The sequence below is a fragment of the Glycine max genome, chromosome 4 (genome assembly GCF_000004515.6).
Source record: "Glycine max cultivar Williams 82 chromosome 4, Glycine_max_v4.0, whole genome shotgun sequence".
Classification (NCBI taxonomy): Eukaryota; Viridiplantae; Streptophyta; class Magnoliopsida; order Fabales; family Fabaceae; genus Glycine; species Glycine max.
The window spans coordinates 647,824-701,771 of NC_016091.4; the positions used below are offsets into that span (position 1 = coordinate 647,824).

Below are 53,948 nucleotides of genomic sequence, written 5' to 3' on the forward strand. Positions count from 1 at the left end.
TGGGAAATAACATGCTCATGTTCTGGAAGAATAAGAACAAGAAGTCAACAATCATGAAATGAAAAGATATCATACAATAAGGAAGCAATAAGAAAAATGAAATAAAGAAATAGAAATAACCACAACAGCAGTAATTAAGAAAAATTAATTTTCTTAATAAGCAGTTATAAATACTAAGAAGTTAAATAAAATAAATCTCTTCAAAAAGTTAAAATTAAATCATATGAAAGAAATTTATTTTATTTTACACTTTTAATTACTTTTCTTATAAGTATTTATTGACAAATTTATCTATATATACATAAACAAAAATAAATGGTAATTACTAAGTAACAAAAACATTATGATTTTATAGGTTGTATGTATAAGAGAGTGTTTGTTTCATGGTATAATTTTGCATTTTTGGAAACTACATTCCTGAAAATATTATGCCTAGGAAAGTTATTACCATAAATTTATTTGATTGCTGTTTAGTAATTATAGAAAAAATTAAAATTTATTTCATTAAAAATTAAAATAAGTAAAAAGAAAAAGAAGAAAATAGTAGAATGTAACGGAAATAGATAGTTATTGTAGAAAATAACTTTTATTCTCTTGAGAATATATATTATATACCTACTTCTCTTAATGCGAATAGAATTTATTTAAAATATGAAGATATAACATTTTTGAGAATACAATATACCCAAGAATAAATTCTCACCACCGTATTTCCGTGAATAAAATAATATGACGTGAAACAAACGTCCCTTGGCTTTGATCCTAGTCATAACTTCATGATTATATCACTTGTTCACCCCATTACAAGTGCAAAGAAGTTCACTGCCAGCACAGGTGGAGGAGTTTGCTTGTGCTATCATTGTAGAGGTAGAGCTCACTTGTCATCATATATTTTACAGACAGATTATTATAAATATATTTTTTTGTTTTATCTCACTTTCATTAGTTCATAGATAAAATTGGAATATTTTTAGAAATTAATATTAAATGAGATTTTTCTAAAATATATTAATAGTATAATAGAGTCATTTTAATGTTATGTAGGTTGTCAAACTAACTAGTTTAACTAGCTAGTTTGATGTAATAGTTTATGTTTTATTAAAAAAATGGACTAATTTATGTGTGTTATATCACTTGAAACTTGCTAGTTGGAGTAGTGAGTCTCATGTGGCATGTCATGTGCAATCTCACTTCTAATAAGGGACGCTAGAAAAATATAAAGAGTGCATCTCATGTTTCTTATACATATTAAGATTTTGGGTAGTCATGTAAGAGTCAGGTCCAAAATGTAGGAAGTAATGAGTCAGCTTTGTCTTTAAGAAAGATATCTTATTCTTCTATTGTAAGGAAAAATGACGTAAGAAACTTGATTATCAAAAGTTCAAGGTTTAGCTAGAGAACAAGCAAAATTTATGAGGTAATAACTTAGCTTTTGTATATCTTGAGTCTAATCTATTTAATGTCCCTATAAATTCTTGGTGGCTAGGTAACCCATATTATCATGTCTTTAAAAGGATTTAGAAATCTGAGTAAGTCCAGTTCGAGGGAAAGTAAGCTAAGGATAAAAAGTGATCTTGAAGTCTTTGTAAAGTCAATGGAAGATGTCAATCTAATTTTAGGTTTTGAATTTGAAATGGTTTAGAAGAAAATGATCTTGAAATGGTTTTGAATCTTGAAATGATCTTTTAGAAGTTTGATTTCCATTTTAGAAATGATCTTGAAATGGTTTTAGTTTTACCTTTTTTTGATAGGAAAGTAAATTTGATGTTGAACTCCCAAGTTATTGGTTATGAATCTTTAAGGAATGACTTATATAAATTATCTTCGGCTTCTGATAATCTTCTTTTATCTTTAATTGTTGAGAGTTATGTTGCTAAAAGGTTTAAGATTGAGAAAAATCTTCTATGTTATGGCATGAGTGCTCAGGTCATATTTCCAAGAAAAAATAGTAGAGGAATTGAAAAAAAGCAAATAACCTACCTTCCTTAAATTTTGATGATTTGGATATTTGAATGGACTGCATTAGAAAAGTTTACTAAGACAAAAGAAAGGTGTCACTTGAAATCCAAAACTCTTCAAGATTATCCATACCTACGTTAGTGACCCCTAACTCTTACAATTCGTGGTAACAAGTTTTTCATTACTTATATAGATACCTTTATTTGATTGGAACAAAATCTTAAGCACTTAAAAAATTCAAACACACTTCATCATAACTATAAAATTCTTAAGTACATTTTTTTACTATAAATAATACTAATCAATTCCTTTAAACTATCATCAATCCTACAGTTTCATACCTGTGTATCCCTTTCACACAGCCTCATTTCGGTATGTAATAAAAAATCATTCCTTTCCAACCTATTTTATTCCATGAAATCATCATTCTACTGCTAAACGTCACCCAAGACTATGAATAAATGCTTTCCAGCACTAAGATGACTCTGCAAAATAATAACCTCAATTTTTTCCGTTATTATTATTAATCTAAAAGCCACTTCAACTTCTTCAACTACTTAACCCTTGCATAAGTCAACTGCAAGTAAAACAAAGCCCCAAAAGACAATTAAGATAAATAAACGAGATACTACAATGCACAAGTTCTACATACATGACACATCCTTATACAACGTTTAGCCATGAAATTGGAAAATACTGTACAGTAAGAGATGTTTCTCTGCCACTAAGTAATTAGCCCTACAACTAAGTGTGTAGAAAGTCACAAGAAGTCCCCTTCCTGCAACGTCCACTCTCATAATACTTGCAGACTACTCTTTGTCCCCCAAAAGGAGGCCTGGAAGAACCTCCTCTGCCAAATGATGACTGCCTATTCCAAGATTTACCACCGTAACCAGAATCTCTACCCTGTGCACCACGATCCCCATGGTTGGGGAACCTGTCTCCATTATGACTTTGCTCACTTCCCCACATGCCTGGATTCCCAACCGGTGCAGTCCAACCAGGATTGGCATTTCCAGGTGCTAGCCCCTGACCAGGCCCAACCCAACCTGCATTTGCATTTACATGGGAACGTCCTTGACCAGGTCCAACCCAGCCACCTGCATTCACTGGAGGTAGCCCCTGACTAGGAGCAGCCCATCCTGGATTTGAATTTCCAGGTGCTGGCACCTGCGTAGGCATCCAGTTTACATTCATGTTGGCAGGTACAACCCCACCCCAGTTCATATTCTGATTTCCAGACATGCCCATGCCCCAAGGCATATTGGGTGGAGCTGGAGCTGCGATGTTTGACTGACTACTTGAAGCCGGTGGTCTCCAAGGCTCAGGTGCAGTCATGCCCAGAAATCCAGGTGTGGGTAAACTCGCAGTTGGATTTCCAGTGTTAAACGAGACAGTGGTTGGCACAGATGAAGCATCACCCCAGGGGCCATGGGAAGCTGGCTGGGAAGGCATGGTAGCAGGATTATTTGGTTCTATCCTTTGAGAAGATGCACCTCCCCAGGCCAGTGGTTCTGGCTTTGGAACCCCAGCAGAACCCCACCCTTGAGCTTCAGCATGAGAGTTCTGGCTACTCACAACCTGGTTTTGCATATTTGCACCTGCCATTTTGATGTCAACCCCTGAAGCCACAACAGGTACCACCGCTGTTGCTTGAGGATGCAACTTGGTATTATCTGTAGAAGCTGAACTAATGCCAGGTTGTGAACTTGAGCCTTTTTCAGCATTTTGTACAGCATGCTCTGGGTGCACTGCCACAGAGGCCTGCAAACCTCCGTGACTGCCTGGGAATGAATTTCCTAAGAGAGACCCAGGCAACTGGACAGGTGTTGGTGACCATTTATTTTCAAAAGCCAGCCCCATAGTACCACCAGGAGTAGTCTGGGGAGTAGGTGAAGGAAGATTTGTTGCATCATTCCTAACACCAGCATCAGAACCCCAGCCATTTGCAGGGTTCTTGGGGACCTCAACTGCCAATGGAGAAGTTCTATTAGCTAAAGAGTTCATATTATCTTTAGATCTCCAACTTCCTCCTGTGGTTTGTCCCGGAGAACCCAGAGTACTATGTGAATTCCAAGATCCACCATTTTGATCTAATGACAGTCTTTCTCCAACTTGACCTTCTATACCTTGTTGTGGAGACTTCCTAGAGTATGATGATGGGTAATGTAAATCATGCACCGATTGAGCTTTATCCACCATTGATGGTTCCTTAGAAAAATTCCCTGTCAAGGCATCTGTTAAGAGTATAGAATCATCTTGCTTCTCAGTGGTTCTCCAAATCCTCAAATCAGCAGGAAAGTATCCTGTGTTACTCCATTTGCGTAGTTGCACGATGGAAAATGGTCCCTGAACTTTTCCAGATGGATCCTGGTAATGCCACATCTTTTCAGTTTCATTAATTTTCACAGCTGGAGGAGTTATTCCGGCTGAAGATGGTGCTGCAGAAGCTTCTGATACAGCAGCAGAGAAAGACTCAGATGCTACCAATGGTTGGGTATTTTTAGCACCACTTTCCAAGGTTGAAGATTGCTTTTGCCTCTCCCAGCTATTAGATAGTTGTGATTCCCGATCTCTTCCCCGGTGCAATTGAGCATCATTTAGTGCCTCATTAGCATTGGAAGCATTATCACCTTTGATTGAAAATCCCTTATTAGACAAATTTCTGCTTAGTTCCTGATTCACATTAGAATAATTCCTTGTTCCACTCCAAGAATCATTTGAAATAGAACCACTTCTAGGAGAAACAATATCTCTCCCCCTCCTTCCAAATGCAGTAGACCCTCTAGGTCTCATGTAGTTTTCTGCAGGCACAGAAATGAAATTATCACCAAATGTTAGAAAACGAAGAAACAATGAGTTTACTAGTTCAAACTGTTTTAACACTACCTTGTCTTTTATCATCCACTTCATTTTCGTCTTCTTCAGACTCATAACTTGGATCCATGTTTGGATCTACGTGTATTTCTGGGATTTCCTCCAACCTGCGTTGACGTTCTTCAGGTGTTTTCAAAAGCTGCAATTTCTCTACACATTCTCTGAGCGTGAGAGAAGAGTGAAGGATCAACACAAAACATAAACAAGTAGTAGGGAGCAGCAAAACATTATCCTAAAGAATAAAAATGATTGTTATCCATTTCAATCCAAAGACTGGTGTTAGATAACATGAAAAGACAATGAAAATTGTTTAAAATGTAAAAAAACAGTTAAATATCACTACACAAGACTTGGACATTGACGGAGGAGAATAATTTTCAAAGCATTTTGTCCAAACATCTATTTAACAAAATATGATATGATCCCAGAGCATATTTAAAACTTCATATACAATAGATTAATCATCTTTCTGTATTTATTTATTTTGGTCACAGTTAACCAAAAAATTAAAGTCCCCAAATTGGTAGAAGGCAGTTAATAATTTACAATTCACAGATGAACTTACCATGATTAGAAACCTCGTATATACAAAATTAAATATCAAGGCTTTTTAAGGGCTGAATTATTAAAACTGACCCACTACAGACACCACACAAAAACAGCTATTTGTTCAGTAATAGAGCAACTTATTAGTAAACATAAGATATTTGAGTATATGATGTGACAAATTCAACAGCCTCAAACATACCACTTTTAATTTTTTCATATATCTCATTCTCAAAATATGATATAGGTTTTCCCAAGTAGTTAGGAAATCACAACGTACACTTACAAACACCTTTAAAAGATTTTCTTCATTCAGACAAGATTACATTTTAAGAATTATCAATTCCAAAATTTAAGGAGCTGCGACAACAACAAATTGATGAAAGGAATCAACAAAAAACAATCCACAGATTTCTATCTCCATGTCCTGATAATGTCATAGATGAATGTTATAAACAAGACTGAAAAGCAAACATTAAATTGGAGGAAAAGAAATCAAGCAATGACACAAGAAGTCAAATTACATCAAGGAAATTAAAAAAAAACAAGCAACAAAATACAGCCAGATATATCATATTTGAATTTTTATTTAGAGAAAAGGATATTCTTTTCTGCGTCCTTTTTCACTAGCTCTATCACGAAGATGACTCAGCCGCACTGTCTCTGTTTCTAGCCACTGTAACAGAAGGTTGTTTAGAAGACATTATCATTAGGAAATGAAATGAGGGTTTAAAGAAAATACACTAAGAATTCAATTTGACAATTCAAAATAATTGGGACAATCAGTAAACTTCCAAAGTGAATATATCAATCTTATTTGAAAGAGTTTTTATGATGAATAAAAGTTTCCTGAGCACCGTTACTAGGCCTCAACAGATTTAAGATTGAGATGATCAATCAGAAATTTAATTACAGAAAGAATATCATGACCCCCTCTCCTACCAGTAATCAATGCAAATGAAGGGATTTTTTTTTTGGCGAATAGAATGCAAATGAAGGATTTTTTTTTTTTGGTGAGTGGAATGCAAATGAAGGATGTAATCAAACAGAAGATATGATAACACTCAAAATTCTTGTTAAATAGGAATTGAATTTTCATCAATCAGCATATGTACTGAAATTTATACATCAATAAAACTTCATCTGTCAATTGAAGGTAATTTTCTTCAATACATCAATAAAATCACAGAAACAAGGAGAGACTGGGAAATTAGGAAATTTAGAAAGATGGGTGAGCACACACCACCAAAGGGCTAACATGAAAGGTATAGAAAACAACTCACATCTTTTACTCTAGCTTCCTGAAGCACCAATGCTTTGTCCTGAATGTCACCCTACAAGCACAAATTAGTGTCCTCAGTACAAATACAAAGTATAACATCTGATACCTGAAATGAATTTATTGAACATAAACTTACCACAGTTAGCCGATTTATGAGGCCACACTTTATGCTTTGGCGGAGACGCTTGCATTCATCCTAACAGAAAACCAATCAATATATTAGGGAAGGAAATATACATTGATCCAAGCATAAGTTTAAATTTGTAAAAATTATCAATTCTGAGAAAATCTAATACAGAAATAATTTCTGCACACCATCATATGGTTAAGAGTCAAGTACTCCCTCCGTCCCTAATTATAAGACATTTTTTCAGAAATTTGTTTGTCCCCTTTTATACGACCCTTTCCTAATTTCTAGATTCATTATTTATTTTTTTCCTACATACCCTTACTTAATTATTCTCTCTCCAAACATTAATGAGACGCAATTAAGTGGATAGAGAGATAAGAAAAGGGTAATTTTGGGATGATAGTACAAATAATTGACAGATTTAATGGATTAACTAAATTAACTATTTTTCTTAAAGGGCATAAATTAATTGAAAGGGTCTTATAATTAGGGATGGAGGAAGTATCAAATTAGTCATTCAAAAGAGTTATAAGGTTGGCCTTGTGGTTTAAGGGAGAAGGGGGAGGGAGAGGTCGTGGGTTCAAAGCCCTCCCACCAACAAAAACTAACAAACTAAACAACTAACATCTACCGATAAAAAGAAAAAGTCATTCAAAGATTAGTGTAACACTATAACCTCATTAGTCATCTAAAGTTTTTGCCACCAAAATAGTCCCTAAAAATCTAAAACATCAGCACATTTATCCTTGTGAAGGACTAAAATGGTGACACAAGGATGAATTCAGTGTCTTCAAGGGCCTAATTTGATGGGTTGTTTTAATTAAAAAAAACTACAATTATGGAAAAATATTAGGAGTACGAATTTAAGCAGGTCTATTTTTGCCCAATTGAAGCAACCAGCAAGAAGTATACTTTATTATCAAATGGAATATCACCCTTCATGCAATTAGGATGTGCAAAGAGTTTGCGGGTTTACAATGAACATTATCATGCCAAGCTTAAAAGTGGGCAAGATATTACTGTAAAAGTTAACCATAACTGAATATCATAAACAAAAAGAAGAGGTAAAAATGCTGTCATTGAATCACCTCTGTGAACTCCTGATTTGAGATAATATCAATTGAAACAATCTCTGTCTTGTTTAAATTTAAGATTTCTAGCAAGATATCTGTCATCCTTTTACCAACTTTATATGGCTCTGCTGCTTTGCATGTACCTGACCACGTATATTATTAAAAAGAAAACAAAAAATCAAAGTCCATTTTAGATTGCAAATAACTAAAGCAAGAAAGTTTTTGTCTAGATAAGTTATTTACCTACAACCTGAACCAACCTATACAAATCCTGTTTCTGACCACTACCAGAAATTCTTATTCTCACAAAAGAACCAACAACTTTATCATGGAACTTCTCAGTATCTTCAAGTAGATCTTCCACCAAGTTACGTCTTAGATAAATTAAATTAATATTATGGTTATCAATGGCTGCATAATCATCAACATTAGTTTGAAGTCCTCTCTCATCACCCTTTTTACGGTTCTTTCGTCTCTTATCTTTGCCAGCTTTCGTATATGAATTGGGATTGCCATCACCTTCCCAATGACTCATTTCAGTGTCAACAACACTTCCCTGCAGATCTTCAGCCTGAGAATCATCTTTTAGAAGGAAATGGGATTCAAGAAGCTTTAACGTTTCAAAATGTCCCACTTTTGGTTTTCCAAACAGATTTTGAAGTCTTGCATCACAAATAATCTGACTTTTTCGGCGAGGATCTCGAAGCTTATTTCTTTTGATATACTCTAGCAAAAGAGTATGCACATCGAACTGAGATAAAACAGATTTGTCTCCATTTCTCATGTGCATAACAAACTCCAAAAGCTCTTTTGAAGCCCACTCTGAGCTGTCATCTCCTTCTTTGGAACGGGACTTCCCCCGTTTCTTGGCCTTTTTTCTTTTAGAACGACTCAAATCTGCATTCTCATAGGAGCTATCTGAATCTGATCCTCTATCGTTAGTGGCATCAAAAGTTTCATCCAGTGATTCCTCTTTAGAAAGAAGCATATCAGATCCCTTCCAAGGGTTTTTAGCTTGAGTGAGTTCATCAAATGTGAGAGATAGTTTTTTTTTTATATCTATGTAGTAGTCCTTGAAGAGATACTCCCAGCTGTTTCTGTCATCAAAATCTATTTGTCCCTGCACCAAGCATGAAAATAATTATCAGTAGCCAAAAAGAGATGTCCCTGTTTAATATCATTATAAATTCACGTCTACAATTCTACATTTTATCTTTAAAAAACTCCATTTATAGGGGATATGTCAAACTGCTACTGAATTAGAGGGAGACACTAACAAACCCTGGTCTCCTGGGGATGTTGTGGTTCATATTCTTAGGGATGCATGAGTGAATCAGGGAAAGGGTTACTTTATGAGAATAAGGGCAGTGCTGAAGATGACGGTTATTGTGATGTTGACTAGGCAGGTTTGCCCTCAGAAGATCAATTTTTGGGTTACTACGTAATTATTGCAGGAAACTTAGTCTCGTGGAAAAGCACAAAGCAAAGCATTGTTGCTAGAACCAAAGCAAAGGCCAAGTACCATACTATGGCAGCATCAACCAGTGAACAGAAGTGGCTAAAGCAGTTGCTTTAGGAGCTTTAAGGGAGAAATTAATTTGTGACAATCAAGCTGCTTTACAAATTTCCTCCAACCAAGTTTTTCATGAAAGAACCACACCTATAGAAATTGACTGTCATTTTATCAAATAAAAAGGTTCATTCAAGTGAAAAGAACAGCCTTGTGTCTTTATCAACTCCAAATCCCTTAAATAACCCCCAAGTTGACTTCATTTGTAACAATCTCGGTACATATATATGCTCCTACTTAATGAGGAGTGTTAGGATTTAGCACATGCATCATGCATTTTGCATAACTTTCCTCATTAGTTCACATGCATTCTTCTATGTTACATGCTTAGTTTGTGCATTTTCCCTCTACTTTTCCTTTTTGGAACTTTGTTACGCTTTTTCTATTTGTTTTAGATGGAAGGAGAGTTTTGCATGTATTTCAGTCGTTGACTTAAGGATGAAGAGCATTTAGAGTGATTAAAAAGCTAAAATACAAACAGTCACTAAAGCTTTGAACAAGATGTCTAAAACACGTCATGTTTGTGCCACCTATAACACATGAAATGCTAAAATTTTGGCCACTATTGCCGCCACCACAGCCTTTTACTAAAATCCACTCCGCTATTTGAACCTTGTAGCAGTGCAGAGCCACTCCATGACGTCACTATGGCACCACTATTGCAAATTATTGATTACTATGTTTGAGCCAACAGATTCACTTGTCTGCTCATGTTAATATGCAAGCCTGGGAATGCTTAAAAATTCTAAAATGTAAACCAAGAGAAAACCAGAGAGAGAAGTTAGCAACAAGTAAAAATTAAATACAACGAACCACTACAACTTTGAAACTACTTGAAGCACTGCAGAAGGATAAAGACTTACATTCAAAAATTCATAATTTTAAATAACAATTTTCATACGACAAGAAAAAGAGGTAGGGAGGGAAGTTTTACCACATTGTTTCCCTGTTCATTCTGTTCAATTAACATTATGGTTCTCATGCAAGTCTCACAAAAGCCCTTGTTTCCCCTAACACGTAAGATAACAGCATCTTTGATGCATCCCTTGCACAAAGAAAATGTACATGTATAGCACATATAGGATGCATTCCTCTCACAGTTGCTGCAAAGATGCCAACCTAGGATCACGAAGATAAAAGATATGGAAAGTCAGATACAGTAAGGCAATGTATTGTAAAGATGATTAGGTTTTTCCAGTTTGATACCTTGGCATTCAAAATAAATTCAATTATGCTCAGAACACAAGAAATAAAATCTAATACAAATAACCGTTCCTGCTAAAGAAGGCTGTGCAAACAAGAGGTGATAAAAAATATGGCGGGGAAAGCATAAACCTTCATTAAAGTGCATCAAAGTTTAACACGGTTACACTTCACAAATACAGTGTACTAATTAGTGAAATTTGCCACAGAATTGATCATACATTTAGTGACTTAAAATCTTTCTAACTTGTCCAGTAAATATAAAAAAATGATAGCTTTAACATAGCACCGATAGCAGCACTCCTCTTAAAAAATTGACAATGACAATAGTAAATATCAATCACCTCCTATCCAACAATCATTCACCAATATATGAGAATACATGCCAAGGTGATGTCTTGCCGCGAGTAAAATAATGCATAGTAAAATACAATTCTAAATAACAACTATCAGGAAGTTTAGGCATTTTGATTTACTAGTAATAAATTCTTTAATGGGTAATAAATTTTAAAACATAGTTCAGTTCAGGACATTCATAATTCAAAAGATCCAGGGTTCATGAGATGTAAAGAACAGGATTCCCACACTGCATCGAAAGCAAAGGTACCAGTTCACGTGAATAAAGCAAGGTGATTTCATGAATTGTATTCCCTTAATCAAGTCACAAACTAGCATGCTGACTGTAAGGATATACAGAATAGACAAAGCAAAAAATCTGAACAGCCATAAAACTGGACAAGTAGTTTTTAATTATCGTACTCCAGTGAATGTTGGGCAATGAGTATGTTAAAAAAGATGTGTGGCTCCAGAAGAAATGACAAGATACAGAATGATTACATACAAGGAGATAAAGGTGTGGCACTTATCAAGAAAAAGATTATAGAAATCGATTAAGATAATTTGGAACACACAGACTACTAGAGACATTGGTGGGAGAGTGGATAACATGATTTTAGCCATGTGAAAAGGGGTGGAGGGAGACCAAGAACATTGAAGGAAATTATTAAAAGGGATCTCATGGCAAATAATATCCTTGAGAAATTAGTGTTTAATCGGGCCCAATAGTGTTGTGTACTCCATATAGTCCATCACACCTAGTGACATAAGACTTCTGTTGTTATTGTCGTTGAATGTTGGGCAATGAAGTGCCAACCAAAGCCAAAAACAAGTAGCAAATATGAGAATGTGAAAGTGGAAGAGAGAAGATAAGAAAATAAAAGATTGTGACAAATGTGTTCAAGCAAAAGATTGAGTGACACTTCTCAACAAAATGAGGACATAAATTGATCTATGGTGGCTTGGTCGTGTGAAAATAAAACCAATAGACTCCAGTGCAAAAAGCAGACCGAATGGAAGATGGTGTAGCTAATAAGGGTAGAAGAAAACCTTGAAACATGGGGAAAACCATTAAGTTGACAGAGCCCAATGGAACCAACTGATTCATATAGCCAACTACACCTAATGGGAGCAGGTTACTCCCAAAAAAATCCTTCTATCTAATTGGGATCATGCCCACACTGGAAAAAGGACCCTGGAGCCTCTTCTAACTTTTGGTGGAATATTTTACCCAAAAAACTTCAAATAATTATCTTCCAAGGGTAAAAATGGAATTTTAAGCCTATATCATGGTAGCGCTGCTATAACACGTGAAAAGCCGCTATTGAAAACCGCTCTACTAGCCAATCTCACCTAGTGGGATAAGGTTTTGTTGTTGTGGCCCATGGCGGCTCTGCTCTGCTATCCCACTATATAGTGTGTTATTAACAACAATGTCATGAGCACCCTAAAAGCCTTGACATTACAGTCGAAATTGCAGTCATGAACCATTTTTTAAAACCTTGAATTTAATTTATATATACTATCAAAATAAAACATCTTTTATACATACATCCAATCAGATTTGATGTCATTTTATTCATAAATATGATGTGGGGATAAAGTAAATTCCTATTGGATGTTTTACGCTGACCGTATATAGAAATTAAACTCATTTTAAATACTTCAAAGCAACTTCCAAATCATAGTATTACTTACCTACATGACACCAATAAATATACAAACTCGAAGTCCAACGGTGAATATTTCATGTCTAAAACTTACAAGAGTTCAAAGAATCATAAAGCTACAGTAAATACATTAGCAAATTAAAGAGCAATTAAAGGACAAGAACAGAGACAACACAGAATAAGGTATGAAACATACCACAATTCCACTTCCCCTTAGCTCGAAAGAAGGCCTCGTCACGATTAACGCAGGAAGGATGGTAAGCCTTGGGGCATCCCCTGTTCAACACCAAAGAAAAAGCAATGAATTTTCCCAATAATGGATAAAAATAAATGCGGGCACAAGTAAGAAATTGAGTGTGACCTGCGGTCACAAAGCACAAGGTCACCCCCATCGAAGCAAATGAAACAAACGTCCTCCTCCATCTTTTTCCTGGATGCAACTCTCCCTGTAGCCTTAGCATTCTTCCCAGCCCCACGCCTCCTCTTCCCACCACTCACAGCAGCACTCTTCTCCTCTGTGTCTTCTGCCATTGCCATTCCACCATCACCATCTTCTTCTTCTCCTTGTCGCTCTTCTTCTTCTTCCTCGTCTCCTTGTTGCTGTCCTCCTTCTTCCTCCTCGTCTCCTTGTTGCTGTCCTCCTTCTTCCTCCTCATCTACTTGTTGCTGTTCTCCTTCTTCCTCCTCGTCTACTTGTTGTTCTTCTTCTTCCTCCCCCTCTCCTTGTTGCTGCTCTTCCTCCTCCTCCTCCTCTCCTTGTTGATGTTGCTCTTCTTCCATCAAAGCGTCTTCGTTTGTGTTTCCGTCCCCAATTTCGTCGTCTTCCGCATCAATTGCCAAATTCGGTTCCTCTTCCACCTTCACCGTCTCCAAAGCCACGTCATCCACATCAATTCCTTCACTCCCCTTCTCCTCAATCATCTCGTCACCCGCTACGTCAGTCACTAGCGTTTCGGCGCCCTCGTCGGACACCGCCACGGCCTCTTCAAGGTGTCCGGCGGCGGCGTAGGGGAGATTTGGCAGGTCGGTGTGGCATTGCGAATCAGAGTGTTGTTGGAGTGGAGCTTCCTTGTCTTGGACGTCCATGGAATAGGGATTGAGAAATCACTAGGAACGAACAAGAATTGAAATCTTGTTTAATTTAGGAGTAATTGAATTGAATTATTATTCAGAGAAAAGGGGGATTCGTGTGTGTCTATAAAAAATAAGGTAACGGAATGGGAATGTGACGGAGAGGGTGCAAATGCATAGCGAAGTGGTTCTCGTTTCTGCGTCGTGTGTTTCCCAAAGACCAAACTATCCTTCATTGCTACTCAGAATCACCATCTTGCTGTCTTTGCGTTGTGCCCTAGTATCCACCTCGCAGGTCCATCTTCGGCCCGATAACTCCCTCTACTAACTTTTTGCTTGCGTAATATAATAGTACTTTTGTTCTCCGTCCTTTTTTCTATTGCCACCTGCATGACTCTATCGACCATCCATGTTTTTATATTTTTTTATAAATGCATATTTCGTCAAAATTAATTTAAGTAACACGTAGATTTGGTATGTATTAAATATATTTCAGAAATTAATTTTCAAAATTTATTTCTAGAAATTGGTAAATTTTTTGAAAATTAATCTCTAAAATATATTACAACGGAGGTTGCAAGAAGGAAAACAAATAAGACAATGATGAATTTGACTCTACACCCTTATCCCTAAAAAAGGTGAAGGGAGTTTAGTTTCAGGTTTAAAATAGATGAGTTTTATATCTTTAAATTGAACTTCACCTTTATCAATTTTTACCAGGTTGGGAGAAATCCCCACCCACCACCACACCTTTTTCTAAATTTTAATTTGTTTATATATTTTTAAATCAATCCTGCAGTTATTAATTATATTTTAATTCAAATATTATAACATTTTTTTTATTTATACCCGCGTAAATTACAGAGTATTTTCTCACCCATTTTCTATCTGCACCTCCATTCGTTGTTTTATTTTTATTTTTTTTAAATATCATTCCTAAAATTTAATTTGGAGAGGATATATTTGAAAAATATATACATATTTTAGAAGTTGATTTCAAATATATATTACATACGTTTCTGAATTTTCATAATATTTTTTTAAAAAATTGTAAATTTTCTGAAAATCAACTTCTAAAATATATTTTAGTAATTTGTAAATTTTTCAAAACTGAATTTTTAGAATTTATTAAATGCTTTTTTAAAAAAATTGACATGTATTAAATATGTAAATGCATTCTTGATATTAATTTACTTTTGGAATGTATTATAAATATTTAATTTAGGCAAAATTGTAAATTTGATCTTCTATTTGTCTCAAAATTACAAATTTAGTCTTCTTATAATTTAATTCACGAATTTAGTTCCCATTTTTTTTGCAATCTCGTTATTTTAGTCTCTAACTCTCAAATTGGACGTTGACTATCACTTCTCAACGTTGACCGCCACATGTCATACTTTTATTGGACGTTGATCGTTACATGTCATACATTCGTGGCGGTCAACGTCCGATAAAAGCATAACACGTGGCGGTCAAAGTAAGCAATTAACGTTAAATGTCCAATGTCCAATTTCAAGGTTAAGGACTGAAATAGCGGGGTTGAAAAAAAACTCAGACTAAATTAATGAATTAAATTATAGGGGACCAAAGTCAAATTTTAAGGCAAATAGGAATACCAAATTTACCTTTAATTGATTTTCAAACTACAGTGTATTTAATACATTTTGAAATTCAATTATTGCAAGCATGAATATTTTCGTACTTTTTATGAAACACAAAAGATATATTTTAAAAGAAATATATTTTATATGCAAACTTATAAGCAACAAATTGTAATACCCAGAGACTGATAACAAAATTGAGAAGAAAAAAAATCTGAAATTGAATCAATAACCAAAGGACTAGGAATAAAAGGAGAGATTCAAAAGAAAGGTTAAAAGAATTTAAGAACATGGAACAAAAAATATAACATGGAGTTCAGTTTTCGCATGGGCTCATCAACAAACAATGAAACCCATTTTCTTTTTTGGAGTGTAGGCTCAAATTCCCTTTCCAGCTTCTCAAAGAAATTAAAGTGAAAAACCTACATTCAACCCTTTCCATGCTTCAATGAGTGAGGACAAAATAAACTAGATCACAAAGATAAAAAAGAGAAATAAAAAACAATCTTTCGATTCAATTACCAAAAATGAAAAATCAAAATAAAAGATTTATCTCTACAAACACATTCATACCGAGATTTCATTCTCCGACCAAGATATGGGGATTTTATGCATTTAACCTAAACAAGATTTGAAGAAATTGACAGAGTAAACATACATCATCTTCCATGAACCTCTTCCCAAAAATATCACAATTTGTTAGTTAGTTTAATCAATCTTAAATAGAACAAAATTTTCTGAAAGTAAAAGACCATAAATAAACAAAGAAAAACATATGCAACATCTTGCATACACAAAAGAAAAATAATTAGAATGTAGATGTCAAATAGAAGAAAGGAACAAAGAAATGGCAAATTCTGGAATCATTATTGTTTTTACACTATATAATTACGATCCATCATAAATGAGAATGGTTAGATGTTGAGAACAAAAAAATGATGATAATATAAATGGGAGATAAAAGTATAGCATAATTAGAAAGAAAAAAGGGTAAAGAAATAGTAACATGTGTAACTTCCTTGAATTTATGTAATTTTTTTTAATAATTAAGGACATAATTATCTTAAAAATATTTTAACCAAAAAAAAATTAACAAAGGATATCCCTTTATCTATTATTATAGATTATAGATTATAAATTATAGATATAGATATTTGATGTTAAAATTTGAAAACTGAAAACCACAAATTTTTAGAATTAAAAATTACGTAGCTAATTTTAAAATTTTCAACAGCATTTCCATTAGTAGTTACCACACCACTATGGTTACTCTCTGCCGACACTTACAATTACAAAAAGTTGCAGTTAAATGCAGTTATCTTTCAACTTCTATGATTGCACGGATAATAACCTCCGTGTACTTTTCAACTGATCACATCATAAAAATAAAAGTACATACATCTCAGCTGTTAAGTTATCTAATAAATCAACATGAATTCAATTCGTTACGCAGATTTTATTACATTTTCCAGTCTCTATTATTTAACTGCTGATAAGAAAAAGACTGTGTCTTGTTTAATTAATCCGAGAAGTATTTAGCTTCATCGTTAAATCTTTGAAGCTTCAATAGGTCTTTTTCCTTGTTGGTAATACTGGAAATAGATCTCAGAATAATTTTTCACCGGTCTGTATAACGTTGGCCTTGACTCGTTCACTAGCTTCTCCACCGGTTTAATCTCTTTCTCTGAATCCGTGAGGCAGAACATTGCCACTGTGAGCCTTTCCTTTTCTGAATTTATCACTGCCCTGTGTATTGGGCTCCGAAAAATTCCATTGCTCATTATCTGTTATTCACATTAAAAGGTTCTGAGTCATTCCTATCTGTTATATATAATGGACAAGCTTTGTTGTCGTATCAATCAACACTATTTACAAGTTTGCTATTTGCATTAACATGAAGTATAAGACCTTATTTGGATAAACTTTTCAGTAAACACTTGAAGGAAAAGAAAATTAAAAAAGATAAGAAACTTCAATTATTACCTCTATTTGATCACCAACATTAATGACGAGAGCATCAGGGATGATTGGAACTTTAAACCACTGATCATCTTTGAGGACTTGGAGGCCTTCTACTTCTTTGTCTTGCAACAGAAAAGTTATGGTGGATCCATCTGCATGTGGCTTCAAACCGAGAACATGATCAGGCATTGGACATGGAGGGTAGTAGTTGAATCTCAGAAACATATCAGCTCTTTCTCCACATTCATTTAGGAAGCAATCCTCTTCCAAGTTCAGTGACTTTGCCATGGCCTTAATAATTACTTCACTTAGCAGTCGCATGCTTTCGGTATACTGTAGGACAATACTCCTGCATTGAATCATATATCCATTGAGATTAAATACAACGTGTATGTGCAATTGATAGAGGTGTGAATACTCGTGTCGCTAGCCCAAGACCAAGAGAAATGGAGAGGAAATTGTTCATTCCTTTTCCAAAAATAATAATGCTATGCCCGTGACTAATTTAGATATTGGTGTAATTTGGATAAAATTCTTTTCTTTATCATGTTATTAATACGGAGTATTTATTGATGATTAATTTTCATCAGAAAATCTTATTAGATTTTTTTCCTTCCAATTATATTTTTTATATTTTTTTTCATCCACAGGACTCAAATTTAAGAATTTATTTAAGAAGACCAAGTCCAGTATTACTCGGAATAATAATTTATTGATATTTGTATAAAGTTCTAAATAAACACCTTAAAATAGGTTGTAACTACTAGAGGACTGGCTAGTTACTACCTATGAAGCACCGACACTGACACGGACACCGAACACGACACGGACACGGACACGTGAATACCTGTCAAACACATCAAATTCAACCCGGACACGGGCGTCGATGTTGTGTCGGTGTCGGTGTCGGACACCGGACACGGCAAGAGACCGGGGTGTCCGTGCTTCATAGGTTACTACATCATGTAAAAAGAACATTCATTGAGAGTTGGAGGGGACAGGAATGCATACCTGAAATCATAGGGGTTTTGGGGCCAAAATTTGAACTTCCTCTCATCTTCAGGAAGCACCTTTAGGTAAACTCTGTCAGTCCAGTCAAGCCTTTGATTTTCTGAATATATTATATCATTGCCATATCCTTCAATATTGTTTGGTTCCCTTGCCCATTTTTGCTTTTCTTCCTTTGGAAGATGAAAGAATTGCTTTGAAACTTCTCTCACCTTGTCCAAAAATGAGCTTTTCAGCCCATGGTTTATTGCCTGAATCTCATGAAATAATTGACAATATCATTACCAAGCATTAAGCAATAATAAATTAAGTAATTAAAAAAGATGAAGGGAGACCTGAAAGCAGCCCCATGAATGGAGAGCATGATGGAGTTTAGCAAGCTCTTGTAGTGCAGTAGATGGAGATGAGAGGCGATGAAGGTCGATCACTGGAATATTCTCATCCTGTGATGGCACAAGAGCATCTCGAAATCCGGCACCACCTTCCTCGTAGATATAAGTTTTTGGCAGATTTTCAGAATTCAAAACCAAATCTTGGACAGGTTTACCCACTATCTCTACCTCACTTGATTCTGCCATCACTAAAATGTTCTAAGGTCTACGGAGTGAAGTTGGGAAGATTCAGTAATCAGTACCACCTTCCCTAAAGAGGCAAGTTTTATGTTTTCGGTTGTCGCTACAGTATCAATGACTGATGGGGATACGTCAGCATCACCTGCATCCTTTTTTGACCCTAGAAGACACGTGTTGTTTCTGTGAAATAAATCGGACAAAAATATAAAGATTTTCTCTCCTTAAATAATTTTTTTTAACGGGATATCTCATGACCGAAGGTAAAGAATTAATTATTAATATCTTAAAATATTAAAATTCATCTAACAATTGATATATTATATTTTTTATTTTTGACTAAAAATATGTGTTTAAGAGATAAAATTATTTATCAATCATCTCACACATAATTAAATCAATATTTGTTTAACACCGTATTTTGTTTTAATATACACCACATACTATATCATTTATTTACAGCGCAAATTTTAACATGGTATATTTATTATAAGGGAAAATGTGAAATAATGTCAAGTTTGGGTATGTGCTTTAATATATGAACTTCAAAAGTTTCAATTTTATGTAGAATAATCTCTCTGTCAATATTTGACAATCATGAGATATGGTTAACTTCCGTCAAATTATTTTATTGTTTAGATTTTAATTGTTAAAATAAATCATTTTATTTCAGAATCTCTTTTAAAAGACCCACATCAAGTTATCAACCATTAAGGTTACTCTGTCGACGGCACTGATGGTATCGCCATTAACAACTACAAAAAGAAGTTAAATGCAATTACCTTTCAACTTTTATAATTGTGCAGATAACCTCCGTGTACTTTCCCGCTGCACACAAATAAAACTCCATAGTCCATACATCTCAATCGTAAGTTATCTAACACATCAACACGAATTCAATTTATACCAGCGGGCATAACTTGGAATTTGGTTATACAAATTTGATTGCATCTGCAGTCTCTTTTGTTTAACTAAATTCCGAGAACCATTCAGCTTCATCAAAAGGTAATTTTTGAAGCTTCGATTGGTCTTTTTCCTTGCTGGTAATACTGGAAATAGATTTCAACATAATTTTTCACCGGTCTGTATAACACTGGCCTTGACTCGTTGACTAGCTTATCCACTGGTTTAATCTCTTTTTCTGAATCCGGGACGCAGAACATTGCTACTGTGAGCCTTTCCTTCGCTTTATTTATCACTACCCTATGTACTGGGCTCCGGAAGATTCCATTGCTCATTATCTGTTAATCACATTCAAAGGTTCTGAGTCAATCCTATATGTTGTCATGGGCAAGCTTTTTGAGCTGTATCAATCAACTCTATTGACAAGTTTGCTCTTTGCATGAATGTAATGATGAAATTTTAATGATAAATGACGCAGTTATAAAATGGTGGTTAGAAAATATGTGATAGAGGAGGAGATGGAATGCATGTTTGTTACTTCAATTGAATCATAAATGAATGAGAGGCTTACATCATAAAGCCTAAACAATTGATATTCATCAATTAAGATCAAAATTTAATCCAATAATTAAACAATGTTAACCCACAAAATTCCAACTAGAACAAGAAACTTCAGTTATTACCTCTATTTGGTCACCGACATTAATCAGGAGAGCATCAGGGATTATTGGAACTTTAAACCACTGATCATCTTTGAGGACTTGGAGGCCTTCTACTTCTTTGTCTTGCAACAGAAAAGTTATGGTGGATCCATCTGCATGTGGCTTCACGCCAAGAACATGATCAGGCATTGGACATGGAGGGTAGTAGTTGACCCTCACAATCATATTAGATCTCTCTCCACATTCGTTTAGGAAGCAATCCTCTTCCAAGTTCAGTGACTTTGCCATGGCTTTAAGGATTACTTCACTTAGCAGCCTTAGGCTTTCGGTATACTGTAGGACAGTACTCCTTCATCGAAACATCCATGAGATTAAAAACAATGTACATGTGCAAATGATAGAGGAGCTAATACTAGTGTCACTAGCCCAAGAGAAAAGGAGGAAATTGCTTATTTCTTTTCCAAAAAATAATGCTATATATAAGTCTAATTTAATTAGATAAGCTTCATAACAAGTAATTAATTATAAGAAAAGAAAATTAAAAAAAAATGAAATGAATATAACTTATCATCATAAGTTAAAATAAATTCATGTATTTTGGTTTTTGAAGAAGTTAGATGAAAATAATTACAAAAAAAGTAAGGTTTGTGAATTAATTTTAACTTATGAAAAAAGTTTTAATTATTTTTTATTTTTATTTCTTCTCTTATAAGTATTTATTCAGAAATTTATTGTAACTGAGACAATATTCATGCTTGTGTATTTTAATTTAAAAATTTAAAACAGTATATAGTCTTTTGTTGGAGCTACTAGAGTACTTGCTACAGCTTCATGCAAAAGAACAACATTCAGTGTTATTGACAAGAATGTATACCTGAAATCATTAGGGGTTTGGGGCCAAAAATTGAACTTCCTCTCATCTTCAGGCAACACCTTTAGGTAAACTCTGTCAGTCCAGTCAAGCCTTTGGTTTTTTGAATATATTACATCATTGCCATACCCTTCAATATTGTTTGGTTCCCTTTCCCTCGCACATTTTTGCTTTTCTTCTTTTGGAAGTTGAAAGAATTGCTTTGAAACTTCTCTCACCTTGTCCAGAAATGAGCTTTTCATTCCATGGTTTATTGCCTAAACGAGAATATCATTACTAACATTAGTATCTACTCTAATAATTTTCTTTGATACTCTAGGATGACTTTACGAACTTGTATCAAGGAAATGAAGTCAACTAAAGATGGTAATAACCTGAAGAAACAGAATTTCAAGCTTACTAGCTCTCTTACACACTTTTTTGGAACATATTGTTCAGCAATAGATAACATGTTTTTTAAAGTGGCATGGATCTATGAAGTAAAAGGGATACCTGGAAGCAGCCCCATGAATGGAGTGCATGGTGGAGTTTAGCAAGCTCTTGTTGTGAGATGGATGAAGATGAAAGGCGATGAAGGTCGATCACCGGAATATCATCATCCTGTGATGGCACAAGAGCATCACGAAATCCAGCACCACCTTCCTCGTAGATGTAATTTTTTGGTAGATTTTCGGGATTCAACAGCAGCTCTTGGACAGGTTTACCAACTATCTCTTCCTCGCCCGATTCCGCCATCATTAGAAAAAAAGGTCAACGGAATGAACTTGGGTAGAGGCTTCCTCGGTTGTCGCTACAGAATCAATCACGCACCGCTAATATGCTGCTACTTTCACACCAATTGTTTCTATAAAATAAAAAAAGGACAAAATATTACGATTTTCCCTTCCTTTCTATTTTTTTTTTTAAATAAAATCAAGATGCGTTTAACCCCGTATTTTATTCTCGCAAGCAGGCCGTTTTGTTTAATTTCTAATTTCTTGAGCCAAAAAATTTGGACGCTTTTATAAGATAAATAATTTGGGGAGGAAGTTGATATTAGAGCAGAAAAAAGACCAAAATATCCTTTCTCTTTTCCCACACCCTTCCACCCTTCCACCCTTTCTTCCTTCGTTCATTTTCCCTTGCTTCTTCATTCTTTCCTTCCTCCTCTCCTCTTTCCCCCTCTCTTGATGGTAATTTTTTTGTGTTTGTCAATATAACAAAATTATGATTTTATTATACAACTTATACAACAAAATTTGATTTTATTCTATTTTCTAACAATTCAATGAAATCACGATCCTGTTATCTTATAAATGTCTCACAATGAAATCAAGATTTCATTGTGTTATAATTTATGTAATGAAAAAAAAAATTATACAACAGCTCCATAAAGTGGATAATTATAAATCTTAAAAAAGAATTTGATTGAAAAGTTGAATGGCATGAAGAAAATTCGTTAGCTCCTTATTTAGTTCAAATTGGTGACAATAAACCCCAATTTATTACTTCCTTTATATCAACTACACCTACCCCTTGTCCAATTCTAAAAAATAGGATTTTGCATAATAAGTTTTTGAGATTCAACAATTCTTATTAAAGTTGCACAGTTTTTTCACATCCCCACTTGTACGGCGAAATTGTCAATGTTGTCAGAACCACTTTGTATAACAGAAACACACTCTCTCGATGCACTAGTGGAGGGTGCATAAAACATGTAACAAAAGTGAGATTTTGTTGTGCATTATACAAAGAAATCACACTTTTGTTGCACAATATTTTTCTCACCCTCATTAGTACAGCATGAATGTGTTTCCATTATACAAAGTCGGAAAGAGTAATTTTAAATTTCAGCATTCATTACCATAAAAACTTGTACTGAACCAATAAAAAATAATCTCACCAGACATCTGCATACAATAACATGTTTTAACAGTAGCAAATTCTTATTCCTAGCACAAGCACGATATCATAAACTATAAATTGCCGATAAATTGGCATCATTGTCATGACTCTAGAAAGTTAAAAATAATAAAGCCAAACACATACACTACCAAGACTCAACAATCTGTCCTCGGCAAAGAAATCATAGAAAAACATCCATATAACTGGTAACGCATAAATTTCCCATCATCAGTACCTCCTGGGGTAGCGGTCCATAAACCGACCCGAAGGGCACTCATATGCCAGGTGACCACGACCTCCACAATTGTGGCAAATCATCAAGGGGCCCATGCAATCCCTACTCATGTGACCTAATTGCTGGCAGTTCCTGCAAACAACATCTCTATAGCCACCACCGCCACCACCACGAGCACCACCGCCACCACCGCTGCGATCTCCAAGAACATTGGCTTTCGGACACTGTCTAGCCACATGCCCAGAAACATTGCACAAATTACAAATTGGATCATTAGGACAATCACGTGCCAAGTGGCCTGTCTTCCTACAGTTGTTGCATGCCTTCTCATTCGTACATTCAGCTGCAATGTGCCCCTGCTTATAACAGTTGTTGCACAACCTTAAGTCCCCTGGAGGCATTGGAGGGGCTGAGCATTCCCTAGCACGGTGTCCAGCTTTACCACAGGTGTGGCAAATACCCTCATTTGGACAACTGCTGGCCATGTGGCCAGGTTCTTTACAGTTCCAGCACAGTGACTTTGTCGTACATTCAGAAGCAATATGCCTGATCAAACATTCAAAACCAGAAACATAAAACCTTGTTAGCAGATATTGTATAATTGTCAATTTGACATCACAGACTTCTGATATAAATAAATTCTTCAGAAGAAATGTAACTATTATAATTGTAGTAATTGGTATCTAAATATAAGGAAAAAAAATGTAACTGAAGTTGGAAATAGCAAACAACACAATAGACCTGTTAACTAACTTCCAACATAAGGAACTGTATCAGGAAAGGTTCAAATTAATGGTCAACTTCTACCCCCCCCCCCCCCAAAAAAAAAAAAAATTAATTTAAGCATTTCATGAATCATCTCTCATCACATGAAACCATTATAATTCACAGCAAGAAGTATATTGCAGAATTAAATGCTAAATTCTTAAGAAACATAGAAGGAATTCCATACCCAGGGAGGCCACAGTTGTGGCAAATTGCGACATTAGGGCATTCTCTTGCATAATGACCAGGTCTCTTGCAGTTCTTGCACAGATTGTCACGGCTGACAAAAAAACCTAATTAGTGTTGCCATTGTAAGAAATGCATGCTCATGTTCCAAAAGTCAGATGGCTTTGAGTAAATGCACCCGCTCTGTTTGAGAGGCAAAGCACATCACTTAAGTTTCAAACTAATCATAGCAGCAGCCAGAGTAAGAAGATTGCAAACCACAAGAACAGAAAATAAATTGGTCATACTTAGGGTTTTATAAACAGCTTAATAAAGATTCAAAGCCTCTTCTAGTAAAAGCATACTTCAATCTTCTTTGGCTTCCTTAACCAATGCATTTAAGTAGAAAAACAACTGCAAATAAATAGTTAAAATCCAAAAGAAAACCTGAAACCCCGACGTGAATCTCTCCTGTAAGGTGCATCACGATAGGAAAATCGATCAGAGCGGATCTTACGGTCCATTGGGCTCCTGCTTCTGCTCCTGCTGCGGCTGTCTGAACTCATTTTCAACTTTTTTTTCTTTCCTACCCTCTACCACAAATGATCAGCAAAACCACCTCCACCACAACCAACACCACCAGCCACTGCCTCCTTCCTGTCCACATCACAACCAACATCCAATATCATCCTTAAGCCAACTAGCCAAGCCAAACCCCCTACCTCCCCTTCAAAATATAAAAACCGCAAATTCCAACAGTATACGACATGAAATTTCAACAAGCAATCCATCTCACATTCACATCAATCAAATACCACTGCACTCAGCACCTAAAACCATTCTTCATAATATTCATGTACTTCTCACAAATAATAATATTTCCAACATAGGATCACTCTACCTTTGAAAAAACAATAGAAAGAATATCACTCCATCTTTCAGCAAAGCTAATCCAGTAGCGAAGATGGATAAGGTAAAATATTTATTCACACACAAAGTCATCTGGAAGCATAGTTTTGGTTCAGGAATAGTGGAATACTATTTTCCTTTCAAGGAGATTGAGGGATAAAATAAAGAAAATGACCACTGAGAAAGGAAAGGAGGCACACATGGTGATAGCAAGCTACATCTTGCAAATGGAAAATACAGATGCCTTTCAAATAAACACATGTTCTTGAACAGGCTCACCCTCCTGAAAATACTACATCTTCATGTTGATTAGATGCTATATAGGACCAGGTTAACCCTATTCAACAATAACATTTACAGATAATTTGCATTGCCATGTTTAAAGTGAGTAATTCACAAATCCTTCGCTAAAAGGTCTAGATTGTTATGAACCAACTATCCCAAAGACTTAAGGTGTTGAGTAAAAGCACATGAATGGTTTTATGTCTAATATGCCCCTCACACAAGAGCCCTTTGCTCTTGAAGCGTGGACAATGTTCCATGTCAATCCTACCTTGTGCAAATATTTGAATTATATTTAGAAGAAAAGGGGTGCTAGGGGACCACTGTCCTGACTACATGGTCATAGAGGCTTTAATACTATGTCATGGATCAACTATCACAAAAACTTAAGCTGTTGAGTAAATGTACATGGATTTTATAAAAATGACAATTCAAACTCATGGTGTGGGTATAGCACAGATTCAGTGACACTGCTGGAGAAAGAAACACTTTCTATTGCATCTAATGGGAGATTTTCCCTTTTTGGTCCATGTAACATAGAATTAAGCTAGGAATCAATTAAACAGTTGGGTACATATCAATGGGCTTATTGTTTTTAACCAGATATTTTTGGTCCAATACATTATCATGATGTATTTGGGCACCATATATCCTCAAAAATTACAATTAACAAAATCTAATGTATCATACAACGACATCTGATATAGCAAATCTGGGCATGTTCAGATTTTGCAAAATGATTATGAGAGTTAGACCACAGTGTGATGTGCTCTATTTTCTCATTAAATTCTCAATTTTATATAAAAGAACTATGCAGGAAATAACTTCAAAATCCCATCAAGAGATTTTAATTTTAAACTAAAGTTGCTTCTTCCTTTTGCATATCTAGAATTTTTTATCATAATATCATGACATTATTTTTGGGAGATAATCATAGAGTGAGACACAACATATGCAGATAAATGTGATGAATAATAAAAATACACACAGTAAACGTTATTGTTTTCAGCTAGTTCTCAACAATCACCACTCACCACACGAAAACACAGAACTCAGCCTTGATTTCTACTTAATCCGAGCTGTTCTAGTGCAGGTAACATAGGAATATCCTAATTAGCTGTCCTTGGTTAGTTCCAGATCCGAACAAACAAATTATTCCCAACTCCATTGGCTCAAGATGTAAAACAGCTCCCTGGAATTTCACTTCCCAGTTCCCACAGTCCACCACAGCTAAAAAATTTATCCTCACATACAAAAACATCAATTCACAAATTCAACTTCATTATCATTCTTTTTTTCTAGATATCGTCAACAAATTCAGCGCAGGAAACTTAAGCTGCTCCTTTGTAAAACCGTCACGTACATATACATCCGAGCAAAGTTGTTTTTGGGAAAACCGTTCAATCTTACGCGTAGAAACATAGATCGTCAACCATTACCAGGAAAACACACATCAAAAGTCATAAATCCGTCACGTCCAAACCTTATGTAAATTACAGATTCGGAATCGGAACCCTAAGAAGAGCCGATAACGGTAAGCACCACAGGGAATCAAGGCGAAACGAAACCCCAAGCATCGATATCGGAAAATGAGGGAAACTGAAGGAAATCGTACCCAAATTCGACAAGATGAATCCGAATCGAATTTAACCCTAACCCTAACCCTAACAGAGAGTCCCGTCGCAATAAAACAAACATTAATAAGGCATAAGAAGAGAAGGGTTAAAGGAAGAACCTGAGCGCTACGGTAGAAACGCTCAACGGAATCGGCGGTTTGGCGAAAATATGTATGATAGGTAGCAGATGCAACGCGCTATTAGCAGCAGCGCAGCCGCAAAGTTGTTTTTTTTTTGTTCTCCGTTGGAGTTACGAACGAGGGTTATAAATAATTAAATATTGTCGCGTCAGTCACAGAACAAGGCCACCCTCGTCCATTTTTCTTTTCCTTAATGGCCTAATGTTGTATCTTTTTTTTTTTTTCATTTTCATCTTTTATCTTATATAAAATCATTTTGGTTCTTCTCTACTTAAAAGAGTTTAAAATGATTCTTTTGTCTGTTTGAAATTAATGCGATTAATGATATTCAAATATCAATAGCTAAATGTTGCCACAAAATAAAAAAAATGAGAAAAAGTCCTTCCAACACACTCCTAATAAAGGAGTGTCATCCTTCATAATCCTAATCCCTTTTTTTCATTGAAAATTTCACAACTGCACATGTAAGTCATAAATAATAATCGAATTTGAGTGAACGACACCATAAATTGGTGGATTTGGTGATGTTTTCTCAGCCCAAGGTTTCCCTAATGAGTCCTTCTTCAAGGTTAAAGATCTGGAGGCTAGAAAAGTTATTCGCAACGATGACAGCAAGCATCGACGAGAGAGTAAGGAGGGAATCTTGTCCTCCACCATGTATGTGATCGTTGTTTTTTCATGTGTACACGATTTAATTTTTTTTTTTTGTAGGTTTCTGGGTGCATTATGTTTAAGGTTATCTACTTGCGCTTGTATTTTTGTTATTGGTGAAGAAAGAGGAAAAAAGGATGATGGCGATAGTAGTTTAAAATTATTCTTTTGTCCGTTTGAAATTAATGTGGTTAATGATATTCAAATATCAATAGCTAAATGTTGTCACAAAACAAAAAAAAATGAGAAAAAGTCCTTAGAACACACTCTAATAATTGAGTTTCATCCTTCATAACCCTAATCCCTTTTTTTATTGAAAATCCCACAGCTGCACATGTAAGTCATAAATAATATTTGAGTTCAACTGAATGACACCATGGATTGGTGGATTTGGTGATGTTTTCTCAGTCCAAGGTTTCCCTAATGAGTCCTTCTTCAAGGTTAAAGATCTGGAGGCTAGAAAAGTTATTCGCAACGATGACAACAAGCATTGACCATAGAGTGAGGAGGGAATCTTGTCCTCCACCATGTCAGTGATCATTGCTTTTTCATGTGTACATGATTTAAATTTTCTTTTTATAGGTTTTTGGGTGCATTATGTTTAAGGTTATCTACTTGTGCTTGTATTTTTGTTGTTGGTGAAGAAAGGGGAAAAAGGGATGATGGCGATGGTAGTAGGAAAGAGAGAAAATGAGCAAAGAAAGGCCACAACAAAGGACGTAGTTGGCGGTGAAGGAGGGAAGGTTGTAGGTGTTGCAATTGTGGTAGGAGTTATAGATGCGACAAAATGAGAGTGTGGAAGGAGGAGTAAAAGGATGTAATCTTGTTGTCATGCATAACGTGGAGGGGACTACACACGATTTTGATGCTGAAAGGAGAGAATGTTGATGGCAAGGGATTCAATGCTAGAAGTTTTGACCTTTGATGGGAGATTAACCGTTTTAAAAATAGAAAATGAGCTAGAATAATTTGAGGCTTTTTTTATTTTTCATTTTGTGTCAATTTTTAGTTGTCAATATTTGAATCTCGTTAATGAATTTGGCTTCTAACAGACAAAAGAACTATTTTGATCCATTTAAAAAAAATTATCAAAATAAACCAAAAAAATAAGATATGGGACCAAATAGGAGAGATAAAAATTATAATAATAAATAAATTTTAATAAATGTTCCTTTGGAGATAATTTGAAACAATTAATTCTATTTTTATTTAGTGATAATTTGAAATATATTTATTTTTTTATGTTTCAGTGATAATATTAAATGCACGCGTATATATATATATATATTCGCGTTTTGGGCAAGCAATCTTGTCTTGGAGAAGAAGAAGGCATTCGTTTAATCCCTGCTTGCTGCCTTTGCAGACGGCAGTCTTTGTTAAATAAAAAAATGCAGAGGAGAAATTATATATAAGGAAAGAAGAAGGCTTTTATTGCTTCCTGCGGGAATACATTACTCAATGACAAACTGCTCTATTTATAAAAGGAATTGAGCATTGCACTAGCCACTAACTCCTAAGTGCTCAACGTGCAAATGAAACAAACCAGATAACCATTGTTCGTGGAAAATAGTCTATGACTGATTCTCTTGACTTCATTCGTAGTGTTTCAAACTCCAAACGTTGTCACAAATCAAGCTTGAACTAGAGAGTCACCACGCACAGATCTGCACATTAGGTGCAGTAGCTATCGAGATAAAGAAAAACAGAGGCTATTGCTAGAGAATATAAGAGGAAAAGCTTATGAACAAGAAAGCAAAGAAATTGAGCAAGATGATCAAAACAAGCTTCGTCTTATTCATTAAGCAAAAGGAACTTATATACAGATTGAGAATAGATGCAGAAACTAACACAAAAGCTGTTACAAAGTTTGTTACAAATCTGTTAGAGTTCAAAATGAATTTGGCGGGAAAGGTAGTTTTCTGTTAGCTTGCTTCCCTTGATTAAGAGCCCCCCTCAAGCTGGGAATAAATGTTCATCATTCCCAGCTTGGAAATCATGAATTTGAATGAAGCTGGCTGCAAGGCTTTGGTAAATGCATCGACTAGCTGCATAGAGGACCGGACTGGTAACAATTTCGGAAGACCACTCAAACATTTCTCCCTAACAATGTGACAATCCAATTCAATGTGCTTAGTTCTCTCATGGAATACTTGGTTGGAAGCAATTTGGATTGCTGAAAAGTGTTTGAAACTGCTGCCTCTTTGCTCGTGCAGAACCTTGGTATTTCTTCTTCATAAAATTCCAAATGTCCTTAGATGTATCCTTGCAAAGTATAGTTTCCAAGATTGGGCGATCAATTGCTTGGAAAAGATAATTCTTTGCCTTGAGATCCTTTAAACGCAACGCTTCTATTTTAGTTTTTTTGTGCATCTGTCATTGCCATGCTGGCCTCCGGTACAGGAATCCCATCTGATACAACTTGCCAATACTTCTTGGATCTTAAGAAGTTTTTCATCAGCACGCTCTAGTGGTCATAATGACCATCAAATCGAGGAATAGCAGGTTGCACGAAATTGTTTGTGGTCATTGTCCTTTATTGTTGCTGCTAAATAGGAATCAGAATGATTTTTTCAGACTCTCTGCCTCGTTTTCCAGTATTTCCCTTTGACTTGACCTTTCCGTGTTTACACTCTCACACTTCCCTTTTTACACTCAAAAATAACTTGTTCTTGATACCAAATGTTAAATATAAAAAAATGCAGAGGAGAAATTATATATAAGGAAAGAAACTTAAAACGACCCACGTCACCTAACAGTCTTCTTCTCCGTTCCATTACTTGAATGACGTTTTGCAAACGTGCTTTTCATCTGTGTTCCAATCATCGTCAATCCCTCGTCAAGCACTGCGACCTCGTTTCTTTACTCCCTTTTACGAGACACCTATCGCAGGCCGGCAATGTAAAGCGCGTCTTCCTCGTCGATACCCTTGGGCTGGTAAATTATCTTTTTGTTTTTGTTTCATAAATTGCTGCACTTGTGGTTTGAATTTTCAGATAATTTAATTGTCCTAGGTAAGGGGCTTAGAGGCAAAAGGAGTTCCGTCCAAACAGGCCAAAGCAATAACTTCTGCCATTACCGAAGTTCTAAATGATAGCCTGGAAAATGTAACTCAGTCTCTTGTTCCAAAATCAGAAAAGCAAAAGGTGAGGGGTTTTCTTTTTCTTCTTTTTTTCACCAGCATTGCGAATTTGGAGCAGTAATTGATTTATATATGTTTTCTTTTGGAGTTTCACAGTTAGATTTGCTCCAAGAATCGAACCTGTCCAACTTCAAATCTAAAGTGCAAAGTTCTGAGGTATTTTTTAGAGGAGTTCCTTTTTTATTGCATATTAAAGAAAAGGTTTAGGATCAAGGATGGGATGTGGACGTTTGACATATTATGTGCGAGTGAATAGGCAATTTAATCCCTGAGATTGTACCCATTTTGCATATTAGTCCCTAACTTAATATTAAATTCAAAATAATCCCTATCTTTTCAAAAGTGTTGCAAAATAGTCCTTCCGTTAAATTTTAAAGTAATGCTGTTAATGAGGTCAATTTTAGTGCCACGTGGACTATCCAACGTGACACTAAAGGATGACGTGGCATGACACGTGGACGTGCCTCTTAAAAGATGTCACGTCATTTGATGATAACAAAATCTCAATAATCTGTGGAGAGGAAGATTGATAAAGAATTCTTGTGTTTGATATGAAGTTGTACTGTCAATTTATAGAATTTTGAGAAGGAAATGCCTTGGCCATAATGCATGGTGTATCATTGTCTTAACATTGAAAATTGCATAGATATCCACTAAGGCATTTGCTGCATTATGTTTGCATGGACTCATTTATTCTTTTGTTAAATATGTCAACTAAAGAAACTATATAGTCAAGGGTACTTGAGAAACCTTTTCATCACTATATTAGGCATATGATAATAAGAAACTTTTTTATTTTCCTATCTTCGTGTTTAGTCTGCATTTTTTTTTCTTCTGTGTTTTCTCTTGAAGTTCTACAAATGACTTGTTTTAATAATGGGATCGGACAGTAAACTCCAGCTTTGTTTAGATAGTCTTGTAGTCAGTTTGCAATCGAATCACTTCCATCCTAACCACTGTTGTTTTTTTGTCAATGAAATAACGCTCTCCTCTGCACAGAAGACAAGTTATCTTGTTCTTTAGTTTGACTTTTCTTTGAACTTGGTTGTAGTTACTATTTTCAGTTGTACTAACCGAAGAATGAAGGAAATATTAACAGTTTAGTTAAGGCAGTTTTTTTATCAGTCAAAAAGATTATATAATTATAAAAAAGAAGTACAAGGGGTACCTTAACCCAATACAGATAGTAATAAGAGAACCAGCCCTGAGTACCAGAACTGACTAAACCAAGGCCTTAAAATCATTGCTAACTTGAAAGCTATCCCTATCACAACAACAACCTAGTTAAGGACAGTGTAAAAATTTTGCTCTTCTGTGCATTAAGCAACTGTTTTAAACTTTAGACTGTGCTGTGTTACATCATGTTGCTATGAGATCTCTCTTTACTTTGGTTCTGTGTTTGGGGCAGGAGGGGTTCGTGCATACAAGTAAGCAATGGGTGAATCAATATCACTTTGATAATCTCATTCATTATATGAATCCAGTTAAGGGGGAGGGGTCTACATTTTAGTATTTAGATGGCACATGCTATGTTGTTACTTTCTTCCAAAACAAGGTGCTAGATGCAGTAGGAAAAGGAAAGTAGAGGAGCGGGTTGGTGTTGGCCCGAGGGACAGTGGTTTCAAATTTTGAACTGAATATTAGACCTTTGTCAGTAAGATCTGGAGTTAGGATTAGGCATTGATTTATTTAAATTCATTTGCGTATTATGGTGCTCAATAGTCTATACGTGACCATAACTTATTCCATTGGGAAATATCAGAAAACTAGGCATAGTGTTGTTTTGTGCTATTTTTGCAAAGATTAGACATTGTAATTGTTAAAACTTAAAATCATTATTGCTCCAATTCATACAAGTTATCCTTTTCATTGATTGGTGATGCAGGAGCATCATTTTTTTGGTTGTTATGCGAGACTGAAAAGCTTCCTAGTGTGACATAGAGAAGATAAGAAGTCAATTGAGGTATGCACCATGAAGTAAGTATTAAACACGAATCTTTCTCCCAACAAAACAAATTTAATTTCTACTTCCTCAAATTTGATGTCTCTAATAATACCAAGAATAATGTCCGTGTTTAATACTTTTTAAGTTAGATGTGTTTTTAGTCATTTAAATTTAGATAATTATTTTTTAAAAAAATATTTTATTTTTCTTAATCTCTTAAATTTTTAAAAAATTAATTTTCTTTTTTATTTGATATGTTCATGTTTTTCATAATTTATAATCATTTTTAACTATTAAAATTTGTTTTATTTTTTTAAAATATTTTTTGACAATTTTAAATCATAAAAATATTTGATTCATAATGGTTTGATGACCTTTTTCTACATATATTTTTCTAGTTTAAAAAAAATATATGTAAAATTGTCACAATATTTTATATATTTTGAGTGTTTTAATTAGTAATATATCATTTTAAAAAAAATTAACGATGATAAATCATCACAAATTATAACATCATTAATATAAATAATGAAAGAGATTAAAAACAATTTTTCAAAAATTAGGAGACTAATAAAATAAATTATTTTTTGAAAGACTAAAAAAATAATTATTCAAATTTAAAGGAATAAAAAGATATTTAAGTCAAATTTTAAATTCGTTTGATTTTTTTTTCTTTTTCAATTTTGTTAAGAAAAATATATTGCTACCATTTCTCAACATTCATTTGTTGATTTGAGTAAAACTGATATAAAATAATGTGTGTAAATTTCATCAAAGATATGAGTATAGTTTTATAGCATATAATCATAATAATTGTTCTTGAAATAATTATAACAATAATGTGAGTAAATTTCACATTTATATAATTTCTCACTCACATAATCAATATGAAGTAATGGGTAAAAACATAACAATAATTGTTCTTAAAATAATCATAACAATAATGTGTGTTGTTTTATTTATTTGACTTATTAATGATATTATTTATTTATTTTTTGTCTTTGTAGATGAAATTAATGGTGATGTTGAAAAAGAAGAGGAAGTTATTTTGGATTTCACAGTCCATGACTCTAATGTTTAATTTCATTACTGTAGAAGTTTATTTTTTATGATATTTAAATTTCAATTATCTTAATGTTGAATGTTTATTTTGAAGACTTCAATCACTTTAATATTGAATGTTTAAATTTGATTTAGTTTGGTTTTTATATTAGATTTTATTTTAAGTTGTTTGAAATAATTTTATTTTTTTTTTACAAAAAAAAAAAGGCAGAAAAGTGGGTCAGCCCGCATAACCCACCAATCCGTGATGGGCTGGGCCGGGCTGGCATTTTGTTAGTCCACACAAAAGTGGACCGAGCTGGGCTAGCCCACTTTTAGCTCAACCCGTTACGGGTCAACCCACGTGAACTAGGCTGGCACGTTTTGACAGTTCTACTGATAGAAGCACCAGAAATTGGACTCGACTTTTGACACAGTCTGCTACTTCTTCAAATGATAGGCCAAACAATTGGAAAGATTTTTTAGCATTTGCCTCATGGTTGGCTATAAAAATAAAAAATAAAAATTTTCTTTTCCTATTGAAGAAAAGATTAGAATAACTGGCTTCTTTAATGCTGCTTTCATTGCTTTGTTTTGGCCAACTTCTAAAAAATGAACCTTTTTATACAGGAAAAGAAGTGGTTTCTTTCTTCCCGCTTTAAACATTTGTCTTCATGTTCATTTACCTCCTTTTGTTTCTGCATGTGGCTCTCCTTTTCTGCTTTTATTTTAGCTATTGCATTCCTATAATTTCCAAGAGCAAGCTTCTTTCGGGGTCAGGGACTGTGTTAATCGTTCATGTGATGTGATCACCAACCCTCCTAGAAATTGTAACATCAGAAAATTCCTAGCTTTCTGAAAGAACCAAAATTGTAGATTTATCGCTAGAAGCAAATCACATAGTGAGTTCTTTACAGTCGTTAATTAATTGACCAACTTGAGTTAGAACTACTTTTATTAGTTTGGTAAGACTCCATCATTTACGTAGTTAATAAGGTGCAATCATATTTCAATATCATAAATGCAAAATTTCATCTTTTTCAAGATATTTTCAATATTCAGGAATTGTCCACCCGTCCTCTACTTAGATACGCGACTTATAACTATTGTGTAAATATAGTTAAGTTTATTTCACAAGTGATAAAAAGTAAATGGACATTATTTTATAGTAATAGTACAATTATCGATACGTGGTTAATATTCACCACTTTTAATGCACAATTAATCATTAATTAGGCATTTCAATAACTTTCTCGCATTATTAATCAATTGTGAAGTAAAGTTAATCGCCATTAAATATTTCAATAATTTCATAATATTATTAACTACATACATTCATTTATATTTAACTACTTGCGAGATAAAGTAAAATATATTCATACGCATAGTTAATCACGTGTAACTATTAATAACCTTATGACATTATTAATTGTAACATTAGTAGTATTTTAAATCGCAGTATTTAAACTTTATATATATATATATATATGTGTGTGTGTGTCTAGAAACTACTATTAGGTGCGAAGGTCCTACATGCAAATTATTTTGACTAGTTCGCGCAATTGGAGCTAGCGAGATTAATTGAATTATTTGCATATGTAAATCAAATGAATTTTAAGTAAAAAAAAATAGTTTATATTAAACTTTGAGTGAAGTTTTGAATTGAACCAATTTTTATCAAATTAAATCAACTTGAACAAAATTTGATAAAACTCATTTCCAATCCGTGTTCTACCCAATTAGTACCCATTGGTCATTTTTTTTTAACGATAATACCCATTGGTTTTTGGAAGCAAATGTAAATGATGAAAAAAAATTGGTCACAGTATACTGGGTATGTAGTTGGCAACTGGCAAGTTGCCATGCCGTGTACGCTATGTTAAAACTTAAAAATCAAAATAAAATAGTCAAATCGAAGCCCCTGTTCAATTCCAGGTTCTAACCAAGTCTTCATGTTGGGTCTCTTGTAAGCAAGCATAGAATTGTCCAAATATTGAGCAAATATTTGAGTGTTTCAATTTCGAAGTTCCAAAAACTCCAGCAAAAATCTCGATATTTGATTCCATAAAATGACGAGATTTATAGGAGGAAGACTTGTTATTCTTTTTTCCTACAGAAAAAAAATAGTTATTCCTTTGTAACTAAGGAAATAAAAGGTTTAGTCATTTCAGTGATTGGAGTTAATCAAAGTTAGACTTGGTCTTTATCCACCAAAATTTTATATCAGCTAGTATATGTAAATCAATGATGCACGCCACAAACCATTTCAGCCTCACCAAAATTTTAGGCTTTTCTATGAGCGAAGGTTATGTAGCAAACTACTTGCTATTCAGGCTTCCACATGATCTCATGGACGCATGACGTATGCTCAAGCTCAATTTTAATATTAGTTAATTTGTTAAAATTGGGATGTTATATATAGGCCAATTCTAAAATGAACCACTAAGTATGTGGTGCATTATGCACCATTCTTTGTAACCATTCAAGTTATATGGTATTATCATACATTTTTTCACATTGTAATATTTCTTCTTTTTCTTTTCATTATTCCCTCTTTCTTCTCATTCCTCATCATTTTGCCACCATCCTATAATTATGTTTATGTTTTTTCTTCATTCCTTAATCTGTAAGCATAGTATACCGGATAAAATATCCGGTCAAGCTAAACACACTATTTAGTCACGTATTCGCATATGTCGAATAGTACGTCTCGACCTTCAACATGTGTGAGCAACAAATACCATTCAACCGTGATTGTCACCACTAAACACACTTAAGGATAATCACTTTATTAGAAGTATCAAAGCATGATTAGGAGGAATATTAAACAACTAGTAATCAAGATGTGAGAGACCCATAGACCCTAGACCCAACCAGGTTAATATAAAAAAGAGGTGAATCTCCCATGTAAGAGGACTAATTCATTATTACATACTCACTATATATCATTAATAGCTTTGAGTCGATCCCTCACTTGAGTATTGAAGTGTCTTTTGTAGGTATTCTCCCTTCGTTCTGCTAAATACTTACGCATCCAAGAACTTCTCTAAGGAACTACAAATAGAATACCCTTCGGCGCAGTAAAAGACCCTTTGGTAGAAGGACATGTATCTAGTTCATTTGTGACAAGAACACATAGTATTTTGAAGTTCTTACAGTTGCATTGAACCTATCATGTTTTCAATACATCTTCTCCCCCGTGACATCCACACCAAGTTCCCTCACTTTTTTTGCTTCCATTGTCACCAACGGCGATGTTTTTAGTCTTTTCTCCGCCGCAAGAGACACTTGATCCACCGTGGATTTCTCTTCCATTCAAAGACAGGAGGTGCACAGTTACCAGAGGTACTGCTGTGCCACTGTATGCCATGGTTGTTGAACCTTCAAGAACGACGCCATTATCGTTGAACCTTTGAGATCACCCTCTTACGGTTATGCTCCCATTATGAAACCAAGATTTGATTTTATGGTCTACAACGTTGTTGCCATGTAAGCGTGTGACACTGACGAGGCACACAATCGATGGTGCACACTATTCTTCTCTTTCTATCTCCCCAAAGGTTTTGTTCTCAGTGAGAAAGTCGATGATGAAAAACGTGCTTGTCATAAAAGATGTCATAAGTGGTAGTGATGGTGGTCATGAAACCATGATTATTAACCACAGTGGTGATGAGAATGACTAAAATGGAAAATGTTTATTAAAGTATTTTGATTTTGGGAGGAATGAAAAAGATTAAAAAATGAAGGGGTGGTTGTGGGGGAGAAGGAAATACACAATACTATTGTTCAAAGAATACAACATAACACCATGAACATCATATCAATCTAAAGGCCACCCTTAATGATTCATATTAGACCATCTACCAAATGATCCACCCAAGCAATGACCAAGAATGTATCCTAAAAAAATAAAACAAAAATATGTATTTTTTATTTATTTGTCTAAATAACTATATTCACTTGACTGATAATATTTAAAATCATGAAGGTCAACTCGCGATTAAGTTGATAAATGGAACTACATTAATCATAAAGGTGAGTCCTTACCTCACTAATTCTATTATATGGATCTTTCTTTTTGTTTGTTATTCAAGAATTTGTTACTCAAGAATCTATAACAATAGAAAACAGTTTTTAATTATGGTTGCAATTGCGGTCACAATTCTTGATATTATAGGAAATTAAATAGAAATATAATTAATGTGACAGTAATTAAGGTTACTTTGAAATTGTAAAAATTCCAAAATTTTGAGGTTACAACCAAAATTACAGTAATAAACTATTTTCTAAAACCTTGATAAATAGATAAAAAAAAATAAACTGAAGTCAACTAATTCTTTCTAATATAATACTCATTCATACCTAAAAAACCTAGAGTAGGGCTCCAACCATTATTCTAATAAAAATAACTTCAAATTGATATATCTTTATTAATAGTTATAAAATGCCAGTTTTTATTTTATATTTTAATAAATTGTTAAAATAAATAATGAAAAATAAAATAAATATTTTTATATTTATAAATAAAATAAATAATGAAAATTAAATGCACTACAAACTAAAGGTATTTTTATCTAGGCTCTAGCTCAATTCCTCTTATAACTTTTTTCTTAGATTTTACATTAGTAAGTAAGCACTATAACACAGAGTAATCCCCCCAAAGTGGTGTGATGTGATGCCCAAATAGAATGGACCTAGCTTTTTTTAATTCGGGTGGTTTCCACTTCCAAAGTCCAAAGATTCAGTACCAACAATCATCCATCCGATGCATGTTATTCATTGAATGTTGCTACCATCGACACTAGTTTATCCTATCCTTCAAATAATTTCTTGCCCCACCACCAACTACTACCTTCACCCACATGCAATAAACAGACACTCCCTATAGCACTTAAAAAACAATTGCCCACTGCACTAGCACATCCAAAAGGGGAACGCATGTTTCAAGTCACGACCCTATTTGACCCACTTCTTGTCAACGAAACAAATCCATTTATCACTCCAACAAAAAGACGACGAAAAAGATCAACCAATCCACACCTTCAGTGGTCTCAAATGAGTGCCATGCCATTCCCTCTGACCGGTCCGCTGAACTAAGTTGAACGATTCAATTTCAGTTTTCAACCCAACAATATTATTGACAAAGAGCCAAGTAAAATAAAATAAAATATGCCCAAACTTTAAATAATCTTCATAATTAAACCGCTCTTCCTCCAGTTAACTTAAACTATTTGTATTACATTAAATAAAATCAACAACGCTAGGAAAATGGGATACGATACAACCTTACAAACAATCAATGCCTAATTACTACTAATTCCTAATATTATGGTTGGTTACCTGACTGGTGACTACTGCCTAGCACTAACTAAAACTAAAAAACCCACTAAATATCATACAAAAACCGAACCGGTTCAAACCGGGTTTGTATACCCTAAACCTAAACTGCAAATTTTCCCTAATCTAAGTAAGATATCAGCAGGTGGGAACCATTTGAGTCTGGGCCTGGGCCAAGCCGGTATCCGGTTGAGCCACCTCTTTCCTCTTCCGAATCTCTAACACTTTACGGTGACTATTGGAGTGAATATCGCTGCAGAAGGTGGGGCTACACGCCGGTCTATACTCCGAAAATAACCGACCCGACTTGTACCGAACCCCGCACGCGTTGCAGAGGGTCTTCGCGCCCAGTGGGCCGGTCCTCCACTGCGGCGTCTTCTGCACATGGCAGTGACTGCACCGCCGCTGAATCTGGGCCCCAACGGGCTGGGCCTGGGCTTGCTTCTTCTGCTTCTTAGCCGGCGGCTCCCTCACCGAAGAAGAACACGACGACGGCGAAGACGGCGAAGACGGCAGCGAGAGCAACGGGCTACCCAACGACCACATGCGACTGTTGCTGGGCTTCCTATTCCGTACGGTTCTCGCCTTGGTCGTTATTTTCATTTCCCACGGAAAACAAGGCGTTTTCTTCGCTGAGGGTTCCGGTTCAACAAACCGGTTTGCTTCCTCCGAACGAACCGGGTATAGAAGTGACAGCTCCGGGAGTGAATCGTCCACAAAGTGTGAAACCCATTCTAGGTCCTCCAAATCACCGGCCTACACAAATTTCAATCATTAGAAAACAAAATTAGGGTTTGAAAACAGGAGCAAACCGAGAGAGAGAGAGAGAGAGAGAGAGAGAGAGAGAGAGAGTTACCGGAACGGCTAATTCGGTGGAGAAAAGTGAATCATAGGAAACGCCGGTGGAATTGGAGTTGCAATCGTCTTCTCCGCGGTCCTCTGAAGCCGATAAACTTTGTTTCCCTTCGTCGTATTCTTGTTGTTGTTCGTTGTGAAGAGAGCCGTTAGAGAAGTCAAATAGGTCGTCGACGGAGAAATCTTCGCCGGCGGCGACGGTGTTGGCGTTCAGGCTGAAAATATCCTCGCAGAGCATTTGCTGAACGATGAACTCTCTCCTTAAACTCGGTTTCAACGCTTTGGCCACTGCTACCTCCATTTCTACGCACAAATTCAACCCACTATTTTCAGTTAAAACGTTCGATAAAATTCAGTTGAGTTCTAATGTCAAGGCAAAGCAAAAGGAACATTAAAGTTTAATTAAATTTCATGGTATAAATTTTTTTAGGTTATTTGTTAATTGATTTGAGTTACCTGTGAAGAAGAACAAGAAGGGGAAACCGCAGAGGAGTTTGAAGCGACGAGACAAGAGAGAGGGTTTCGTGGGCGAAATTGGTGCTATTTAATTTCTTTAACTTTATCTCTCGTATTTCCGTTCTCTCTGTTCCTGTATCCTTTTTCAATTTAAATATAAATACTATTAGAAATTAGAATTGAGAGCGTGTGATATTTGGTCACGTGGTGGGGCTTGACTATTATTAGTAGTAGTCTCTCTCTTCTTTTTTTTTTTTTTTAAAAAAAATTAATTGAATTGATCGTTCGTTGATGGCTCCGTAAATTCAAAAGTTCTTCCGTCGATGATTCTTATTTTTGACCGAACCTAGAATTTAAAAAAAACAAAACTGGCCTGGTCCAATGCAAGCATATAAAAACAAAAACGTTAAAATCACACGCCGGTTTTGACTGTTACAATCGCAGGCCACAACCACCGTGGTTGGGTTTTCCGTTATAGGTTGAGATTATGAGTGTGTGTTACTACAGCGAAGTTTGGCGCTAGCAGTTTTCAAAAAACAGAGTCAACAGCCAAACGAAGTATTTAACACAGGAAACCGCCCATAATAGAATACGTTTGGTTTTTGCAAAATTTAAAATTTGGTTTGTAAGAGGGAAATAATTGCTTCTCCGCGTTGATCTCGCCTCTGACGTGGTTGATTTTTGGATAATTTATTCTTCCTTTGTGATTGGCGAAGTGAAGACACGTTGCGCGTGAACGTTCCGATGGTTATTGACTTTTAATAGTATGAGGCGCTTAGATTCGTGGCCTCAACTTTACATTTGGAGCCATTACTTCCTGTCTTCAACCATCCATCCCTAGGGCCTTTGTTTTATGATTTGTGGACTCTTAGCTGTCATCCCAAAGAAAAATAAAATATTGTTTTCATTCCAATTAAGGAAAATGTTATTAGAGTTTAATTTAAATACATTAGTTTAATTTAATAATAGCTAGTTGAAAGATAGCATAATCGTATCTGTATTTTTTTCATAAAATATTAAATTTGATATATTGTAATACAGTAGTATTTTGTGTTATACATTAACATCTATATTAATTTTGTTGTTGTTCTTTTATCGATTTAGATTATGTTTGATAAAATTAGTTAAAAATTAAAAGATTAATTCATTAAATTAAAAATATTCAATAAAATTAATTGTAGAGTTGTGATTATGATAAGACTGATATGAACATTATCTTAAGTCTCCTCCAAACTCTTAATTTATAATAGTTGATGGATAATTTTAAAAGAGAATGAATTAAAAGAAATATTATATTAACCTTTAAAATTTTAGTAAACATTAATTTGATATTAGTAGTCTTAAATTATTTGGTGAAACAAATATAATCAAAGAAGTAGTATAAAAAATCAATTAATGTTTTATTAGAAATATTAAATTATATTTTAAAAAATTAATTCATTTTACTTGCATGTAATGTTTACAAAATATTATTAATAATACTGGTAATTATTGCCATTTTTGAAAGAAAATAATTTTTTAAAAATTAACTTGAGATAAACTATATTGCAAAGATATTGGTTAAATGAATTCCTATTGAATGAGATATTTAAATTGCTTAATTATTAAATTTTAATTAATAATTTTCAAATATAAAATTTTACAAAGGTCTAAAAAATTCTAGAAACTTCCATGTCAACTTTTGAAATAATAAAAAAATGTAAAATGACAAAAAAATAATAAAATTATAATTTATTTAAAAAAAGATAATCAGGAAATTTGATAAATATATTAAAAATAAAAAGGAAAGAAAATATAAAAAATTAAAAACTATTAAAAAAATATTAAAATCTATTAAAATATTATTTATTAAACAATCAAACTAATTAGAATGTATTGTAAAACCTAATATTTATCCGAATTTCTTTTTTTTTACCTCATTTCATTGATTAAAAAAGTGGATTTTCTATGGATCACTATAGTTATATATATAGAACTTCGATGTATTAATTCTAGTGAGTTGTTCAGACTCGAATCTGGAAGTATTAATTCTAGTGAGTTGTTCAGGACTCGAATCTGGAAGTAGTAAGATGAAGTAGATAATTTATTCTTTAATCAAATTCAATAATAAAACAATAAAAAACTCCTCCCCAAACCGTGCTTACATTTTTTATTGCACACAGCTTTTATTGTTATAAATAACTAATGTACACAAAAAGCAAAGAAATCGCTTTAAAAGAACAAATAAATAGTGTTCATCTTTTTGAATATATTGAAAGAAAAAGGAGAAGAGTACGAAGGTCATATCTTACGGTAGGCTAAATAAATAAATAAAAAACGAGTGTGTAACATAGTAAAAAAAAGAACCAAACTGCCTTTATTATTAGTTATAAATGTATTAACAATGTAAATGTTTTTTTAAAGGCAAAAACTCGTATTATTTCAAATAAAACTTGTTAAGCAATACAAATAGGAGGATCATGGAAATTACGGGGACTAGCTTAATCTCTATAAGTCCTCGCCAAAGCATAAGTCACTAGATTTGTTTGTCTTCTAATAAAATGGAGTAAATAGACTGGAGGAGCATCATATAAGATATCTCTACACAGCCCGATAATGCAACCAAATCTCAGTGTTACCTATAAGAGATTCCTACGTTAAAATTTGTGTGTCTCTTGTTCATTTTTGCTCTATTTTTATTGATGTTCCTTGTAAAAATTTTGCTTTGGAGAAATATTTTTCGTTGCTTATTGCCTTGTTATTGAGTTTTTGTGTTGAAATTTTTCCATCAATGACTTCTTTATACTGCTTTTAATGCTTTGTCTTGTCCTCCTTCTAAAGAATTGAACCTTTTTATACAGGAAAAGACAGGGATGAATCCAAGATTTAATGGCTGGGGACCAAAATCAAACATTAAAATTTAAACAAAATATTTATATATTTTCTAAAATAGTTAAAAACATATAGTAAAAAATACATTTATATTAAAAATACTAAACCTATTTTTAAAGACTCAAGATTATAAATGACAATAACCAGTGGCAGTGGCGGAACCAGAAAAATTATAAAGTCTGGGCAAAAATTTAAAGATAGCAAATTCACATTGTATATAATATAAATTTATGTATGTGGCTGGGTATATAGATTTGGACGTGTGCACAGTCCGTTTATTTTTAAGTCTAAGCATATTAAGATTAGTTAAAATGTTGGTCTATTTAAATGCAGATTTATTAGGTTCAGTTCGTTTAATTCCGTGATTTAAATGGGTTTAGTTTGCTGTTTTCTGGTTAATGGGTCAATCTGCAGACCAATTATCTCTTTTTGAAAAATTATTTATTATTTTATAGTTTAATGATTTTATTTACTCAACAATACTATCTAATGTATCATGAGGATTATTTACTACTATACCTGAATATTTAATACTTGTGTTTCATTAATGTGTATGACCTATTTCTTTGTATTTGAATATTTATAATTTGATTTAAAAAATTAGAGATGTTTAGCTTTCTATGCCTTATTTAATGTTTTGAGTGATGTTAGATGTGGATGGAGTTTTCTTTCTGATTTTACTATTTTATTATTTCATGTATATTTTTTTTATATTTTTGTTAATATTACATTAGACATTTCAATTTTTAATAAGAAAATTTATATTAAAGTTTTATCAATTTTTAATGAGAAAATTTATATTACAGTTTTATCAATTTTTGATAAGAAAATTTATATTTCAGTTTTATCAATTTTTAATATTTTTTCATACTTTCAGTTTTTTTTTTCTTTCAATTTTCAATATTTTTATCATTGAGTTTGTGAACCAATTCATTAGCTCCCAAGCTAACTGGACTTGATGTAGTCACGTAGACCAAACAAAAACATAGTACATCTAATAAGCCAGCAAGTGAATCACTTTTTTTTTATATCATAGGAATCAAACTCAGATATAAAAAATTTATAATAACAACTTAGGCACACTACTAAACTGAAGTAGACCCTCCTAATGGTGAGTCAGTAAATCATCTAAATATAAGCCAAAATGGATCAGGCTAAACATAGCAAACTAACGCATATACTTACCAAATGAATTTGGGCCAGAGCCTGGGCAATTGCCCAGGGTAGCCGGACCTTGAAACCGCCTATGACAATAACCGATTTTACATGTCACTAATAGCTTTAAACAATGTATAATAGAAATTGATATTTATGTTAACCATATATTTTTACAAAAAAATATCTATTAATTGAATTCTAAAAATATACTAAATTTAAATAAATTATGTCACTCTCTAAATTATCTTTTAGGATGGTAGTAGTCAATAACCATCAAAGAATAATTAATTTACTTTCAAATAGTTGAAAAATAGAAGAAGAACAACATTTGTGGTTACAAATGCTACAACTTTGAAAGCAAACTATGATAAATCTTTAGTGCAACTCGATATCTAATTTGTTTTCCTAAGATTTAATTGCACTTGGGATTGGATCATGAGATCGAAAACACAATAAAATCCCACAATAATAAAAATAAGAACAAAGACAAGTCAAGAGAAACAAAGAGAATATAGAAAAAATGATGATAAAAAAATGAAATGTTTGTTGATGTGTTTCAAAATTTAAATTGTTAAACTTGTATAGTGTTTGTAAGTTTAACCTGTTGACAAAAGATTAATAAAATCATTTGATTACAGATTACACTTATTTATAACTTTTAAAATAATATATATATATCACATAAAAGGAAAACTATTTGAAAGAAAAATAAATAATAGTCAAATATTCTATCTAGAAAAAAAATACAATTATCTCCACAATAAATATTTGAAAAGAATAGAATATTTCATTAAAACATAAAAAGATGAATAACATATAAATGATTATTTACATAATTAAATTTTCTAAATAAAAATAACTACCTAATATCAATTATTTTTTAAGACATTCCAACACCTATTCTTTTCTATCACCTTCTGCTACTCCATTTTCTTAATAAAATAACTACCTAATATCATTGTTCAGGATTAATTGCGGAGCAAATTGGTCCTGGCCCCTTTTTGACTCACGTCGTCATGTCGTCTATGTTAATTGTTATGGATAACTTAAATTGCTAATTGGAGATTACTTATTATAAAAAAAATGGTTGCATAATTCCCATTAATTTATTTCCGTTTATTATGGATTCATCTCCTTACATTCTATTTTGACATAATTCAATATTTTTTAATCATATTATTGATAAGTATCTATTGACTTAATCAATTTTTCTGATAATTAATCTCTATTAAATCATAAAACGGATATGTGTTAACTCATGCTTCATGCTACACAGATAGCTGCATAGCATTTTGTAACAGATATTTAAAAATATATTTAATTTAGTGTATTTCTTTCCAACCTCCTCCCGCTTCCAACCTCGAGGTGGAATTTGTCTATTTAAACGACTTGTAGCTAACAGAGTTGGATCACCTTATGCCCATTTTTTATTTATTTAAAATAATAATTAACTACATAACTTGTATTCAAATGTCAATATTTTTTTATTTGTTAACAGTACAATCTCGTGATAAATTATTGTTGAAATTATTAATTTGCTTATCTACTAATCTTTCCATTAAATCGTAATGGGTCATGTGTTAGGTTATCCCACAAAGAAATTCACATGTGATATTTAGAAATATATTTAATCAAGTTTACTTCTTCACTACCCCTTCCCCCTTGGAACAATGACATTAAGTAGGAACTTGTCTTTCAATTTAGACTGTTTGTAATCGCATTACAAGTGCTTGTTAGAAAACGTTTCGTACCATTTCTCATCAGGCCTAATACTTATTTGGGGGAATATAATGTTTCCTTAAAGCAATCATTTTCTTTTCAAAATCTTTTTCATCCGATAGATAAAAATAAATGATTATTTAAAATAAAAAAATCAACTAACAAACATGTATCTAGTAAGTGTAAAGGATAAATGTAATAAGCTTTTGATTGATAGATGTGATAAGTTATAGGAGGAAAGAAAATAAAGTAAAAAAAGAGATGAAAATAAATAAATGCATGTTTATAAGTATTGCTAATAAAAATAAGATTTGGAAAATATCTACCCAGTCTGTATGCCTGTGATGAGATTTTGTTAATGTACGTAGGTATTAGTAAGGTCAGGTTTAAATAAAGGTAAAATAAATTAAGTTTTATTTTACGAATTAAAATCAACTTTTATATATTTCAGTTTTTGGAAAAGTTATACAAGTGCACAACGTAGTAATCCTCCCTGTTTTAGTCTGCAAAGTTGATTGCAGCAGGGCTCCAAGTTAATTTGATAATCTTCAAAAGCATCACGATACCAGATAAGTGAGCCTCAACCATTGATTATCGTGGTGCTTTGAAGTCCCTCTTAACTGAGCCATTGAAGTTCGTGATTCTATTTTCAAGTTAAGAGGAGACAAGACTCGCGTGGAGAAGAATGCCATTTACTGCCAGAAAACATAATTGCTTATGAAGTGTTTGATTTTCTATAATGTTTTGTCCAACGCCAAAAAAAAAAAAAAAACTTTCACAATTTTCTCTTATAATGCGTATAATATAATTAATGACTTCCAACTGGTAAACTAACGCAACCTTAGGTGTTCATTTTCTAGATTATAGGAATTAGGAAACCCATTACATATACGTCCAGAAGAAATATTAATTAATATTATAGTATTCCTGAGTCCTTGCGAACAAAGGGAATGTAACATTGTCACTCTCTATTCTCCAACAATAGCCAGATGCATTTCAGCCTCGCTTTCAAGACCATGTATGTCGTGCAACATTAAGTTATTTTATGTCTCCTACCATCAACAATATTTTGTTCTTGCTCAAATTAATCAAGAAATTTTATGCAAATTGTTATGTTGAGTTTGTGACTAACATTAGATAATACTTCTTGGGAACATGAGTTACAAACCTCATGACCAAATGTTCAGGGGATGGGCACAATTAAAGTGTTCTTTCGGCGTGGCCCAGCAAAGGGCATGCTTTGGTCTAACTCTAACAAGCTTTGCTTCAATCCACAGAAAGGTCAAGCTTGCTTAACTTAACATCCATTGATTGATTCATTGTAAGTCCTCACATCACATGCGCTGACATCGGAAAAGGGCAATCTCATTCCCTCGATCTCCGTGCCTCCCGTAAACTTAAATTTTAAAGAAAAGAAAAATAGAAGACACTTACAACCTTTTTTTCTCACAGAACGAAAATGGACAAAAAATCTTTGCCAAATTTAAATGGATGTAATGTTGTCTCGTACTCGATCATCATTCCCAACTTATATTATTTAGGAGATCAACTCAATAATTTGCGGATCCTTTTGTATCGATAATAATTTGTTTAGACAACAATTTTTTTAAGAATCTTACAACCAAACTTGTACGCAGCTAGCAAACAAAAAGTACCTATAGAGTTTTTGATTTTCTTCGCGGGATAATAAAATTATGGATTTGTTGGATTTTTTAAACTTTCTTTCCTATGTGGAACAAAGGCTCAAATGAGAAGGTTTGCATATGTCTCGCTTATTTAAGTGGGGAGAGATTAAATTAAAAAGTAAGATACACCTAGAGTGACTCATTTGAGAGAAAAAAATAGTTACAAATCATTGAGCAGAAAGAGAGAAAATCATTGTGATTTTTGCATATTCATTAAAAAACGTTTTTTAGATTGCAACTGCAGATTCGTCCACCGTTGAATCAGACTGATTTTTGGACAGCATGTTCTACACACAGGATATTTCAAATTGTCCAATTGGATCGTGAAGATGATATCTGGAGAGAGAGAGAGAGATAAGTGTTTCACATTTTTTGCTCTATATTTTGGGGTTTCTCAATTGTACCAATTGGGATCTATTTTGATTTTGCTATTTGTAGCACTTTTTAGTGCACTTATTGGAGGTTCTTTTATATCTTCATTGATTAAAGTGAAGTTATTTTTTTGATTTGGACGACATGTGGTTTTTATCCTTGCATTGAGGGATTTCAATACCTTTTTGTCTAATCATGGCATTACTCATAGATTGATTTGCCCCCCCCCCCCCCACCACCACCATCAAAACGATGTGGTTGAAAGAAAGCATAGACACATTGTTGAACTTGGTCTTACACTCCTTCGTCATGCTTCTTTGCCTCTTGCTTTTTGGGACTTTGCTTTCACTAATGCAGTATATCTAACTAATAGACTACCTACTGCATCTTTAAATTTTAACATTCCTTTCACAGTCCTGTTTAACAGATCACCAGACTACAAATTTCTAAGAACTTTTGGGTGTGCTTGCTTCCCTTTCTTGAGACCTTACAGTACTCACAAACTTGATTTCAGATCACAAGAATGTGTATTTCTAGGCTATTCGTCTTCCCACAAAGGCTATAAATGTTTATCTGCTTCTGACAAAATTTACATTTCCAAAGATGTAGTTTTTAATGAAATGTGATATCCATATTGTGATCTTTTCAAGCAAAGTCCCACTCAGGCTACCTTTTTCTCTCAATATTTTACACTTGATCCCGACTTGTCTCCACCTTGTCATAACTCCCCTTTGAACTCTCCAACCCCTACACATCAACTTTCTATTTCCTCTCCCATCTCTGTTGATGTTCCCTCACATCAACCTATTTTGTCCTCAAATAACAGTCCCTGTAATAATGAAACCAATCCTACATTTGTGTCACAGCCTGAATCTGATTCCCCATCTCCTCGTGAATCCCTTGAACATAGTGAACCTGTTTCTAGAACTACCAATGTTCATCCTATGCAAACCAAGTCCAAATCAAGAATATATACTCCTTGAATTCATCATTCATTATTTTTGGCTCATAGTGAACCAAAAGGTGTTAAACAGGCTCTCACTAATCCAAATTGGCTTTCTGCCATGCAACTTGAATATGCTGCCTTACTAAAGAATCACACCTGTGATTTCCCTTGCCCACTAATAGAAAGGCAGTAGGGTGTAAATGGGTTTTTCAAATCAAAGAAAATACGGATGGGTCCATCAACAAGTACAAAGCTCGGTTAGTGGCCAAGGGCTTTCACCAAGTCCATGGTTTTGACTTTCATGAGACGTTTTCTCTTGTTGTTAAACCTATCACTATTAGGCTTATCATCACTCTTGCCCTTACTAGTAATTGGGAGTTATTTCAGTTGGATGTGAATAATGCTTTCCTCAATGGCCTTTTAGATGAAACAGTTTACATCGTGCAACCTCCAGGATTTGAAGTTGAAGACAAATCCCTTGTTTGCAAGCTTAACAAGGCCCTTTATGGGTTGAAACAAGCACCAAGGCAGTGGTTTGACCGACTAAAAATTACTTTGATTCTGTTTGGGTTTCAAGCTAGCAAGTGTGATCCATCCTTGTTCATATATAAGTGTCAAGCTCACACTATTTTTCTTATAGTATATGTGGATGATATTATCCTCACTGACAGCTCATCTTCTCTCATCCAACAGATTATAACTCAATTTCATTCTGCATTCTCTCTCAAACAACTAGGTCAATTGGACTATTTCTTGGGTATTAAGATCAAGTATCTACCTGATAGGTCTCTTCTCATGACTCAAAGCAAGTACATTAGAGACCTCATTCACAGGACTCTCATGGCTGAAGCTCATTCTATTTCTTCTCCTATGGCCTCTTCTAGCAAACTGTCTAAAACTGGTGGTGATTTATTTCAGGATCCTACTCTCTACAGATCTATAGTTGGTGCTTTGCAGTATGCTACTCTAACAAGACCAAAAATTGCCTTTGTTGTTAATAAAGTTTGCCAATTCATGGCAAATCCCTTAGACACTCATCGGGGGGTAGTCAAGAGAATCCTAAGGTATCTTAAGGGCATCCTCTCCTATGGTTTTCTCATGAAACTTGCTGCTATTGGGAAACCTTTATGAATTACAACCATGTGTGATGCTGATTGGGCTTTTGATGTTGATAACAGAAGGTCAACCTCTGGCTCTGGTGTTTTCTTAGGTCCTAATTTGATTTCTTGGTGGTCAAGAAAACAATAAGTTACAGTCAGATTCAGTACTGAGGCTGAATATCGCGGTATAGCTCAAACCTTAGCTGAGTTAACTTGGGTTCAGGCTTTGTTACAAGAACTCCAGGTTCCCTTCTCTACTCCTATACTGCTCTGTGACAATCAGAGTGCAGTAGCTATTGCTCACAATCATATTTTTCACAGGAAAACTAAGCATATGGAGATTGATGTCTTCTTTGTCAGAGAAAAGGTCCTATCCAACCAGCTTCTCATTTATCATATTCCAACCTTGAATCAATGGATTGATATATTGACCAAGCCTCTTTCCTTGTGAGTTGCTAAGAAGCAAACTCAATGTGCATCATTTCTCTAGCAACCCTCCACCCTGAGTTTTAGGGGGGGGGGGGGTATTAGGATAGATTATGAAAAATATTTGTTTTTTATTTTTCATTATGTTTTTCTTTTCATTATGTTACAACAACAGAATATTCTTTAGTTAATATGTTATTTTGCTTTCAGCCTTTGTCAGCTGTATTGATAAGGGCAGCTAATGTAAATGCTCCCTTTTGTATTCAATTTTCATAAAGGTTGAAAATATGAAATACACCATTCAAATTTTTTAACTTTTCTCTCTAAGAGAGTGTGATCAAGAAACATTAGAAAAATGGCGTCAAAGGCAAGGAATTTGATTAGGATGACTTGAGTTTTGTTCTTTGACAAACTTTTATAAAATTGGAAGACCATGTAATATATGTTAACGGTTCACTTTACACTCGATGCCTTCAAATCTCATGCCATGACTAATTGATGCAAAATACTGCGATGTTAGAGCCGCAATTTAGTTTTGGATAAAATATATTTTAATTCATTCTAGATATGATTTAAAATAATGTTAATTTTTTTAAAAAAATTATTAGCTTTAGTCTTCCTACATTTTATTACAAGTTGGCTCATTCAAATCCAGTTATTATACTATAAACATATTTTTATTAGTTTAGTCTTCCATGATTATTGTTAAATAAAATTAATTTTGCTTCAAAACCTCGATCTGTTTGACTGAAAGCAATTAAAAGTAGTTTTTGAGTTGAGTTAAAAAAAATTATACTAATTTTTATAATTAACTTGCTTTTAAGATAAAACATATAAACACAAATTTAATTTTATAATTTTTTTGAAATGCCCATCCAAACACATACTGACATTCCCTCTCACTTCTTCCTAATTTCTTTATAATTTCTCTTATACCAAACATAGTGTTAAAGATTATTTAAAAGTTTATTTGATAACTTTTAAAAATAAACCTAAAAATATATCTCTAACTAAGTTAATAAATACTGTATAAACTAACATATACATCAATGAATTTAACTTTTAAAGTAAATCATTAAATTGTTAACACGAGAACCAGCTATGAGTAAGTCGACAAGTTGGCTCATTCAAACCCAATTAATATTGTACCTTTTCGAAAGGGAAAAAAAATGAAAATGTTTAATTTTTAGAGTTTCACAAATATGAATTCTAAACTAATAAAAAAATTTCCTTAAAAAAATTAATAAAAAATTATTTATGGTATAATTTTAAAATAGTTACTATAAAAATCAATAAATATAATATAATATGTTTCATAGTTTTTTTTTATATTGTGATTATTTTTTTGGTATTGATTTGTATAATAGTTTGTTATTGAGTAAAAGGTTTTTATATTCTCAGTGTATGTTTATTTATAATTATTACTATTTATTTATTAAATATTAAAATCATTAATAATATTAAAATTTATTCTAAAATCGTTAACTAGTAGTATATACACATGTAATACAAAAAACTAGTAACTACACAAAATAATCTAAAAAATACATAAAATAAAAGAATCGTTTAAAAATATTCAAAACAAGTGTCTAGGGGAAGGAACAAAGGCCCTTCTATAGAGTGTAATAATTTTTGAAAAACCTCTGTCTCTGTTGTTTCTGATGCAAATCTCCGTTGTCGTTGGTGTTTCGGTCTGAAATCAAATCAAAATCAACACTGTGCGCTGCGGTTAGAAGAGATTCAATCTGAATCTGAATGGAAGCTATCAGAAAGCAAGCCTCCAAACTTCGAGAACAGGTCGCTCGTCAACAACAGGTTCCTTCAATTTCTCTCTCAGTAAAACCTATTTCATTTGCCAGATCTTTCTCCGATCACCAAAAATAGATACATCAACGCAATTACAGGCCTTTTAAATTCGATTTCGATTATAATTCTCTTCGCGCGAATAACGTTACCCCCTAGTATTGAGTCGCGCAATTCTAACCAACGGAGCCGTACACTTGCATTACGGAAATCGTATACAAATGTCGTAATGTTTGTTTCGTCCAATTTCGGAAAACTTTGCATTGAGTGGAACTTGATTGATGAATTAGCAATTCGTTTAGTTTTAAATTTCTACGTTCTAGATGTGTATGCCTATATATACGTGCAATAAGTCAGATCCTAGATGTCTGAAAGCGAAGGTGGCTTGCATATTTTGTTACTTACTTGAAACTGCAATGGTTTTTGACTGGAAACGAGCTTGGTAATCAATTATATTATTTAGGGTAAAATGCGTTTTTAATCTCTGGAAGTTTTATGTATCAGCTTAGAGTGTTTACTGATATGGTATAGCTAGATGCGTGTTATGTCGCTACTAAGTGGTGACAGGAACCATTATAAAATTTTTAAAATCAATGAGAACCAAGATCAACCAAAGAATTTTGAAGGGCAAAACTAAATGAAGGCACATTGTAAGGAGTTGTTACACTGTGATCTTGTATTGCATGGCATGAATACTACAATTAATAATTAGATAAATTTTAGCACTTTATTATGAGCTCATTTGTTTAATCTTATTTTTAAAAAGACATTTAAAAAAAAAAAAAGCAGTTTTATGCTTTTTTGACGTGTTTGTCTAATTTTTTTTTTTATGAAGTAAATCCTATCTGCATCTTAAAAAATCACTTTTTTATGTTTAACCAGCCCAATGTTTGTATAAATTGTTTTTTGTCTTGTGATTTATTTTTTTTATATTAATTTTATATATTGTATTACAACCATGTAGTGTCCTATGATTTTTAAAATTCGTCAAATCCACATCTGCTGTGTTGTATTTGAGCCTATAAATTATATGCATATGTATTATGTAATGTAAAAAATCAGTGTTATATTTTAATTATCTTATGTTCATTCCTTAAGATCAAAAGGCAAAAACATTTCTTTCTGTTTAAAGCCCAAATTATCATGTCTTAGCAT

At 33.7% G+C, this 53,948-nt stretch overlaps 7 protein-coding genes and 1 non-coding gene across 10 annotated transcripts in view; 3 read left to right on the top strand and 5 right to left on the bottom strand.

Moving 5' to 3' along the window:
- Positions 1–2,585: 2,585 nt before the first annotated feature.
- LOC121174757 (zinc finger CCCH domain-containing protein 19) lies at positions 2,586–14,031 on the bottom strand. The gene is made up of 10 exons (XM_041014727.1): positions 13,008–14,031; positions 12,843–12,922; positions 10,372–10,556; positions 8,111–8,987; positions 7,883–8,010; positions 6,801–6,860; positions 6,666–6,716; positions 5,988–6,058; positions 4,849–5,003; positions 2,586–4,763 (listed from the first exon to the last, which is right to left on the bottom strand). The coding sequence occupies exons 1-10, from the start codon at positions 13,730–13,732 to the stop codon at positions 2,704–2,706; spliced, it is 4,392 nt and encodes a 1,463-aa protein (XP_040870661.1). The 5' UTR covers positions 13,733–14,031; the 3' UTR covers positions 2,586–2,703.
- Positions 14,032–16,612: 2,581 nt separating this feature from the next.
- LOC100799195 (codeine O-demethylase-like) lies at positions 16,613–18,917 on the bottom strand. Its single transcript, NM_001254513.2, has 4 exons — positions 18,624–18,917; positions 18,292–18,539; positions 17,302–17,629; positions 16,613–17,102 (listed from the first exon to the last, which is right to left on the bottom strand). The coding sequence occupies exons 1-4, from the start codon at positions 18,864–18,866 to the stop codon at positions 16,866–16,868; spliced, it is 1,056 nt and encodes a 351-aa protein (NP_001241442.1). The 5' UTR covers positions 18,867–18,917; the 3' UTR covers positions 16,613–16,865.
- MIR4403 (microRNA MIR4403) lies at positions 18,085–18,188 on the top strand. Its single transcript, NR_048741.1, has one exon. It is a non-coding gene; the product is annotated as a microRNA MIR4403 (primary transcript).
- Positions 18,918–19,686: 769 nt separating the features above from the next.
- LOC100802232 (codeine O-demethylase) lies at positions 19,687–22,267 on the bottom strand. The gene is made up of 4 exons (XM_041014728.1): positions 21,786–22,267; positions 21,297–21,550; positions 20,444–20,771; positions 19,687–20,098 (listed from the first exon to the last, which is right to left on the bottom strand). The coding sequence occupies exons 1-4, from the start codon at positions 22,029–22,031 to the stop codon at positions 19,856–19,858; spliced, it is 1,071 nt and encodes a 356-aa protein (XP_040870662.1). The 5' UTR covers positions 22,032–22,267; the 3' UTR covers positions 19,687–19,855.
- Positions 22,268–23,197: 930 nt separating this feature from the next.
- LOC100803820 (zinc finger protein GIS2) lies at positions 23,198–27,461 on the bottom strand. Of its 3 annotated transcripts, none has more exons than XM_003522803.3 (4): positions 27,269–27,461; positions 24,790–24,999; positions 24,365–24,457; positions 23,198–23,958 (listed from the first exon to the last, which is right to left on the bottom strand). In XM_003522803.3, exons 2-4 carry the CDS (start codon positions 24,906–24,908, stop codon positions 23,406–23,408), a joined length of 765 nt encoding a protein of 254 aa, XP_003522851.1. In that variant the 5' UTR covers positions 24,909–24,999; positions 27,269–27,461; the 3' UTR covers positions 23,198–23,405. The 3 variants fall into 3 exon arrangements, with proteins under 3 accessions (XP_003522851.1, XP_040870663.1, XP_014629881.1); XM_041014729.1 differs by having other exon boundaries at positions 24,790–25,069; positions 27,269–27,438; XM_014774395.3 differs by having other exon boundaries at positions 26,568–27,419.
- A 3,260-nt stretch (positions 27,462–30,721) lies between these two features.
- On the top strand, positions 30,722–33,042 carry LOC100800441 (uncharacterized). Its single transcript, XM_041015104.1, has 4 exons — positions 30,722–30,874; positions 30,952–31,083; positions 31,176–31,235; positions 32,965–33,042. The coding sequence occupies exons 1-4, from the start codon at positions 30,722–30,724 to the stop codon at positions 33,013–33,015; spliced, it is 396 nt and encodes a 131-aa protein (XP_040871038.1). The 3' UTR covers positions 33,016–33,042.
- Positions 33,043–39,282: 6,240 nt separating this feature from the next.
- LOC100808242 (GATA transcription factor 7) lies at positions 39,283–40,873 on the bottom strand. Its single transcript, XM_003522812.5, has 3 exons — positions 40,714–40,873; positions 40,259–40,560; positions 39,283–40,158 (listed from the first exon to the last, which is right to left on the bottom strand). Exons 2-3 carry the CDS (start codon positions 40,556–40,558, stop codon positions 39,541–39,543), a joined length of 918 nt encoding a protein of 305 aa, XP_003522860.1. The 5' UTR covers positions 40,559–40,560; positions 40,714–40,873; the 3' UTR covers positions 39,283–39,540.
- Positions 40,874–52,569: 11,696 nt separating this feature from the next.
- LOC100810746 (SH3 domain-containing protein 2) overlaps positions 52,570–53,948 on the top strand; it is a 5,746-nt gene continuing 4,367 nt past the window's right edge. Inside the window, exon 1 of the mRNA XM_003522817.5 lies at positions 52,570–52,805. Within this exon, the coding sequence (XP_003522865.1) occupies positions 52,746–52,805 (60 nt within the window). The 5' untranslated portion in view covers positions 52,570–52,745. The remainder of the gene's footprint in view (positions 52,806–53,948) is intronic.

Excerpts from the sequence above, each read along its gene's own strand:
- LOC121174757 (XM_041014727.1), bottom strand. The coding sequence starts at position 13,732 with ATGGACGTCCAAGACAAGGAAGCTCCACTCCAACAACACTCTGATTCG. Across the intron at positions 10,557-12,842 it reads TAAGGGGAAGTGGAATTGTG|GTTGGCATCTTTGCAGCAAC; the intron begins GTATGTTTCATA and ends TCGTGATCCTAG. Across the intron at positions 8,988-10,371 it reads ATGAACAGGGAAACAATGTG|GGACAAATAGATTTTGATGA; the intron begins GTAAAACTTCCC and ends TGCTTGGTGCAG.
- LOC100799195 (NM_001254513.2), bottom strand. The coding sequence starts at position 18,866 with ATGGCAGAATCAAGTGAGGTAGAGATAGTGGGTAAACCTGTCCAAGAT. Across the intron at positions 17,630-18,291 it reads CAAAACCCCTATGATTTCAG|GAGTATTGTCCTACAGTATA; the intron begins GTATGCATTCCT and ends GATTCAATGCAG. Across the intron at positions 17,103-17,301 it reads ATGTTGGTGATCAAATAGAG|ATAATGAGCAATGGAATTTT; the intron begins GTAATAATTGAA and ends TGTGAATAACAG.
- LOC100802232 (XM_041014728.1), bottom strand. The coding sequence starts at position 22,031 with ATGATGGCGGAATCGGGCGAGGAAGAGATAGTTGGTAAACCTGTCCAA. Across the intron at positions 21,551-21,785 it reads ATTCATGGGGCTGCTTCCAG|GCAATAAACCATGGAATGAA; the intron begins GTATCCCTTTTA and ends ATTCTCGTTTAG. Across the intron at positions 20,099-20,443 it reads ATGTCGGTGACCAAATAGAG|ATAATGAGCAATGGAATCTT; the intron begins GTAATAACTGAA and ends TGTGATTAACAG.
- LOC100803820 (XM_003522803.3), bottom strand. The coding sequence starts at position 24,908 with ATGAGTTCAGACAGCCGCAGCAGGAGCAGAAGCAGGAGCCCAATGGAC. Across the intron at positions 24,458-24,789 it reads GATTCACGTCGGGGTTTCAG|CCGTGACAATCTGTGCAAGA; the intron begins GTTTTCTTTTGG and ends TTTTTTTGTCAG. Across the intron at positions 23,959-24,364 it reads CACAACTGTGGCCTCCCTGG|GCATATTGCTTCTGAATGTA; the intron begins GTATGGAATTCC and ends ATGTTTGATCAG.
- LOC100800441 (XM_041015104.1), top strand. The coding sequence starts at position 30,722 with ATGACGTTTTGCAAACGTGCTTTTCATCTGTGTTCCAATCATCGTCAA. Across the intron at positions 31,084-31,175 it reads CAAAATCAGAAAAGCAAAAG|TTAGATTTGCTCCAAGAATC; the intron begins GTGAGGGGTTTT and ends GGAGTTTCACAG. Across the intron at positions 31,236-32,964 it reads CTAAAGTGCAAAGTTCTGAG|GAGCATCATTTTTTTGGTTG; the intron begins GTATTTTTTAGA and ends TTGGTGATGCAG.
- LOC100808242 (XM_003522812.5), bottom strand. The coding sequence starts at position 40,558 with ATGGAGGTAGCAGTGGCCAAAGCGTTGAAACCGAGTTTAAGGAGAGAG. Across the intron at positions 40,159-40,258 it reads CCACCGAATTAGCCGTTCCG|GCCGGTGATTTGGAGGACCT; the intron begins GTAACTCTCTCT and ends AAATTTGTGTAG.